This window comes from Xiphias gladius, chromosome 23 (genome assembly GCF_016859285.1).
Source record: "Xiphias gladius isolate SHS-SW01 ecotype Sanya breed wild chromosome 23, ASM1685928v1, whole genome shotgun sequence".
Lineage (NCBI taxonomy): Eukaryota > Metazoa > Chordata > Actinopteri > Istiophoriformes > Xiphiidae > Xiphias > Xiphias gladius.
Genome location: NC_053422.1, coordinates 2,749,892 through 2,821,980, shown reverse-complemented (window position 1 = coordinate 2,821,980; position 72,089 = coordinate 2,749,892). Strand labels below are relative to the sequence as shown.

Here is a 72,089-nt window from a genome sequence, read left to right as displayed (position 1 = left end):
ACCTTTGCCCAGACATCACCTGGTTCTCTGAGAAACTGTGATTTTTCACTTATTTTTTACATTTTGTAGAAAACAATTGGCAATCTTATAGACAGTGAAAACCGTTGTTAGTTTCAGGCCTTGTCGCTCAGACACGGGCCAGCCCTGCTCCCTCTCTGGCATTTGGATCACGCTGGGCATGCAGATTGACGGGGGGGGACGTCAGGAAAGGTTCGACGAGCCCTGTCGACAGCCTTCAAACCTGCAGCGTGTCTGATAGGAGGTTGTATTTCTGGTGGAGTTGTGTCGTCTGGGCCGCATCTCTCCTTTAAACGGTAAACCGATAAAAACTGAGGTCACAAGACATACAGTTAGGTCCGGACGTGTTGGGACAGGGACACAGCGGTCGTCATTTTGCCTCTGTGCACCATCACAATGGATTTGAAACGAGTCAGGTGTGGCCCGTTCCCTCGTCACTTTGGCCTGGCAAAGCATCTCAAGGGAGGAAACTCCCTGGGTTCCAGACTTCAGGCAGTCGTTGACTGCAAAGGATTTTCATCCAAGAATTAAAAATATCACTTATATTTATAATTATGTTGGTTTGCCCAATGACTTTTGAGCCTATGAATAAAAATGGCTGTAATTCCTAAACGGTTAATGTGACATTTTTGTTCAACCCCTTGACTTAAAGCTGAAAGTCCACACTTCCACCACATCTTGATGGCTTTGTCCACATACTTATGGGCCTAACTGTATAAGACGAAATGGCTCGTGAAGCGTTTATGGCTTTCTCTTATGGCGTCTGTCAAGCTCGCACACTTTATACTTCACGATGTGATAACTTACATTTGTTTCCTTACCTTCCTCAAAGACACTTTGGCCGTGAATTTAATGGCTCCGGATGGTTTTATGACGGTTCGGAAAGTTTACTCCGTGTCAGGCAACAGTTCGAATGTCATTTCTGCGCACTCCTCTGAGATTATTGCATCTGAACTGTTGTGATTTGATAAAGCTGAATGTGAGTCAGCGGAGAGGCAACGGAGACCAGTTTCTTCACCCGCGGAAGCGCAAAACAGGCAAGATTGAGTTTAACAATGTGCGACAAGTTCACTGACCTCCCCTTTCATGTTTAATTCATTTTCCACAGAGAACTTGCACCTCGCTGGCAACGTGTCGAATGGCACCAACATCCCACTGCGCTCCGTCGACATCCCCAGCCAGAGACTCTACCGAGGACCCATCCACTGTATCAGCAGCATCCTGCAGACTGAGGGCCTCCAGGGCCTATACAGGGGGGCCGGGGCCATGATCCTGAGGGACGTTCCGGGGTACACGCTCTACTTCATCCCATACGCCATCTTCTGCGACCTGCTGAAGCCAGAGGCCACGTCGAGCCCTCATCCTTGTTCTATCTGGCTCGCTGGGGGACTGGCAGGTAAATGTCACAAGCAATATCCGGCTTTCTAACACTACTGAGCATTGTATAATACGATATTCTCTGTGGAAATACTATGATGCAGGGCAGCAAATAACGATCATTATCAGTTAATCTCCTGACTTTCTCAATAAATGGTTCCGTCTGTAAAACGGCAGAATATTTTGAAAAATACCACGACCCAGGATGACGTCTTCAAACGTCTGATGTCCGTCCAAGTGTCCGAAGCCCAGAGATAATCGGTTTGCTGTCATGTATGATAAAGAAAAGCGTCACACGCTGATGCACCAACTTGGCGCATTAGTGGAAGGATGCTATTTTTCTGACTCGGCAAATAAAGGAAGCAAAACGTGTCGAAGTACAGGGCTCAGGGCACATTTGGTTCCTATACATCCAGTACACTGGTGAAGCAGCTAGGGGCCGTACTTTCTGAAGTATTTCTCGGCACATTTTATCGCGTACTTTTCCTCGCAGCAACCAACCTCTTTACTGTTAAGTTACAACCTACATTGGCCTCGCTCCGGTCAGTCAGCAGGATCGGTTGGGTTCTGTTTGTGCAGACAGGCTTTTTATTGACGTCTGTGTGCCCTTTTATTGCGCGATGTCTGCTGTTTTTATTGACCCGTGAAAAACTTTGCTCCATAAAGGTGTGGCATAAAAACACGGGACCTTATCTAACCTTTTATTGGGAATTTTGTTGGTTTACCACTATGAGCTAATTTCAGGGTGGAGTAATTAAAAGGAATCATGATGCATTTGTCACGTGCTAACATGCGGTAACTTTACAACTCAAGCTCCAAAAATCAGGATCCCGAGGATGTTTTTTCTTAAAGTTTTTTAGAAGTAAATCCTCTTCTCAACTGCCCCGATGTGCAGAGCAGGAGGGGGGTGTGTAAACCTACACCCATGGTTCAGTCCGAGTGAATGTGAGCCGTTGGCGCAGTGTGGATAAACAGTGTAGGGCCTGTGGACCCCTATTTGGGAATTGTTTGGTCTCAGAGGCTCAAGTAGACTTGCCTCCAGACCCAGGGCCAGCGGCGTAGGAACACGTGTTAAAACCTGCTGGACTGAAAGATAAAGTCAGCTGTGTGTCATAAATTGGTGCTGGTTGGATGTTTAGCTTGGCGTCAGACCTGAGATGGTTTCCACTGGAGTTCAGTTTAAGCCTTTAATCGTGGTGTGATGACAAAGATCTGATGCCCGCATGACTACTCCTTCCAGATAACTTGTAAAACCACTGATACTCGTCATGCAAGTTTTTTTTTTTTATGTGAATGCTTCCTGTGAAATGTGAAATTCCGATTGGCCAGCGAAGGCAGTTCTGTGGTCAAATACAACATGTATCAGCTGAGCTGCACCTTTTTAGGTGATTCTGCTGACACTTTTCCACTCGGTCAGCCGGCTGAACAACAGGTTTTATAAGGAGCACATGAATGCACCATTAGTCTTAGTCTGTTGGTTTTGGTTTGCGTTAGGGTTGGATTAGTTTCACATGAGTCTCCGGGTGGGCGGCATTGCTTGAATGTGGACACCAAGGAGGTTTGGAGATTATGCTGCTTTTCAGTGTCAGTGTCAGTTAACCTTTTCCGTCCTCTCTGACCTCTCTGCGTTCCAGTGGTTCTGCTAAGGAACAAAAAAACCCAGAAGAAATAAGAACAAGCTAACGTAGGTGTTTAACGCCGGTCTCGCGCAGCACAATTTTAATATGGGATAGGCAAGTTTATTGGTATTTCACCTTTAACAACGAGGTGTTTTTTACATAAGACGGAAAGGCCTTAAGACAAGATATAAAAGAAACCAGGCAGTATGAAGACGTTTAATAAAACCGAATGAAACAATTGAATCAGTAGAAGATATAAATTCACAGTCCCAACTTTAACTTCATAAAATTCAGTCCCAACCCGAACACTGCTTTTTATCAGCCTCATTTTGTTTGTTGGATTTTTGGATTCTGCTCATGTTTGCTAGTTTTCTCCGACTCTCAGCTCTACGCGTTGCAGGGAATTGAACCCGTAACCCTTTGAAGTGTTTGCGCCTTGCTCCCACCTGAGAGTCTAAACGGGGGGCGACGGTAACTAGGGTCTGCTCTCCTCTTCCTCAGGGTCCATCTCCTGGGTCACGGCCACGCCGGCCGATGTGGTGAAGAGTCGAATGCAGGCCGACGCTCAGCTGCAGAGGAAGTACAAGGGAATCTTGCACTGCATCATCCACAGCTACAAGACAGAGGGAGCACAGGTGAGCCGTGACCTCGAGCCCAAGACACGCGAACAGCAGAAACATAACACAATCATAAAAGTGCTTATCGCCAACACGGCGATTCTTCTGTCAGGAGCGGTGATATGCAGTTAACAGCCGGGGCTCAGTCCAGGCCGCTGCTACTAGAGCACTATACTGTGGTTAAAAATGGGAGTTTTCATGTGGAAAAACTGTGATGTTTTTGAGCTGAAGTAGCAGTAGAAGTAAATGCAGAAGCAAATTTTGTAAAGAAAACTTTAAATTTCTGATATTTACCAATTTTGTTCACTGATTAGTTCTTATATTAGACATTTAGAACCTCATCAAAGTGCTGTAATGTCATAACTACAGTTTATATTCTACATGTTATAGCATTTCACACAGCAAATGTCACCTTTAATTGAGGCTGTCATCTCCTTACTAAAGTGAGACTGGGTGTCAGAACAGGTGACTTATCACTAACCCATGTCCTGAGGGAAACCCTGGAAGCAGATGCTAGAAATATAGTTGGGCAAACGATATAAATAGGTAGGTTTAACTTTACTGTCATCGTGTTGTACTACAGAACATTTTACAGTAGGGCTGCATCTAACGATTCTTCAATTATCTGTCGTTTATGTTCCGGATTAATTGATTAGTCTGCAAAATGTCGGAAACATTGCGAAGGAACTTTTCTCACAATTTCGATCCAAGGTGACGTCGTTTTGTCCGACCAACAGTCCAAAACCCAGAAGCTCAAACTGGCGTATAACAGAGAAAAAAGGGAAACAGTCATGTTGGAGAGGCTGACCTTTTTTCTTTTTTTTGCATTCTTGCTTTACAGTATGTCTGTCATTACATCAGGGTGATAAACGCTGCAGTGCTGTACATTCGTTTTAATGCTGCAGTTACAGTTCCAGAGCCTTTGTTAGCTTGTTTAAGATTCTGCGGTGCCAGATTTTTATTTAATTAAAAGGGGAAAAAAGCAATTGTTGGCTATAAATCCTGTCCCAGACTGAGTTTGTGTCTTTTTGAGCCTTTAAATACACATTAAACACCACTAGTCAACCACGCTCACTGTATCAGCTACTGTTACAGCTGGTTTAATCGTTTAGAAGTGAAACCCTAGAAAAACAGTGCAACCCAGGCTCGGTTCTCAGAACTTCACCCCACCCCACCCCACCACACACACACACACACACACACACACACACACGTGATTCTGTCAGTGAATTCCTGATGAGCCTCTTTTGGTAAGGGTCATATTACAACATCAACAGCCAGATATACAGCATGAAGAACCAACTTCTGACTGCCGCCGATCAGAGAGTCATTGAGAACCAGAGGAATTTAGTTTCTAGGAAAATGTGGGGGTGGAAAATACAGGTCACATTAATGAAATATGAGAAGACATGCAGCTGTCATCCCAAATTATGACATGCATTTGATGCATCAGCATAAATAAGTAAGCGACGCTGCCGTTCAGTGTTAAATAAAACACGTCAGGTGCACGGTTGCACCATAGCCGCTTTCGTATAAAATCAATAACAGATCTGCTGCCAAGCGAAGCATCCAGATGTCAGGCTTCATAGTGTTTAAGTCAAACGTTGTGAAATGCAAACAAACTTTCCAGCTTCCAACATGGGAAAAGTATTTTGGCAAGCACAACAGTACGTCACTGGTGTTCTGAGAAAGTGGACCGGACTGCTCTCGTCGCTGGTCACAGATCAATGACTCGGGTTATTAAGGACGGCGTCCCCCCAGAAGCAAAACGACCTTCAACACTACTCAGGCCAACTTGCGTTAATGCTCATGTTTGGTTACTGACCTGAACCAAAGAGATTGATACGTAAATAAAATCCTAACAGAGAAACGTGCAAAAGAAAGCAGGGGGGACGACTCTGTCCGAAGATCAGGAATGCGTCCACCACCACACCTGGAGCTCACCGATAAACAGTGGAGCGCGTATTAAACACACAGCACCATGTTTTAATGGGTGAGCTTTAGAGGTGCGAGGCGGCATATTTTTCCCTTTGGATAGAGCTGCTGTGGGGAAAAGGCCTAGTGGGACTGTTGGCTACATATTTTTAAAAACACTAAAACAGCATTTTTTACTTTTTCTTTTTTTAATGTGCAGGTTTTCTTCCGCGGAGCGTCAGTCAACGCCATACGAGGCTTCCCGATGAGTGCCACCATGTTCCTGACCTACGAACTCTCCCTGCGGTTCTTCAGGAGTCTCTAGGACGATGGGCGCCTCGCGGCGGCAACGGCGTCACGCTCGGTTCTCGGCGAATGGGCGGCCAGCAAACAGGCCCCGGTGTCTCTGGGTAGCTTTAGCAGCAGTGAGTCAACAGCCTGTGACCTGATGCTAACTCGCCCACGTTTTACTGTGAGGTGATGAAAAGTTTTAGCCCTGAGATATAGTCGCTACTGACCCTCTCGTCACACAGTGTTTTGGTAGGTCAGCGATGTTTTAAACTATCACTTTAGGTTTCGTATGGTTGTACTGTTAAATAAAAATAAATAATAATACATATTAATCCTGACATCCAAACCATCCATGCTCCCCCGGGGAAGAGCCTTGGCTGTAGGTCGTTTGCCATCAGGGCTCCAAAACTCTGGAATAGCTCTCCACTGGAAATTAGGCAACCAACCTCAGTGTCCTCTACGAAAGACATATTTAATTGATTGGCTTTTAATTTTGTTATGCACTTAAAGTAAACAAGTAGGTAAAGTAGAATATTTTTCTCATGTATTGTACTTTCTCCCGCGTATGTTCGCCTTCCCTTTGTTTTTAATCCTCTCCCACGTCTGTAAAGCACTTTGGTAAACGTGTTCTTGAAAAGTGCTATTTGAAACAAAGATGACTACCTTCACTGGTTTCAGTGAGAGTGGGGAAAAAAATTCCTCTCTGAGCGTGCTCCTGAGATTAGGCGTCGTTCTAGAAGGGATCATTTGTTTTACTCGAACCGCTACAAAGCGGCTTCCTGGCGGCTGTAAGCAAAGCAGCGGCGTTTAAATGCTGAAATCTCAGCACAACGAGGGCAACAGGGGACATATGGATGGTTTTGGTGTCAACATTCTCATTATTTAATGGATAATTTGAGTATTGCCTTGATGCAAATTTACCAAAGAACTGTGTGTATTCCTGTTTAAGGTAGTTTAGGGGAAATGAGACTATGCTATGCTGCAGTTTGGGATCTCGCTGTTCTGTAGCAGAACTTTAGCTGGACGGTGGAACTCTTTCTCGCACACCGGCAGCTTGTTCCTGGAGGAGACGGTTACTCCTCTGTTTCGACCTGCATCAAACAGTTAACACGCACTCGTAGGACGAAAGATCCAATCGTCGAGATTGAAAAATGACTTTTTGGTGATGTTTCAAATCTGACGTATAAATAGTTTGAACATCGGTTCCCCCTGAAGTATGGTCATGTAAGTGATTTTGAAGTATTAGGTGGACACTTTCCCCTTTCAACCAAGTTGAGACAAGTTGAACCGAGACACCTGAACATCTTTTGAGCCGCAAGCCACCGAGCGAGTACTTCTGGTCGCCGTCCGGTCTTTGTAAGGAGCCATTTCTCAGTAAGGAAGGGAGCCGTGCGCTTCCGTCCCGGCGGGGCGAAGAAATGCCACTTCCTGCTGACAAGAGAGTTGAGTGTGTTTACCGAGGATGTGACATTTTCAGCACAGCTGTGGGTTTGTTTCCCTTTAGTTTCGATTTACTTTCAGTTGATACCTTGCATGTGAGTAGAAATAATTCAATGAGTTCACACACTTAATCGGTAAATGTTAATGTTAATTTCAGACTTTTAGACTATTTTATTTAACCTCGAATCAAATTCATAATGAATATGAAATGTTTAATGAAGTGTTGAAAATGCTGCATCCTTTTGAAATGTTGCCTTTCACTGCACATGGACTGTGTGTGCTTCCCATGTTACCGAACACTTGTACATATAATATTTGTGTGTTTCTTATATTAAGAAAAGTGAGTTTTACAAGTTAATTTTAACTTCACGTTAAAATGAGCTTTTTTTTCCCCATAATACCGTTAAAACGCACGGATTCAGATACACATGAGCCACCGTAGCACAGTTAAGTTTTTGCTTTTTTTTTTTTTTTTTTTTAAGTCTGCGGCATAAATGAACAATCACTAACCTGCCAACATTCACATACCGTAGCATTTAGAGCCAATGACACACACAAGAAGTTTCATTCTAAAATGAGAGATCCGCCGGAGACATCTGCTATGAATAGAGTTCTGACTCTCATGGATTTAAAAAGCACACTTTGCTGAAACATTAGGTTAGGACTCCCCTGCACCAGATAGTCGTGCTCTTGTCTGCCCAGTCCATAGCCGTCTGCCTTTTCAAGACACTGAGCCTCTCGATCCCCTCACACGGTGGATCTTTCTCATTTTGGATTGAGTGCCTTCGAGGAAATATCTTTTGCCTGCCTTATAGTGATATTTTAAATATTTTTCTTGTCATATAAATACTTGTAAATATGTGAACTGCCATTCCAGATGGTGGAGAGTCAGAAGTGTATTATTGTACATAAATAAAGCTTTTGAACACGTCAGTGGTCGTGCTCCCTCTCTGAAGCTGCTCTTCTCAGAACTAAGCGTGACTCGTGTGACAGCTTGTCACGCGGCGGCCTGTCGTCTATCAACCGCTGCACCGAGATACCGAGTCCTTAGCAGATAAAGGGCCTCATGCTGCCTGCACGTGTTACAGGAGGGGAGCTGATTTTTCAGGCTGTGACTGAGCCCGACTGGAAGAGTCGGGCCGAGGTTGGCCCTCTGTCTGCAGGCTGCTGATAAAGAGTCTGCAGCTGAGGCCACTGTCACAACAACAGTGAACTCTACGCTCTGTCTAGGCCGCGTACCTTCACCTGAGCAGGCCTGTGATATTCTGTAATGTCCACTAGGTGGCGGCATTCGACAACGTCGCACAGCGGCCGTTCATGACCTGCTTACGGTTCTGTTCCTCATTCCAGCCGCCTGAGATCAGCATCCAAGGAAATCTGCAAAAAATGTCATAGCCAATATAATATCATTAATAAGTCAATTAATACTGCGATTTTTAAGTGCTAACTTCATGGTGCTGAAACTTCTTGTCGATTAAGTGTCAAGTTAACAGTTAGATAATGTAACTGGTATTAAAGATCATTTTAATTGGCTTTTTTTTATGGGGGGGGGCTGCTTCAGCATGAAGAATGGCAGCAATGAAAAGCAAACAGCAGCAGAGAAATGATTACAGACCGTCCACCTAACAGATGTTGACACTCAGTCTGACATCTGGCTACACCAGACTGGGATCTCCAAAATGAAGCTTTCCCCCATTAGGACAGACACACGGTGACGTTTCACCCTTTGATCCCGGGAAAGCAAACAGAGCTACCGTCCCTGTGAGAGAGAGCCTCGCATGTGAGCTCAGTGGTTATCTACATTTTCATAAAGATAAGCAGGAGGTAGAAACGTTAACAAATGTCCCACAATGCAATGGAAACCTGTAGAAGTTCCCACTTTGGTAAAGCTTAAAACAAAAATTTCATAGTAGTTATGATTACTCAACTTTTCAATGATTGTTTTCGTTTCATTTTTATTTTGTGACACAAAGCTTAAGTCATCTCTCCTTGATATCAGCATATTGAGGATTGACAACAGCACTATAATCAATGAGCAGAACCGCTTTAAGGCCATATTGCATTATGTACGAGTTTTGCATCAATGTGGTGAAGTGCCTTAGTCTGTAAAGTGGTTAATTTGCTGAATTAGTCAAAAACAGACATTCCTGTCTGGCTGTTTCATCCAAACGATCCTCATTTTCTCGACTGGACTTCCAGGATTCTTTTTCTGCGTCTCCAGGACATTACAGGACATTTGTACATTGACATTGCAGTGGATAAACCGTGATAAAGAATTGAATCCACAAATAGACACTTGATGAAGTATGAGCTCACCCGCAATAGAAACTGCAGCCTTCGGGTTAGATGTCAAAAATCCAATCCTATGAGCTCGACCGAACATGCATCCGCTCTCGGTTGCTGCGCTGTATGAAAAGTAATTGTATTTCCATCGCCCGTCGTTGCAGTCGGCGCGTGTCACTCTTGGCGAGCGCGGGCCAAACGATAGAAGAGAGGGCGCTTTGTGAGTGAACGAGACTCTGGTGTTTACGGGCTTTCTGACGCGGACGCCGACGCATCGAACAGCTGGAATTCGGCAGCAGGTCAACCAGAGCCCCGACCCGGCCGGGAGGCTGGGTACCCCGGCGTCTGACCTTTGCTACGCTAATGTTCTCGGGACCGCTAGAGTGACACAAATGTCCTCGCTTACACGGATTCACTGGAGGACGCTGGCGACGCCGGACTGACCGGTTACCCATTTCTAGACCAAACACGTAAATCACATGCCAACATGCTCGGTCCGTGCACTTTCTAAAGCATGGGAAGTAAAACTGGACACTTGGCCCAGGCCTGGCCCAAAGACTGGATCTGAACTGACACAGATGTATGTTCACGCGTTAGCTCTGGTATATAATACCACACTTATTTAATCGTGGCAGAATACTGTTCCAGGTTATGTGCTACAGAAATCTCCATGCTATCGAGTCATATTGGCCTGTTGACTCCCTAGAGTCTTATTTAGTTACATTATTTCAACTCGTTTTCAGCATAAATCAAGAATCAAGTCTGATTTTCGTTGATCCTAGTCTCAGCCGCAGCATGTAGAGGATGAGTTTTTAGATATATCTGCATTAGTGTGGAGGACATGAAGTCCCGAGGAGACCTGAAGAAATGTTGTTGTGGGTATTTCATAAAACATATAAATTTGCTTCCGGTAATCATGATGATTCTCACAGCAGCGTCTTGGGGACCCCCCCCCGACCTTTACTGTGGCACCACCGTCAGGCCAAAACTTCCACCTGAAAACAAAAAAGGTCAAAATCGAATTAAATTACCTGCATACACCTACGCTCCTCCAAAGACGGAGCTCTTCCATTTTGCTCAGTCCCTTGCGGTCAGCTTTCCTTCAGCACCACCCTCGGTCAACCTTCAGCAGAGGATGAAGTATGGATAAAGGCCTCGTGACCTCACCTCTAGCACCACCCACAGGACAAAATCTGGAGCCTGTGAGAGCAGCAAAGTCCCCTTTTGAGGTCAGTAATGGGGGAAGTAGCCTCCAGTGGCCGCTAGTGCACCTCGAGAGCAGGGTTTGGGTCTTTTTTTTTTCTATTTGAGAGCAGAGAGGGGAGACAACACCAGGTCTAAGCCAGGTCAAACCTAGGTCCTCCTGGCCACTGCACGTGGAGCAGCTGAGAGAACTACCACGGTAAACTTTACCATACTGGCAGTAAGACTGAGCCGGACATGGGGTGGACACAACAGTCAGTTTGGTGTCTTCAAACGAAGGCAGCCTGCAGGCGTTTCCCATGATGCACACTGAGCACAATGTTTTACGGCTAAGAAAACGAACTTTGTTTTGTCTAAGCAAGCAGCTTCTCATTCAGCCCACCCTCTGTTTCACATTTTACAGAGAAAAAGAGCAAAAAAAAACCCAACAACACGTAACAAAAATGTGACTTTTCCCTCGTGACTGTTTGTCCTGTTGCTTGGGGCAGAAACATGGTGGAATTTACCAGTTCCAAAATACAGTCTTCAGAGAAACGGACTGAAAGAACACACACAAACACACACCATTACACAACCTCTGTTCTTGGCATTTACAGTGTCCCCGTTAAATGTGACCGTAGCTGAAATAAACAGCTAATCTCTCTGCCCCCACATGTAAATGCCTCGCGTTGAGTTCTCCTCTCGCGACAGAAATACACTCGGCCACTTCTCTGCCGTGTGTCAGTCCGAGCCCCCGAACGCGGAGAGTCTATTGGTCTCTGGAAACTACAAACAGCCCACACACGCTAATCTGTCAGTGAGTCATTCACTTCGGGATTAACAGGACGGCAACGAAGCAAAGCACCGCCGGCGATTCATCAGTTACAACACACCGACGAAGGCAGCGTAGGGAAGCAGGTGGGATTTCTGGACTGTTTGTGCAGTATGAATAAATGCAAATGTGGTGAAACACTCATCTTTTTATATCTCACCTTCCGTACATTACTGCACAGAGGTCACACAACTTTCGTATCTCCATTCTGAACAAAACTACAAAACGCTGGCTACGTTTAGACTTGGCGCCGTGAGAGCAAACCTTTTCAAGTCCAATCTCGATATCCTTCACCTACACAGGCAGCCCTGTTTATTTCATTAACGTTGCAGTCAATCAAATGTCCAAATCCAGTCGAGCTGCAATGATTAGTCAATCCACAGAAAATTAAGCAGCAACTATTTTGATAAGCAGTTAGTTGTTTAAGTCATTTTTAAGCAAAAGATTGAAAGCCTCTTAAATGTGGGGATTTACTGCTTTTCTCTGTTTTGTATCTTTGTAAACAGAATATCTTTGTTTTCTGGACTGTTGGTCAGACAGAACAAGACATCTGAAGACGTCACCTTGGACTCTGGGAAACAAGGATGGACATTTCTCTCTATTTTCTTAAAGTTTATAGATCAAACAAATCATCTTTATATTGAGGAAATAATCTGCAGAGTAATTGATGAGGAAAATATTTGTTAGTTGCAGCTCTGCTTGGAATGATAATGCACCTCTGCAATGCATTCTGGCCTCTTTAACGCAAGAGCTGCAACAAAACGAATATCTTCATTATCCATTAATCTGCAGACTGTTATTCTCGATTAAATCGATCAATCTAACTTTTGCTGAAACCAGCAAAAGTTTTGCTTTTTTTACTTTTAAAATGGCTAAAAACATTATTGGATTATCAGAACGGTTTAATTTTTTGTCCCTCGACTAAATCTCTGCAGCTCTAATTTACACTTGAATCTAAAGGGGAAACCTTCTTGAAGTTGGCAAATTATGGTGACATTATATCCTATTTACAGTTACATGAAACTATTTTGCATGAGCAAAATATGTAATGAGGGAAACATAATAACAACTTTACATTTTTCTGTAACGTATCAAAAAAACCCCAATATTCATTACTGTCCATATCTTTGAAAAACGTTTACTGCCAGATTTTTCAAGCGGATATTGCTTCACGTTCCGTGTGTGGCAAATAAATGACCGGTTCAGGTTAGGCGGCTAATGTTCTTCATTGTATATTCTGTGTATGGTTCATGTGTCCTTCTGCTCGTTGCAGTATCATAAAGAGCAAAAAACTTTTGCCGCGGTCGAGGTTCTTCACACTCCGCTACTGGGAACTGCCGACGGGCTGGTCAACACAGAGCCAGAGCTTTGTCAACCACGAGCTCCGCGCCATGTGTCATGCGTCAAGATCAACAGAAGCCCATTAATATCCCACTTTGCTCGCTTTTGGGCAGTGACATTTACAACAACTCTTGTCATCAGTTACAACTCCCTGCTATAAGGGAAACAGCTGCATATTTCAGTTTCAGCTGACGCAGTTCTTACTTACTTAAATGCCCACAAACGAAGGCCTTACATCACCTGGCAAACTTGCTCCTTTACACTGTTTGGGAAATGGAAATAATCTAATAGAGTGATCTGTTTTGCAACTGTACATATCTAGTACATATCCTAGTCCTTTTTGGATTCCTTAAGAGCCAAACCAAACTTAAGGGTTCATAAAGAAACGTGAACGACAAATGCAAACAGCTAAAAGGACAAGCAACAAACAAACTGAGCGTTTGCCGTATTGTGCAAAAAAATCAATCGATAATTAAATCCGTGTTTGGACGGAGAGTAAGTGGTTATTCTGCAGTGGGGGACATTTTGGGTTGCAGCAGGACTCTGTTGAATCCAGGCTGACGACAGTAACCGTCCTCCATGAAGGAGCGAGCTACAAACTTTTCAGAGCCAACTTTCAAACCTACGGGGGGGAAGTGTTTCAGTCTCAGGTGGAATAAACAAGCGCAGGAGACCGTATGCAGTGACTTAACGCACTTGCACTGGCGCAGAGTCCCGAGCGGAGGCCAAAACATGAAATACACACAGCGTTAAAACTGTTGTTACTGAGAGGATTTCTACCATGAGGCCCAACTCAACTCTTAACATACACATGCACACACACACACAAACGCACAGTGACCAGCTGAGGCTTTTTGTAAACACTTGTTGGCTGTGCCCTTGCTGATTATCATATTATGGTATAGTTTTATTAATACCCTGGAACAGGAAGCAAACTATTTAATTAAAGAAAAGATTTCTTTGCTTTAACAGCTCAGTCACTGACGGAACAGTAAACACAGGGAGGCAAGTTTCCTCAACCACGTGCTTCAAGGACCAGTTTTATTTGTATCTATACATATATAGAGAGATACACACACACACACACACACACACACACACATATCGACACACTACTGCAGGTTTTCCACCTTCACAATACTTTGGTATCCACTTATAAGTATTTCTCCACGACACAACTGTGTTTTCCTAATGTAATACTTATTCATACCATGCTCTTGTAGACCTGAACTCATAAATGCTGTTTATCGTCTCAGACCAGACAATCAGACTGTGAAGCTAATGTTTCTCTCCACCACCAGAAAACCGACAGATCAGTGACTCGTTCAGATAACTATACTGTGGTTGCTGTGGCCTCCCTTCGAGCCGCGGCGGCGAGTTGAAAAGCAAAAACCGTCGTCAACTCTGATGGCCGCACCCGCCGCGCTCCGCTCTTTGTTTGAAACATTATTTGAAGAAGAGACGTAAAGTCTAGAAAGACACAGGCTTCTGCTTGTCAGTTGTGTAATATTGCCATGGATTCAGTGACTCACATTGTGGGCTACAATTTGAGTCCTTGAGGCCTTTTTTAGCCTGTATTTCTTTTCATTTTGGAGAATTAAATCCATCGAATGCTGGTCCCAGACAATGAATCGGCATCCTCATCAGTTGATCCGGGTGGCATTGTTCTTCTACTGCGGAGCCAGTTTGGCTAGTATTAGAAAAGCGCATAAAATATTCATAAGATCATGCGTAACCCACTTTGGATGCTTAATACAGCAAGACGTAGGTATTAAAACCACACAATGGTGAGATTTATGCTTTTACAACATTTTAATAAGAGAAATGTCTCAAGGATAAAGAGTTAATGATGATTTATCAGACATACCTTGAATATACTGCCCAAATCCAGTAAAGAGCAGGTACTTCCCAAAACTCAGCCATAGTAACCATCAGGAAAATATGATCCGAAACCCACAAAAAAAGTAGTTGACTAATGATACCACTAGGCCATGAAGTAAGTTAGTACTGTACATGGTAAGTCGATTAGCCCGGCATGCTAACACTAACTTTAGACCCGGACATACTGTTTAAAACAGTCCTTGCGCTTTTTCTCATTTGATTTTGGTTTGACTTGAGTTAAAACACCATGTAATACAAAACGAAAAACATTGAACTCTCTGCAATTCATGAAGTCAGTGTGGTTTGTGAAAAAATACCACTGGAGAAAAGAAAAGGCACAGAGAATAAAAACCCAGGTAAGCTTTTTATAAACCTTTTTATTCGTGTTATGCTTTTAATTTCCAAAAAGAATGATTCAGTTCCATTGATGAGACAGTTTTACAGTGATTGGGCTCCACACAGAATATATGACATGCAATTAAGGAAAAAAGAACTCATATTATACATTCTTACCCTCTGCACCCTGAAATTATTTTAACCCTGAATTAAACAGAAAGACCCTCTTGATTCAGTTCTAGGAACTTTAATAAAAAATCCATTCCCCTTTTCAGTTGTTTATCCCTTTTGGGGATATGTTTCACCCATTTCCTTCACAATGTTGTTGTCACCAGTCGACACTGTTTACCATAGTCCACGTCATTGCCAGCCCCTCCACACTGGGCCTCCAGCCGCTTCACCGGCCGGTGGAGAGAGCTAGTGCGGCGACCTGGACATGGTCACATCATCAGCAAACCTGTGAACATCACCGGTTGTGTTGGTTGGCACGTATGACTAAACTAAAGGGACTGCCTGCCAGGTATTAAACCCTAGTCACTATGGTGGCGGCTAAATTTTTTTTACCTCTCATAACATTCAACTATACCATTTGGTTGATGGTGGCGACTCCTTAGATGCCATAACGTTGTCAGCGTAAGAAGAAGTGCGAATACAAAAAAGACTGGAATGTATTCAAAGAGTTTCTCTACACAGTAAAAGTTGTGCTCACAGCTAACAAAAGCTCGCCAAAATCCCGAATTCCACTGGAGGGAAAGTAAACATGGTGATAAGACGAGCTTCTTAAGCAAGACACGTTAACTTTAATTTCTAGATCTACTGGCAGGATTCAGCAGGGCAGTTACGATAATATTCATATGTCTACGTAAAAATGTTGGGAAGAAGGCCAACGTTATGGCATCCTCTCTGCGTTGAAGACAAGTCCAGCCTCGGTCGGAGTTCGATGAACGATAAAGTTTAAAGGGAAGTTTTTATTCTAAAATATTCTCTCCATCTCAAGCATTCATTGCATTTCATAAAGTTATATTTACTAAGTAAACATCTGTGGCATATCTTTTGCACACTGCCAGCATAAATTCCTTTGTGCTGATATATTGTAATATTCACGAGAAATTCACCAAACCTAATGGAGAACCGTTGCTTTTTTGAGGGAGGATGAACTGTGGTTTTGAATGGCAGCTCGGATCCAAGCCTGTTTCTTAGATCTCTGAATGTTTCTGGGCTCCTGACAACAGAAGATGCTTTGATAATCCAGTTTTTCAGTTGCAGTCTCTTTAGCTCGAGTCTCCCCAAAAATCAACCCATCCCTGGCAGCCTTTGAGTCAAGACATTTCAGAGGAACACCAGCCAAGATTTGATGTAGCTGTTTAATGTCTTTGAGGCCTTTCTTTTCAAAATCTAAACTTGCAGTTTTCATCCCTCTCATTCACCCACATCTACTTCTGTGTTAGGAAAATATACAGTTTATATATTCGATGTAAAACAATCCTTATTGTTTATAACCCCCTACTTAAAGAAAAAAACTCCTTGCTTTTACACTACTGATCATCAAACCAAGGACTGTATCTAAACTGAAAAGCCACAGCGGCTCTTAAAACAACACCTCGCTCTACAAACACAGTTTTCCACACTGAAGTATCTCATGCAACCAGAGTGAATTAATACAACAACAAGTCACGTCAGGACAAGCACAGATCCGACAGATGAGTTACCGCTAATCTCACATACAGATGACATGGTAATAGCCCTTTTCAAAGGCAGTTCACATGCTGTGACGCCTCGAGACGAGTCCCGCTGAGAGACTATTTTACATACAGAGGATGTATGGCTGTAGTTTCCATGAAAGGCCCATGATTAAGCCTAGTCCAGGATTTATGTCCCCATTTTTCCTCTCCACCCGGGGGGGATACAAGGCTTGACGAAGCTTATTCAATGTGCTGTAGGTGAAACTGGCCCGGTCTTGGGTGCAGGGGGAACTTTGGAACTGATTTTCCTCGGACGACTCAAACAAAGCACACTGCACTCACAACCCTCTCCGTCTCTGCACTGCAACCGTTTTATCCTATGTGGCTGACACTCATACATTATTCCAACACGGGTGGTTGGTTTATGATCATGAGCAGTGCGACTGCATTAAAATAAATCTCTCTGCAGGTTGGTCTCTTATATAGAGACATGAAAGTTTGTAAGACGTACTTTACATTGAAATAAACATGGAGAAAAGTTTTTAGTACTACACCAAGTTATAAAAAAAACCCCAAACAAATATTTTAGTTACAGTAGCTTTTTTTTTTTTTTTTTTTTTAATTGCACATCCCCCATTTTGTTTTTAAAAGCCTTCATGTCATCCCAGAGTTGATGTCGTCAGGCCGTGATCGCAGAGGAGGATTTTTAGCTCTGCGGGCACAAGTTAGTCAGTTGATCGTGTGGAGAATCAACAAGTTCGAAACCATCTTCATCTGGCAAATTAGTTTGAATTAACATGTGGCTGCCAACGTCTCAGTTGCTTTTTTCGGGCATTTCGCTGAGGGAACACCTAAGTGCATGACACACCGCCCATATATCATTGTGCCGCGTTGCCTTACGCGGGGTCCCAGCACACTCTAAACGTGTCGGCCACACATAAGAACTAGTCACGGTTAACTATCTTGACTGTAGAAAATATTTTCTGAAGAGCTGAAAAGCATGGCTGCTGTGTATCAAGACGACGGCAGTGATTGGGCTTTGGTGCTGGGATCTACTGGAAGGAACCTTAGCACCTGTGCTAAACTCAAAGTGATCAGCTGGTCGTGTAGTTTTTGTAGGTGGGACTGTGCTTTGCGCCGTGGGACCGAAGTGTCCATCAACACCACACTCAAAAAGACGAACAACTTGAGTGTGACACGCTTGAGTGTACTTCTGTTACATTCCGAGTGCGATCCCGCTATACGCTCACGTCCGTATTACACATGTAGCACGGGATTGGGACACAGCTAGAGTTTGTTGTAGCGACTCCCGCAGACAAGCTTTTTTTGTCTCAGCTGAATAACCGAGCTCCTGTGTGATCACGGCCCTGAACCTCATCGAAACTCCACTCAGTCCGCTCACTCAGACAACAAAGAACGGCGAACGCTCGACAAGCCCATCGCATCTCTCTGGATCCAATGCACAGATTCTGTTGCCTGGAGACTCTTACAGAAACAGGAAATTGTCTGTTTGTTGTCTTTTGACATTTGGTGTATTCTCTTCTCTACCAAACATTTGCATGCTCAACATTTGAAAGGAATGTGTTAAGTACAATTTTTTTTTTTTTCAGACATGGCACAGGTAGGGGGGCGCCCCAGTTTCTGCCTGTCCACAGAATAGTTCAAAGACACATTTACGTAGTATAAACCCGGACTATATGACTCAACGACATGGTCTCACATCACAGACACATAGAAAGACACACACATATAAACACACACATTTACAGTACATGTAGTACACTGAGACAATTATAACAATGGCTTCTTTTTTCTACGTACATTTTCTTTGCGTATACATTAGTATACATGTTTAAAGATACAAGAATGGTGAGGATTTACAAACATATGCAAATATCTTTCTTCTATTTTTTTTTTTTACAGAAAACAAACATGAGACAATTAACTTTCAATGTTGAAATATTCTCCTTTTTTTAAATCATTTTAAGTAATTATTGCAATTTAAACAATATGGCTTTGTCTAGTGAAAAGTCCTATCTGAGCTAGAAAATGAAAAGAAGGAAAATGTTGTTATAATGATTACGACAACTTCATCATAGGTCTTATTAATCCTTTAAGTTATTCTAAGTTACAAACTCGTGGAACAATGTATCAATCATACATCGTCGAGTGACTAACCACTGAAAAAGCCACCGGCTCATTTAGGAATAACCAACATGCTTTGTTTCATCGATAAATGTCCATATGTTAAGGTAGTTTCACTAAATAGAGATCGTTTCCATTTACAGCACGTCTACTTAAATGCTATTTGACAAATCACTATGATATTTCGTTGGATTAAGAGATGCAGGATGCAGAATATACTCAAATCTAAATGAGCTCTTCAGGCAGTGAGATGCAACAACTCACAGTTTTCTCAGGCTCAATCTTATTTAGCCGTGGAATATTTTTTCTTATAGGAAATAGGAAATTATTTTTTGAAGAAAGGATTTTTTGTAATTTTAGTTTTGCAGTGGTCTTTGGGATGCATGCACAGGCTGAATGGGCTGCTGCGCTTCTCCTGCAGGCCTCGCATGTAAAAGTAAAAGCCAAGTTCGGCATGCGTCTTTGTTTCGGTGATGACGAAAGAAATAGAAAGGTCTCACCAGTATTTCTTTGGTCTCGATGTTGATGAACTTCGGTCAAGGTAAACTTATGCTTTGAAAGATGAGGAGAAAGGTTAACACAGCTGGAATGTGAATTAAATAACATTTTCGTATGCATCAAAATAAATTGGGACGCACATTCACAAAAAGTAAAAATTAAGTTAAAAAAAAAGCCCAGACATTGCCTGGCACTTTCATTCATTTGTAAAGAAGAGTGAAAGAAAAGAAAATATGAATTAATAGTTCAAATTAAAAGCCACTTAATAGCAACAGTTAATCAAGTGCTTAATGTAGAACACACTTTTAACCAAATAATGGATGGGGTGTGACAGGAAATGGCAACATGTACAGTACTGGCTACCCCAGCTGTTGCCCAGTGGTTAATGCTTTGATTGTCTATGGGGACCTAAAATCATGATGACTTGGTTTGACCTTTACTTTGAGCTATGTCTAAATCTGTAATTTCGGACAAAACAGGGGTGATTTATTTTGGAAAATAGGATTAAAACAAGGTTAAAATGAGATTCGTTTGCTTGAATGGATGATAACTTGAGCCAAGAAAAGTCTATTCCAAAACCCCTTTGATTTAAAATCCATATACTGACATGAGTTCTTGACATGTTCAAGATCTTGAGTTTTACTTTTCTGACATAATGGCAGTCTAACTAGCTGACAGGCTTAGAAAGTCGAGCTTTTGTAAACCTAGAGTTGGAAGTAGGAGGCAAATGATTTCTTCAGCAAGCAGATCTTTGGAAGCTCGTAGCCAGTGAATTATGTTTTTAAATAGTTCTGGGGACTGTTAAGCCTTCAAAACATTTTCTGGAATTTCCTGTAGTCCCTGGTTTGAACTTTTGGAAACCCCAAAGTATGCCAGCTAGCCAACCTCATATCAAATACATTATTCCAAGTGTCCGATCTTGCATCTTTGAACACATGCCTACATGCTAACAACAACTGTACACCTGTTTGACTCAAAGTGAAACCCTCATTTACAATTCCTCTGCTAGAGGAGATGATATGAAGGCACATGTCCTAAAAACTCAAATTCTAATTTTATTATTTTTTTAATATAAAGACCTACACAAGGTTCATAAAAGTAGAAAACACCCACTGAAATAAAGAAAACATGTTTCATCTACTGGAAAACATGGTGGCAGTACCATTTGAAAAACCACAGAAGCAAGAAGACAGAAGTGTTCACTGCCCTTCTTTAAGGGAATACTGTTCTCCATTGGTCACAATTGCTCGGCAACAGATGAAGGCCAACCAATCAAAACGTCTGATTTTAATGGGTGTAAAAATAATACCAAAAAAAAAGAAGGACAAAAAAATATTAATTGTAAGAAATGTGCTAAGTGGCAGTTGAAAGGTTGTACAGCAACTCTGGCAAATAAAAGAGGGAAGAATGACGCAATCATTGAGGAGTAGAAAAGAACAAAGTAAAAGATTTCTTGAAAGGCAGTGTGTAGCCTCTAACAGTTTGGCAAGAACCCCCCTCCAGAACCCATTTTGCTCCCAACAAATTCTACACCCCCAAAATCTGCACTAAAACCCTTCCTGCTTAAAAATACCCCAAACAATTCGAGTCCCCCAGTCTCTCTTCTCCCCAAACCTTCAACACTCAAAGTTCGCTCAACCCAAAGTCCCTGACACAAAGATCCCCTCCTCCCTTTGCCCCGCAGCCTAGCCAGACTGGACCCTGAATTTAGGGTTCGTTGGATTTGTTAGTTTACTTCTTTACTTCTTGAACATGTCCTGTAGAGGTCCGGGCAGAAATTTGAGGACAGTGTCGAGGATGCTCTCCTCGTCCTCATCGTCGTCATCTCCGCAGCCCCTCGGGATCGCCTTCTTCGGACGTGTCAGTGACCCTTCACAGGCCTGCTCCATAGCCGCTTTCTCCTCTGCTTCCTTTTCCTCCTTCTTCTTCAGCCCATACTGAATGGAAAGAGGACAACAGGCGATATGCAGGGAAAGAAAGTTAAGGTGAATGAGAAGTGAGATGAATTATTCAGGGATAGTTTAGCAGTTAGCTTAGCATCTGTTAAAACTTTGCAGGTCCAATGAAACCTTTGCAATAAAGAGTTACAGGGTGTACCTCATTAAGAAGAAGTAACGAATTCAACGGAGCTGCCGTGTCAAACAATAATCTCATTACTGTTCTAAATGCTTTTCATTGTGAGAACTGAAATCCTTGGGTGTCCTCGAAATCCTTAATTGATGTTATCAGCATTCACAACGCACTTGAAACCATCACAACTGATTTTATTATCATGGCGGTAGTTGTGATCGGAGAGCTTGACAAGTCGACCATAACAGTATAAGGTAAATTACGCAGTCTAAACTTGTGTTTATTCCACTGCAGGGACATAACAAAACATAACCGTAGTCATTGTTGCAGGTTTGGCTTTTGTCTCCACTGCTCTCCACCTGCCGTGGGGATGATATCTTGCAACAAAATGTCTGCATTGCTCAGTGGTCTATGGTACATGCAAGTTACAGGTGCTCTCAGGGTTGCAGTGCTGTTGTTCATGATTGGTAAGACAGATGTGGATTCACATCACAAGGACGACTTCATCAAATACAACGGCTAGCATCCGGGAGAAATGGGGGCGCAACACACTGCCACCAGTTTTTTTCCCGGTGCTGGCGAAAAAGATAAAGGGACTTAGTGAAAATGAAAGATAACTGTGTGTGCAGTGGAGCAAACCAAAACCCCACATATTGTTTTGACATGCTGGACGCTGTTTGGGCCACTGACCATCTTGAGCCAGCCCTGGCACTGCCCTGGATTCTCCTTCAGCATAAATTTTTATATCTCATGTGCACGTAAAGGTGAAAGGAAATCATAAACAATATTTGAGAGCCACTTCTTCAAAGGTTGTCTGTCCTACAACCCTTTACTTAACAAACCTACCAAACAATACATAAAAAGTATGAGGTTTAGCCTGTTGTACCTTTTTTAATCACGCAAATGCGAAACCTTGTGCTTTCTAAAATACAGTGGAAACACAAGGACGGATCTATTACCAAAATCTCTCAAGGCTCTCAAAGGTTCGGGAATCCTCAGGTTACAGGATGTTAAGGTCCTACAGTGGAAAAGCAGACTGCATGCAGAATTCTGGTGTATTTGAATCTGAAAGTTAAGGCATTTTTAACCCAGATGAGCGTTTTCCTACCTTGTCCCTGATGGTCTGCCGCACTTTTTCCCTCTCTGCCTCCATGCGGGCGTGTTTGGCCTTCCTTTCCTCCTCCTGCTGCCTCAGCGCCTCCTGCCGCTCCTCCTCCTTCTTGGCTGCGTCCGGGTCCTTCTCCTCCTCCCCACCCAGCATCTTACCCATGTCTTTGGTGGCCCCTGGACAGAGAAGAAACACCAGATAGTGCAGTTTAACATGGGCTTCCTTCCACTCCGGGTACATGTTTGTCATGATAATGATATTCGGATGTGAGTTAGAGCCAAGTCAGGTCTAAACATACAGTATTGTTGTACTTTTGTGGCTTCAATACTCCAGTCAGTTGATCCTCCAATTCACTTTTGTATTACATTGTACTTCTAGAGAATGAAAAGGAACCACTCCAGTACCAAAAAGTAAAGCTATAGATATGGAACAAACAAACTGATATGGCATTACATTTGCAGCCTTTCACAGAGCTACTGATACACTCGCACCAATATTTCAATATGTTCACCTGCTATACTTGGGCAACAAACAGTGTGATAGAGTCCTGTCTTGAGTTACCCAGCAATTTTCCCCCAATGTTCTACCTCTTTTTTAAATAGTTTTGAGCAGCTGGGGGAGTGGTGCTCAAGCAGCTGTGGCTGCTTGGAGAAGGAGAACATTTGCCTCATTTCATCTAATAAAACCCAATCTTTAGCACTGTGGACATGCAAGGATTACAAAACAAGAAAAGTAATTCCCTTTGTCAAAAAGCTGCTAAATTCATACAGGCTATTCAAATTAAAACACCCAACAACAGATCACACTGACACCCACATTTGACATTTTCAACTATGAACCCACTGTGCATTAGCAATTCTGAGGATTATATGGCGACGGGGTTTCCTGGAGATTCTTGGGGCGTATTGGAAAACAAGAAGGAAGAAGAGGAGTCAGCTGGAAAAGCTTCAAGGAACCACTGAGACAGAAGAAGATACATTCTTCCATTCGGTGTCAACTATTTTTCAGCCCTATCGGTACCTTAGCATTCAGGCAATACACCCACTCCGATCTATACCTGGATTATTAAACATAGATTGGTACAGCAGCATGGAGAGGGCACTGTGGTGAAGGAGAGCATAAGCAAACTGCAAATGGTGAACACACTGAAATGCCACTGAAAAAGTTATTTTCAGGACAAAGGAGACAGAGCTTGGGGTTATCTAAACTAGTGTTTAAATAATTAGTCAATTAATTGATTAGTTGATTGACATTATCCATTTTTGAAAACAATTGAATATTAGTTATCAAGCAGGAATTCCAAAAGTTCTCTGAATCCTGCCTCTCGAATGGGAGAATTAGCTGTTGTTCTCATTGTAAATTGAATATCTTTGGGTTTTAAACTGATGGTTGAACAAAACAAGCAATTTGAAGACCTCAGCCTGGGGAATTGTAACAGACATTTTCACTATTTTCTGACATTTCATAGATAAATTACTTATCAAAAAATTTGACATGTTAATTGATAATGAAAAGTTGCTGATGGTTGCAGTAAAAACCATAGAGCAGGTTGACTGGGGGTTCTGGCGTTAAACGCTTTGAACAGAGGAACCTCCACAACAGTTCCTTCACCCCTTTCTCTGCTACTTTTGCCTCTGCTCTTAGACCCGCTCTCCTCTTTATCTGTGACAGAAGCTGCTTTCTAGATGTGAAAGTGACTCCCTCTGGCCTATTGATACCGCTGTTGTTACCTCCCTGTGATCGATAGTAAATACAGGACCACCTGAGAGTGTATGAATTATGGATCTTCCAGCACAGAGAAAACTTCATCTGGGTATTGATCTGCCTCTCAGGGACTGGTGACAGGAGAGCCTGGCAGGCGGCCTAGTTTGCCATCTAGTGCCTTTCTTTAGCCAGAGCCAGAAAAAGGGCTGAATATGTGTGTCCACTGAGGAGAGTATTTGAGGAAAAGCAGGGGTATAAACAATGAAAAACCGTGGATTTTCTGCACCGTCTCCCAAAGATTATATGCCTTGAACCATTAAATCATGCTATAGGTTGTGTAGCTGAATCGATAACTGACTTCTAGGTAGGATACGTGCTAAAAACAAACTTATCAGAGTAAGTTAAGGTCAAAGTCCAACGTACCAAGATAGCTGCGTCCAGGTTCCCTCTAAAACTAATGACAAAATTCCTGTCAGCCTCAGCTAATGAGGCTAGCATCTTAACCTGGCAACTTTAGCATGCTAACATTAGCATGCGGTGTGGCATTATTGAGTTACACCTGACAATCTGAGTCTGACTTGTCCTTAAAAGGACAGAGAATAAAAAAAAAAAAATCCAGATTGAGGATTAAATCCAGACTAAAATGTCTGCACGTGTCAACTACAGAAGGGCTACGGATACGGAGAGATTGGGATTATGGTAATTACACTATGGTAAAGTATAGTTAGGGTTAGACAACTAAAACCCTCAGTTAAAGATAAAGATTGTGATTACAATTACAAAAACACACACATGAATTCAAGTAGTCTGGTGTGGACAGCAGTCCATGACTGAAAAAGAAATTTAGGAGCCAGAAAGGTTATTAAAAATGAATGGATCGGTCATTGCTATTGATTACCAGCTCTATCAACCCACACAGAGATATTGTGGTCATTTAGTATTATGTGGCGATAAAAACCTGAATTACTGCCTCTTTAAGCCCAACACAGGAGCCAAAAGAAAACATTTCCGATGAAATTGCTCTGGAGGAAGGTGGCTTTAAGGACCGCATGGTTGGGTTTGTGAACCCAGGGGCGACCTGTCCTGTTGCTCTGCAGCAGACTCATACAGTGGGACTAATTGCCCTGCGGCGCTGTGTGGTGACAGCAAACCTGAGGATGACAAATTAGCACACAGATGGTGGTGGTGGTGGGGTGCGGTAGTCCCCAGGACTCACTGGGGAGCTGGGTTAAGGTCAGACTGTCCGTTGTGGGTGCTTCATTGTGTTAAACCAGTCAGACACTCACCATATGTACTAGAACTATGTGCATGTGTGTGTGCAAACACCTAAAGGGCAAGTGTACACATATGGTGAATCACAGCTTGGCCATACATGACTTCAGTCAGTGCATATATTTATATGTATCTATACCTATATATTCATGCTTCCTCCTGACATCCATCCATCCGTCCTTCCATCAACCTGCTCTGTCCTGCTCGTCTGTCCTCTACTGTTCCTCCTCCCTCCCCCTCTGTTTTTGTTTCCCTTTTCCTCTACTGAAGAGATACTTCAGGACTAATATGATTCGGTGGTCTTCCTCTTCTCTTACCCTCCACACTCCATTCATTTATCTCTTCTCCTCTGTTTCATCTGTTCTCCACTTTTCTTTAGAATTTCTTTCCAGCATTTGATTCTGTCACCACACAACCATCACTTTAATGCACTACCATCACTGCAGTGAGGACTCGTCTATTCCTCCTCTTTCCTTTCCTTTACTTCGTGTCCGTCTCCTCCCTCCACCTCCTCCATCAGTCCATTAGAGGCCAGCCGACAGATTTGCTCTGCAAACAAAGGTGGGCAATTTGAGGCTAAGTGCTCAAACGGCCCCAGTCCTCTTATTGTGCATTCAATTGCTCATTACTTCATTCAGTCTTTCCACGGGCCACGTCTCTGTGCCAGAAGGGTTTCAATGCACGAAAGCTCTCAATTTGAAGAGGCGGAGATACGGTGGCATTATGGCTACAGCGCGGCTCCTCGAACGCTTTAACAGATGCCCGAACAGAAAAACACTGGGCAGCAGAGAGCCCCTGTGGATACGACTCGACTGATCAAGAAGATTTGGTTGAAGCTGATTAAGGAATGAGGTGTACAACCGTCTCAGATATGGAGTGATAATACCAGTGGGAGTGAAACTTTACTCTGACCGAGAAATTTTAGGCTGAATACCTAAAAAAAGAGTGGTTACAGAAGCATCTGACCAAAACAAAACATTATCATGATCACAAATGGACTTTTCTGCTGCTGTTTTTAGTAACTACAGCCATTTATGCATTAATCTGTATAAATGCTGCGCCCAATAGATGTTTTCATGTGCCTTTCGCCATGCAGATGGATTCTGTTGCAACTTGTCCAGGTTTTAAGGCATCTGTCTCTGAGATATCACATACAATAGAGCTGAATGGAATTTTGTCTTTAGTCCTCGCAGATTTGAAAAATTACGCATACATCCATTCACCAGTAATATGTCTTTCTTGAAAACGTGTCCCTGTTAGAGGTATTCAGATCCTTTACTTATATAAAAGTGGCTGTAACACAATGTAAAAATAATCTAATACCAGTAAAAGTCCCGCCTTCACTAGGTCACTCAGTGAACACTGAGTTATGAATATTTTGTCACAGATAAAAAAAAGTATTATGGGGAAAATATACCATCCAAGGCAAAAGTGCCCCTTATGCAGATTGGCCTCTCAGAGTATTATATCATTTTCTACAATATATCTGTAATTGTATTATGGTTATTTTCAATGCTGTAACACGGAAGCAGCACGGTGTTGCTGGAGCACTGTAGCTGGTCAACACGGGCCAAATTCTAACTACTTTATACATCTCTGGGTAGTTTAATCCACGAAATGCATATATTTATAAGCTGATAATATGTTTTGTACGCAAACTTTTGATCTGTAGATTCAGATAACTGCAGCAGATTTACTTCTTAACTGTAGTGGAGTGGAGGTATAAAATTTGATCCAACGGAAATACTTACGTACCAGTACTTCAGTTAATGGGCTTGTGCTTTCCAACACTAGAAATTCCGACACTAGGTATTAGCTCCTGTGAAAACGTTTTATGGCTAGCCACCGCTACGGTAAGTGGGTGAAGCAACCCTTCCGTGGCTATATTGCTGAACTAAGAATTTATAATGACAAAGAGGTAAGTTCTGTATTTTGCAAAGTCTTTTGTTACCTCCGCCGAGGAGGTTAAGTTTTCCCCCGCGTCTGTTAACTGGTTTGTTTGTCTGTTAGTTTGTTTATTTGTCAGGAGGATTATGCAAAAAGTACTGAACCGATTTGTACCAAACTTGGTGGAGGGATGGTGCGTGGGCCAGGGAAGAAGCCATTACATTTTGTTGCGGATCCGGTTAAATGGGCAGATCCAGGAATGTTTTTTTTTAGCAATTTCCTTGCCAGTCTAGTTTTCCCATTAATAGAAAGAGGAGAAGAGGTTGAATATTTGTTAGTGAATCATGTTGGTGTTGCTGGAGCAATTACTCCCTGGGTAAGAGGTTAAATTATCTCTAGCCGAGTCCACAGAGCGAAGACGGCATCTCTTGAACTAGGAGATGTTATATAATATTTATCTGTACAAGTGCAAACTGGGCTTTACCATATCTGCAGCGCTACGGCCTTGTACCCAGTCCTCATTGCTGGAAGGCTGATTATCACTGTCTGGTGAGCAGGGAGGGAGGAGACGGAGAGAGAGACGGAGAGAATGTAAGAGAGGGAGAAGAACAAGAAGAAATGCAGGAAGAAGTTATATGTTGTTTTGATCGAAACTGATGAAATAAAAAAAGGAGGAAAACTGTGAACTTCCATGGCTGCAAAATGATTTTTGTTTGATCGAGGAAGAGTTTTTAACAAAAAAAACCGAGAGAAACTGTGAACGAAACTCATTTGTCAAATACATTAAACTAAACCAGAGTGACATTGGCAGCCAAAGTGAATTTGTTGTCCACAGCCTTCAACAAATGTTACATATAAATGTATAACATGGTGGTGGGGTAGGAACATTAACTGGTGCCAACATCATTTAATTTTCGTTCTAATTAATTATGTTGAAAAATGCAAATTTTTCTCTTGTTTTTGCACCTAAAGAAGTGACTTTTCAAAACTGCTCTCCGGACTGTAAAAATCTGCAAACGATGGTTTCACCTTTCGGTGGAGACAGGAAAACAGAGCTTTTGGAATGTGATGAATTGTTTCTTCTGATGAATCATGGCAAACATTAACATCTTCCTCAGTATCAATCGTTGTCTACGGTAAAATGCCTTAATGAACTGTGAACAGCTAAATCTCCTCTTCCTCCACCTTCAGTCAGCAGTGGGACAGACAGTGTGGTTACTCTGCTGAGTCTCAGCAGTCTGTTCTGACTCCTCGTGCTCTTTGTCGTCACCAGTATTATGTTTTTATACAGCCAAACCCACAACTGAGCTGCTTTTACGTACATCTTTAGATAAAGCAATGAATGTCCCACAGTGATTTGATCTCGGCTCATAAATACCACCTGTTCCGCAGGTAAATAGTGTTTCCCATGCTGCCACACTGAGACGTTGTTTAAAGCTCACTGGGCCGTGTGATCAGCTCTTCTTTTTTTTAAGAGTCTTTTTGAGTGTTTTGGCCGCGTACGACTCCCAGTTCAGGCTGTAACATGCTTCTCTACGTTGAACATGAACAAGCACAGGAGTTGTTTGGAGATGGTGTTTTTGTGGGTGGGTGGGGTTTCTTTTGCCAACAAATTTTTCTTTTCTTTTTTAAAGCCATCTCTCGACAGGACTTTGGTCAGCCCTTCAGCTTGTTTTACATCCATATGTTGCATGTTTGGGATTGGTCAGGAGGAGGTCTGAGCTGAAGAATGACAGAGAAAGTGAGGATGGTTAGGAGGAGAACTCAAGACAGAGGAAGTCAGAGAGACAAGCCATGGACCATTTACTCTCCTTTCACCCGGGCTGATAGATAGCAGTGCAGCGGGATAATTTGTTCGGGGTGGAGGGGTTTGAAAAATGGATCGCATTTAAATAATGGATGACCTCCATTGCCAAATTACGCCCTCATAAGTCACATGAGCGCCCGGTCCGGCTGACAAGTCTGCCACATCGATCAGATGTTTGGGCGGCTGGACGGCCTCATGGTTACATCACTGGATGGTCACCAGGTCGACCCTCGCTCACAAACCCACTTGTTTGGGTGAAGTGCTCTCGAGAGCCATAAACTGTGTGGTTCTGTCCAGAGTCTCCTGTCAACTAATCAACCGGCATGTGGCTTCCTGTTACTGCACTGTCCTCGCCGGCTCATCTTCATCCCGCCTGCTCAGGAAATGAAAGCGGAAGCTCCACCCGCCTGGGCAGGAGCGGTTCATGCTGATCTTTCAGAGATTAGCTTTTATTTGAGCTTCTTCATGAGAAAAGGCAAGGTTCACGTGTTTGATATCCTGGTGCAGTCAGAAAAGGAAGGAAGTACATATTGGGAACAAAATAAATGTTTTGATGGCATCTGTCTTGGGACAAGAAATGGGATGTAGAGAGTCTCAGATGTTGCGTCTCCTATGTAAATAACAAGTTTCAGATACCCACGTGACAAACATCTTCCACTTTATATTTGCTCGCTCATACATCGTGGTTGCAAAGGACCAAATGAATTGTCTCTGGAAAGCCCCTTGACATTTTTTGACAATTTAAATTAACCTTAATCTTTGCTTATTTCAAATGTAGCAAATGTACACACGGGAGACCAAAAAAAAAATCTGGTGTATTTAACATGTAAAAGAGTCTAAACAGCTGAGGCGCCATATTGTGTCGTGCTTATTGATGGTTGTCTTAGCCAGCTGGAGAAACAGTCTACCAATCAGAGCTTTGCGGGCACAATTAAGAATGGGTATGTCTTCTTCCTACATGGCTAGCTACCCAGTACCATTCAGCTTCATCAGTAGCAAGTGACATATATGTCCCACAGCTTCCGTGACAACTAAAAGTGTCGCTGATGGGACAGATATGTCACTTTCTACTGATCTGTTGGAGCAAAACAAAATAAAATACCTACCACCCCAACAAATAAAGGGGCTAACATGAGCACGATATCAGGCTTAATGAATAAAGTGGAACTGTGGAAATAAATTCGGTTTGTCAGGTTAGGATGCAACGCAGAGCAGAACAAAGTGTGGTTACACACTAGGAAACATAAGGCTTCGCTAGAGACACACCTCGTTATAAGTATGTATTATAACTGATTCACATGTAGCATGTCAGTGGAATATATTAAGATGTTAACTTGATAAAATTTCATCACTCTGCATCACTCCTGTCATGACCTGAAGTGTTGGACAAAGTTTCGTACCTTTTGATGCCGCTAAATGAAATGATCACTGAAGATATTAGGACTCATAAGCTGGAGACCATGAATTAAGAAAAAGATAAAATTAAATAAAATTAAATGAAGAAAATTAAATACAGCTCAGTTGTGGTGTCTCTAAAATGGCTTCCTGCAGTATATTTCTTCAGGCTGAGGTTCACACCCAGGTCAATGGATCCACCACATTGTCCTGGACTGATTAATTTAACACAACGTGGAAACTCTGATGAATCCGATTTCTAATTAAACAACCAGTAAATACAATCAATGGCCCGCAGCTGAAATCTATGCCTCAGTCTGTTCCAATGAAACGTTCAGGAGGTGTCTAATGACATTAGTGAGGCCTGCCTTGGGTGTGTGTGTGTGTGTGTGTGTGTGTGATTACTGAGTTATCCAGATTAGACTGTTGACGATTTGACTGGATTTTTTGGTTCTTCAAAGCTGGTGTAAAATTTGCAGCTCAAACCTGCAAAAGTGCAGCTTATTGACAGTTAACTGGACCATGACCATGAGTTTTCAGGGTGAATCCCAATCATGAACTCATTTTCATATACAAGTAGCTCAGCTCCTTAGTGATCTAATGGAAGAATGTTGATATGACCATGATTTTAGATGAGAACATGCAGGATGTTGAGAAAAACCATGTTGATCGGTTGATGTAATTATCACAGTTAAATTGCTTGTACTTATACTTGATCCAATATAAAACGAAATAAGCGTGTACACTAAAGACGAACCAGTGCAGATCTGGAGATACTGCGAGTAAAAAGACTTTTAAAGACCAATAGAGTCAGGACATATGGCCTTTGATTTGATGGGAAAATGAGACTTTGTCATTTGAACTCTGAAACTTACTGAACGATTAACTGCAGAACTCCGTTTGCTGAACATCGTTCATGCAATTAAAACTGCTTTTTTCGAAATTTCACAGAAGTCTCATTTTCTTTTTTTTTTGAAAGTGTGGACACACTGTGGAGCACAATGTAGAAAATACCTCGAGTAACGATGCAGGAATATTAAATCAGACTTACTGCATGTCCGTGAATCTGTTGTCCCAGTGCATGCTGGGAGGGTTACTAGCACACCTCCCTCATGTGCCCACGATCACGTCATCAGCACTGAACCAATCATGAGAATGCTGATCACGGTTTCAAAGCTCTGCTCATGGTGCAAGATAACTTCATGCAGGATTAATAAAACAATCTTCAAAATGTGTTCAAAGAACCAAATTAGCTGGATGAGAATTAACGGGATTATTTTAGCCTGAATTAGTTAAACTACGCTTGAAGAACCGGGCCCCGGTGGTATTTCGCTGCATGTGTCTGATTACATTAGAGTGTGTGTGCGTGTTTGTGCTGTGATAAAGAAGACACAACTTTATTCTGATATCACAACTGTCACCGAATCTGAGGCACTGGCAGATGATGTTGATCGTGGAAGATTTTAAATAAATCCAGTTAGGTTTTAATGTGTCCCGTGAGCACAGAGTATATTAGTATATAAAACAAAATACGTAAACGAATTCCAGGCCAAAACATAGATCAGTAAAATTCTTTGAATCCGGTCCGTCTGGTGAACGTTAATGTTACACACGCAATGGCTAAACTGACTGGTTTTACTGGCAGGGAAAAACATTTCCTGGTACCGATAAACTACCTGAAACGTTGAGGGACATTTTTGCCTTCAGCTTTACCTGCAGGTTACGTACAGGCTGTCGTACCCATCTGATCATCAGTGTCTGCATTTTTTGAGGAAACTCAAAAATCTGAAAATAATTTTCCACATCATTTTTCAAAACTGTGCTAACTTTTTCTCTCCCAGTTTGGCTCGGTGGCCTGACCATTTCAAACTCAGCTATTTGACTTCTTTTTTTTTTGATGGCAATTAAGGGAGCACAGCTCAACTCTGATTGGTTGAGCTTTTGAATGGACAGAATCTCATGTCCTGTTGTAGGAAAAATAAAGACGGTGATCAATTGGTACATTTCCAATTAATTAATTCCACTTAGCTACTGGTGCAACGCAGAGTCTTTCAGTCAATGCACAGCCGTCCAGTGGTCAGCTCAACATGCAAGTCAACATATATGTAGAATAAAGTCTCCAATAAACGAATAATGACTGAATATTTTCTTGTTGAGCATGTAGTCTCACCTCAAAGGTCTGTTTAGTAGCCGTTCTAGAGCTTTCAAACGTATCACATGATCTTCATCAGCAGGGGGAGTCTCCAGTTTTCATGGAGTTGTGAATGTTCACATTCCCATGTTTCTGAGCACTTTTCTTTTTTCATCTGCTGATCATGTGACACGATCGAAAGCTCCAGAACAAGCGACTAAACGGACCTAGTGGTGAGACTGTTCTCACAACTGCTGTTTCCAAGGGCAAGAATCAAGAAGAACCTTGAAGCTCAACATTTACCTGATTAATATTGTGAACATATAAAATAAAGAGTTACAAAAAACATTGACGTGAAAATCTTTTTGGGTGGTGGAAAATCAATGAGGTCCTGTTACCAAAGTCATTTCTATGCATGAGAAACACTGCAGGGTTGTTGTTAGATTGATGTCCTGACACACCCACCTTAACACAACACTCCCATTGGCTGCAGCACTCTTCATCTCCAAATGGTCTCATTCTCCCCCGGGACTAAGACCACAAATGAAACCTCATCTGTGTGTTGTGTGTGTGTTTGTGTGTATTTTGTGTGCTTTGTTTCCTCAGTGCATGTGTTTTGGGATTTGTGTGTGTGTGTGTGTGTGTGTGTGTGTGTGTGTGTGTGTGCGTGTGTGTGGCTGCTTGTACGGGATATATTCGTAGATGGCCAGCTGTGCCCCAATGAAATAAATGCCAGTCTGTTCCAGGAGAAAAGGTCACAGCACTAGACCGCACCTCTACAGGAGGCAAATTACAACACATCAACCTGGGATGGATGGACTGGGGGGGGGCTGGAAAGAGGGATAGAGGGGTAAACTGCTTTACTTTTGGCTATAACACACAAAGAAGGAGGGATGGAGGGAGAGGAAAAAGTGGAGGTAGTACGCTAGGCTGAAAATAAATGGAAGCTATGTGATGAAGGGATGCAAGGATGGAGGGATGGAGTTAAAGTAAAGGGAAAATAAATGTTAAGATCCCAGCCTGCAACACTCACAGCAAGGAGGAGAAAAGGATGGATGGATGGATGGAAAATGGAAGAAGGAGTAGGCCCTGAATGGAGATGGATGGAGGAGAGTAAATTGCCATGAGCCTGTGGGAAAGAAGGGTGAGTGCAAAAGAAAAGAGAGAGGGATGGAGGGTGGGAGAGCAGGGAGGTATCACCACCCCCGGCTACACCAGGCTCAGAGGGAGAGAAAGAGGGATAGATTGATAGATGAAGTGACGGAGGGAGCCCAGCCAGTGTTCGGACTGAGTGTGATATAAATTTCAACTCAGGTCTCCCCAAAAAAAACCACATCTGATTGTGTCTACAGGTCTGATTCCATCCAAATTATTTTTAAGCACGTTTTCAATTTGGAAAAAAAAAAAAAAGCTGTGAAAAAGGTGAAAATTAAAAAAAAAGAAAAGAAAAAATCTCAAAATATTGCAAAAAGCTTGTTACAGTCGGCTGCGGTGGAAAGGTCAGCACATCGATAAAAGCAAAATGCAACAAAGTGAAAAACAGTGGCAGACGAAAACATCGGATCTGTGTGGACCCATGAGGAGACCGTGAAATGCCTCAAATGAATACATGAAACAAATAGAAATGTCATGTATTCATGACATTTTTCTACATTTTTTTTCCACCATTTGAGGTTCGACCGGAGCTCTGAGTAATATCATTTTGTTGCGCCCTCTTCACCTGCAATGGTTTAATGGCACCCGACAGGATTAGCTCCACCAGCAGCTATCTCGCTCAATTAACGCCTGATACTTGCATAACAGCGGTGGAGGGAAACGTACATTAATGCCCTTTTTCTGTTGCCGATTTTCTCAAAATTTGGTTAAAATTTTCGCTAAATGTGGATGAAAACCTGACTTATTACTCTTAGCAAAGAAGCAGCACCCCCTAGTGGCTCGATAGGAACCTAAACTACAGATCCTTACCCTTAATAAGAAAAACAATGCGAGACAACGCATCACTCGGGAAATGAACTGCTTTGTTGTGCACCAGCAAAGTGGCAAAAGAAAAAACAATGTCCAATCGGAGCTGAGTACTTAAGGTTCATGCTTACCGCTAAATCCAACTGCAAGCTTTAGGGGCCGTGAGGCAGGAGCGACCCTGGTACTCTGCCTCCACATGTGTGAACAGGACGTTAAAGTAAAAGAGGTGGCTAGATGGAAGAGTGTAATACTGAACGTACAAAAAACAAAACGGATTGTTGTCACGGGTGAGGAAGTTTTGCTACTTTTCAAATGTGACAAAAACAATCTAAAACATTTACTTTCCCGATTTCAGGGCTTTCAACCACATCTCATCGTTTTCATTCAGCAAATAGAGCTGGTTCAGGTGACCACTCGTCGTCCAGCTTGACGACGACGCATGACCCAGCTCCATTTGCTGAATGAATATTGTAAAATTTGGTTGACAGATCCAAAGGCTGGTAAGTGGAGCTTTGAGGTTAGATTTTCTTTACCCCAAACTGTTCCATGCTCACATACTTTTGAAATTAATTTTAATCACATTTTTTAAACAATCCTTTAATTTTGAGTTGAACTTCCTGTACCTTTTAGATGTCATTTTAATAAGTAACTGAACAAATAAAATGAGTCGAACCTGCTTAGCTTTTACAGTCTGGAAATTTGCTGCTAAAACGTCCATTTGCATCTTTCCATTGATTATTTAATCGCAATATGTTTAAAATTTGCTCTGCATTTACACCAGAAAATAGCCCTGAATAGTTTCTTCACGAGCTGATGTGCCTGTAGTGCCAAGGTACCACAAGCAAGCTATCAAGCTACCAACCTCTGCACACTCGCTGGGTAGAAAGGGAGAAGAAAACACAGGAGAGAAATGAAGTAAAGGAGGAGAAGATTTAAGAGAGGGAAAGATTTAGTTGTGCAAAGAGAACCAGGGAAAATTGATCAAACGAAAACCGAGAGGAATAAATGAAAAAAGGGGGATGAGAGATGGATGAGGAAGGAGGGAGAGACTAAGAGAGGGCAGGGTGAGCTATAAAGGAGTACATCTCATTTCGTTCTGGCTGATGGTCACTGAGCTGATGAAACTAGATGAGAGGGTTGATTTAACCTCTGGCCCCTGGGGGCCCCTCACTTACAAGAACATTCACACAGCGTTTTTTATGTTGCTCGTACTGAATGAGCCCAACCTCAGCCACCTGGGACGCCAATGAAAACCAGGGGCAAGTGTAAGGAACTATAGAGGAAATAAAACTTTCTTGACAAAGGTTATCGCATTGTGCTCGTCATGATTCTGTCCTATGACGGACAGTAAAGAATTCTTGGTTGAAATAGTCCAATGATTTGGAAAAACTAGTCAGATTGTTTTAGCCAGTGCAATAATAAAACAAAACAATACCTGAAGACTCTGAGAACCCAAAACGCTGCCAAGTTTAGAGAATCCTCTAAATTGTTTTTTTTCTGTATAAAAATGCACATCCACATGTATGAGATACATTAGAGTTTATGACAAAGCAGCAGTTTATGACAAAAAGCCTGGTTCCACACCGCAAGCAAATTTTCTTCATTTCCTTTCTCTGTTCCTGTCTCATTTCACCTTTCTAAAACCAATTTAAGAAAGAAAATAAATACACCAAGGAGGTCATATATTTGGTTCTTATCCTGGGACTATTTACTAGTCCAGTCTCACCTGAAACTGATCCCATGAAATCAAGACAGTCACAAACACTTCAAAAGACCTTTTCTAGCTTCACAAACTAAAAACAACAGTTAGAACAAGTCAGGAAAACATGTTGCCCAAGAATTCCTACCTTCCTACCTACTCTTGTGCTGTAGATAAATGAGGCTCTCTTCTCATTCACCAGATGTAGCAACGCTGCTGGAGAACATGAGTGAGATGGAAAAGCACAGCAGAAAAAGGCCGTTCTGTATTCTCACGTACAAAAGAGGAGAAAAGACGGGACTGCGGACGCACTGGACAGCCTCCACGGCCTGGATATGTGTAACTCTGTGAGTCTCTGTGAGCAACGATTCCCTGGATAAATAAAGGTCCCAGAACACCCCACCGTTTCCAGAGCGTCCTACACAGAAAATCAACTCTGACCCTCACGTATTCCCACGTGACATGGAGAAGAGCATGTCAGGGGCTCCAGTTAGAGTACTTACCACCTAAAGCTTGTTTCATTACAAAATCCATGGTTCCTGCTGATTCGTACAGTTGGTTTTCTCAGTGCCAAAGAGAGCTGAGCATGTAGCCACCAAGCCGGAGATCTCTGGGTGTCTCAGTCGTTCTCACTTTCCCCTTCCTCTGCCGTGATGCTGAGCGTCTTCAGTGACTCTCTGATGAACCTGAGAGGGACGAAATTTGAAATAATTTAATACCCAACTGAACCACTGAAAACTTTCTTTTAAATAAATATCAGGCTTTTTTTTCTGTCACTGGTATAACACAACAGTAATTCGACTTAGATCATGTCTGGAAATTGCTTCATTGCTGTTGTAAACACTCGTCAGCTTTCTTGCTATACGGACGTGTTGGGTTTACAATTTAGTCTCCAATACAGCAATAGAGACACTAAATACAACGATAGATCTCCAATACGTCTAGTATTGGACACAGGGAGGCAGCGGATCCCACTAATGTTAAAACAGCAGATAATGGGATCTTCTTAACACTCTTTAACCCCGTGACAGGAATCCCATTCTGGGAAGCGAGTAGATCAATACTGAGGCTGTTTGCTCTGAGTTGCTTATCTGTCTGTAACTCAATACCAGCGGGTCAGTCATCTTCTATTGGTAACTGGCCATAAATATTTCGTGGCAAATGAAACGATATGGTTATTTTCTGTTTAGATCCATCTGAAACACACACACACTAACACACACATAACCAACATTTATTCAGATTCAGGAAAACAGGTTTAATACCCCCCCCCCCCGTACAGTTGTAGATAAAAACACACACTTGCACCATATGTGAGGGAAATCCTCTCTACAACTATCAAACCGTCTCAGTTTCTGAAGCTACTTCCTCCATTTCCATCCTTCCTGGTAATCCAATCGCTTTGTGTGTCATTCTGTTGTACCGCAAGACTGCCTGAACGCACATCAACATAAAACAGTGAATTTGAAATCTATTTACGGTGCGGAGGGGTTTGGAAAACCTATGGTATGTGAGGAGAGAGTGGATTCAGGCACACTGTAAGTCAGTTTCTTCTCCTGGTCCAGGACGTGGGGGCAAAGTGAAATGGGACATTTGCACCGTTACGAGTATAGTTTCCATTTTATTAAATCCAAATGTTCCTTGTTCAATGTCCAAAACATACTACACTTTAGGCTCTACTCTCTCCTTAATTCTGAGTTGTGAGCGCACCATATTTATCTTAATTGCACTGTATATTTTCAATGTCCTGTAGTTTTTATGTCTGTAATATATTATTATTAACTGTATAAGAATTATTCCAAAAGCATATTAGAGGAAGTGATATTAGCTTAGGCCTTAAAGGGTGGAACGCACCGATTGCTTTGTACCGCGTTGCGTCATTTGCCACCTGTTGTACACCGAGAGAATGTCGTGGTACGATCGCCAGGGTGTAACGATCTGGTAAATTAATTTGATGAAGTTGCTGCTTGAGTGTCGACGCAAGGAAATCAAATGGTGGCATCTTGACATCACAGCCTCTTGACACTAAATTCAAGAGTGTGGAAGGGCTGTTTTAAGATGCCCTTCAAGTATTACTGGGTTCTGCTCATGGCTTAAGATGTAGACCGTATCCTCTAGTGCCCTTGAATATCTGTTTTAAATATCATAGCGATCCATCCAATAGCTTTTCAGGATATTTCCCTTCATACAACAAATGTCAGCCTCATGTTGGTGCAAAAGGAAAAGTCAGATCACCAAAGTTGGTGGGATTCATCCTCCGGGGAACATGAATGTTTGTACAAAATGTCGTAGAGATGTATCCAGAAGTGCGATATATCAGTCTGTAGCACAGTGGTGGACTGACGAATTGACAGTCTGAAATTGCCATCCAAAAAACAAACAAAAAAAAAAAGGCAGGGTGGTCTGGCAATAAAAGTTGAACCTTTGCCACAATGCAATGCGACATCATCCAGCAAGGTGCTGCGGTGGCCTGTCCAATATGGAAATATGCAACTGCTCGTTACTGAGGACCTTCTACTGTTACTACCTCCCAGTTTAGGAGGTGAAGAAGAAAATAATGGTTCTCAGTGGAATTCCTGGATCATATTTCATTGTCTCACTGGTACCTGACACAACCAGCCACCAGAGCATGAAATCAAGGGGCTGATTGGTGCTGCTCATTATGGGATCTCTTCCCAGCAGCGGTAGCTTCACCTTGGTCGTGCGTTCCTGTGAACACAATTGTCCTTGTCCAAATGCGGGAAGCTGCGTGACGCTTCTTGCCCTTGCTGCTTCTCTAATGAGTCCTTCCGGTTGGCCTGGGGGTGGCGCGTCTGCCCGCAGCCACGCTGTCAGCAGTGCAATTAGCAATGAAAAGGGCTCCAGTACAGAGAGACTCGGACTTTCCAAATTGGGAGACAAAGGGGGGAAGAAAATCAGATAAATAAACGGTGGAAAAAGCTTGAATTTTAAGTTGTTTTGTACATTGATTTTGATACGGTGGGACAGTGGCCATTAGGGGAGCCGCTGATGCCTTCATCACTCCTGGGTGAACCTGGTTGCTCATTGGTTTATGTGGACTACGACGCCCTGTGCCGTCTTCCTGTATACGCTCACTGTTGCCCCTGTATCTATCTGATAAACTGTTCTACTGCACCAGCGTCAGCCAAGATGAAACCTTCCACATTTATTGTCCCTGGCGAACCAGAACGGCATTTCCATTTTGAAGCGGATCGCTCCTGCTTTCAGTGTCATTTCGCTACGCCAATATTTGCCAGCGCTGAGTGGAGCCGGGATGAGATGGGATGGGATGGCAGATTGAGCTGCACGGCTTATTCTGGGAGGCAACGGGGGAGACGAGGCCGAGCGGGACGACAATCCATTTGTAACTGTGACCGAGCGCTTCAGGGGGTGAAGCACCTCATTTCCATAGACACACACAAGCACAGCCATGCAAACTGAACACACACACACACACCCACACACAAGATTTCATTTATAGGACCGCAGATGCACACTGATGCATAGCACCAGAAACACAAATCTACACACTTAACCTTGTGTGGGGAGAGTAAGCTGTGTGTGCATGCATACATTAAAGAGTTTTTGCATGCACACACAACGGGGCGCATACATGAATGCGTGAGTACGTAAAAGCGTCCTTAATCTGAGCTTAAAAAGGCGAGTGGACAGAAATGCTTTAGAAACTAAATCATTACTAAACGAGGATGAACACACTCACACACACACACACACACACACACACACTCACAGTCAGCTCTTTTGGAGAGTTTCGGCTACATGTTTGTGCATCTCTGAATGAGGGTGTGTATTTTTTGAGATTGTATACTGAAGAATCATCACTGTAAAGAGAGGATGGAGGGAATGATATTAGAGATTAAAGCACCAATAATGAAATGTTCGCGCTGTGAATGGAAAGACTATTTGTGTATTTGGGGCCTGATGCAGATGCAAAGAAACGTGTTGGTCAGTGCTTGTTAGATGTGAAAAAACCTGTCTTCAATTAAAAACTGCACAAGGCGACAGTGGAAGGCAAGACGACAATGTGGGCAGATTTTGTTGGTGGCAAAGCAACAAAAATCTTGATGTGTGATAAATGAAAATGATAAAATAAATGTTGGAAGTGATGAAGAAAGAAACCATCAGAAGATCTCTAGTGTCCTGCAGAGTCGTTAGGCCGCTCTGTTGACGCGCGATCATCTGTCTTTTTTGTTTTTAGCTGATGTTTTTTCTGTTGCTGGCCAAACTAATTACTGGGCGTCCTTTATTTCAAACCAATGAGATTTTATTTGGTGAACAAAACCCCCCCAAAGAGTCCTGAAATGGGAATTCAAATGTATTTTACTTTTTCATTTGGGTCACATCATGGCCAGAATGGCTCTAATATCATTGGGCTCTTTGAACTTATGTTAAGTATATGAAAATCAAAGACCACAAAGTTAAATATACCTAATACGGATATTTAAAACTCCGGAGATACACATGACATGTCTAATCTGGCTTGTTCTGACAGACCAAACAAGGAGCTTCAGTTCAATCGCAGGTTAAAACAATTAATCTTTCTATGCTCTCGAACGTTACAGAAGAGAAGAGGCAGCCCTTCTTTCTCTGTGTCACTTTTCCAATATTAACGTATTTCTCTTTGTAAACATCCCAGCATTCACTCAGAAAGATCAGAGGTCACGGCCCCTCATCGTTCATCTATTATAGCCGCTCTTTCAAACTATGTCTTTGTCTTCATGCAGCTGAAGAAGGAGAAGCGTGCTGCATACTGCGGCTTGAATGGCAGAATAGCACGGGAAACCTGAAAGGAGGGTTTTTTCTTACAATTGCATTTAGTGGCATGATTGTATTTTACGCTATTTTATGTTACAGTGCATGTTGCTGCTGTGGCTTCAAGTGTGTGTGTGTGTGTGTGTGTGTGTGTTCGTGTGTGTGTGTGTGTGTGTGTGTGTGTGTGTGGGGGGGGGTGATCTGGCAGCAGAACATTTCTCTTATCGTTACAAAAAACAGATTCAAGGACACGTTGATGGAATAAAGGAAATGTTCTGCTGTGAGAGAAGGACATGTAGAAGAAAAGGACACACACACACACACACACACACACACACACACGCGTATTGTGGCCATTTGGCTCCTAACCTTGACATGAAAGTCATGATCCGTGACAATAAGTATCTGGTTATCTGCCATCGCTGTATCTCAGCGGAGATGCAGCCTGTGCGAAACCTTCGCTGTTAAATTTGTTCTTCTACACATTCAGTATATGTGCTGGCAGTTTCCCCCTCAAGCAGAGGAAGCGATGCGTTTTATGTTTCCAGTTTAGTTTGAATGAGCAGAAGAAGAACTGCTCACCACCTTCCCTCCTCTACCCCACTAAAATCCTCATTAAGGGGTTTTAACAGTAAATGCTGGAGACATCACTTGTTTCTCCCGCTTTTCTCCTGGGCTATAACCTTGGTTTCTATATTTCTGCTTCTACCAGCAGCTTCTCTTTTTCCTCTGCGTGACACTTCTATCTCTTTATCACTGGTATCTTTCTTTGGGTCGGTCTCTCGCTCAATGACCTCTCTCTGTTACTAATTGTCTCTTTTTATTGCTGCTTTATGTCCGGTTCTTCTTTTCCCCTCTCCATTTCCAATGCAGCTTACACACTACTTCCCCCGCAACACGCTCACTAAACACACGTCCTATCCACATCTACATCTACCTGTATAATGACTTTAACCAATGGCTTCTTCTCTGTTGCACACTTGCAGTCAGCTTATTGTTGCTTCTTTCAGTTCTGGTTTCTAAAAAAGCCCAACTAGAGGGAACGTGTCAAAATGTACTGCACACAATCTAATGACCGTATGTGGACTCACATGTGCGACTCTCTTATACCAACACCCAACAAGTGAGACTCCATATTACCATTAAAAAACAAGTACAAAAAGGGAGGACTGAGCAATTAACATTTGAACTTTAGCCTGCAACGGATGTTGTTTGGGTCAAATACAAACAGTGTAGAAATTTGATCAATTTCTGCTCCAAATTGAGAAAATTATAAAATTCTTTTATCTGGAAATTGGAAAAAGCACATTTGTACTTGATAATCACATAATATTTCAAATGTCTTATCAAAATTATTGGAAAGTTATTTTTTTTAAATTTTATGGATGTATGTGCATTTTATTTTACTATGGACTGACAAGATATATATGTGTTTAATTACTGAGCATCTTCAGCAAATTCAAATTCCACCTTTTCTTGCAATTTAATTTTTTGTGGCCTCAAAATCTTTTTCTTTCTTCTTGTCTTGTGAACTAATTGTTTAACTGTGAATCAAGTTTCTTGACTTGTTGTTTGCTGTGAGCCAACAGGGACATTTTCGCCTTCACTGATGACATTTATCCATCATTTAAAAAAAAAAAAGGAAGGTTCATAAGAAACGAGGGTGACAGATTCAAACAGTCTCTGCTGTAATATCCCTGCTCCCCTGCCATCTCTCCCATCAGCCCTCAGCCTGCCCAGCGCAACAGAAAGGGAACATCATCTCCGAAAGTCCTTCATCTGAGAAAGCCAGGAGTAGTTCGTCAAGCTGTTACCATGTGAAACGGAGGAGCGTCACTACCTGCCTCCATCCACGTCCTCATCAGAAACCCGAGGCCTGGACGGCGGCTCGTTATGTAAGAGCTCGTCAGTGGGCGGTTAGCGTTGGACTGGAAACTGGAGCAGCTCTCCGGCATACTGAACCTCTCCATTCCGGTGACAGCGGAGGGGCTTTAAAACCTTACATAACCCTTCCTTTCACAGAGCGCCAAATACACCATACAATCACTGACAACAGCACCCAAGGGCTCCCCCCCCCCCCCGTTTCCCATCCCCCAGCACCCAACCATTTTCCTTCCTTCCTCCACCGCCCCTTTCTTCTTCTTCTTCTTCCTTTTTTTAAATTTCATAATCCAGGCGCTGGCAGCGGTGCGTGATGTGGGATAATGTTATCAGGGCCGGGCAGGACGGCGCGCTGATCCTATCCGGTTAATTGGAAGTTGTTTCCGAGCTTCGCGGCCGCGGACGGGGATGGGAGCAGCTCGGGAAGGCGAACGGGGGTCTGTCAGTGTAACATGTTTACGACGGGCGAGGGAAATGTGTTCGAGGGAAGGAGAGAAGGAAAAGTGTGTGAGATTTCAGTTTGGAAGATGACAGGTCCATTACAGGAATTACAGCCAGTGTGGAGCGACACATACTAGAACCCATATGCAATGTTGCTGTTGCCTTCTTTTAAATGACCTTTTTTTAAAAAACCCAAACAAACATATGACTGATGTCACGTAAAAACTCGTTTCTACATTTCTGCTGATGTTCTTTTTTAGCTCTAAAGGATGAAGTTGGCCGTATTCTGTATATTTTGCATTGTCACATCTCATGAAAAAAAAACCAAAACCAAAACAAAACCAACAACATGTTAGCCCGTCTCTCAACACTTCAGCTCCAACCCCACTGGTTTTAAACACACAAAACTTTTATAAACTCCTCACAGAAACTGCATACAGATTTTTTTTTTTTTTTTTTTAATTATCTGGTTGTAATTTCCTACAACAGCAGGTCACTGTAGTTTTGAGTAAACAACCAGGAGGAAATAGAGCATTTATTCGGGACTATTTTCAGTGGCGGATTAATCCACATTTGGTGCTGTAGTGAGAATTTAGGGCAGCAGGACGGTGTGTGTGTGTGTGTGTGTTCATGGTGATGAAGGAACATGTCACCCAGTGCGACGGTGTGGCTCACTGATGTGTTTTTGGTAGTTTTTTGGACAACAATGGAGCTCTGCGGCTCAGGGGAATAAGATACATCAGGCTTTGGATACCAAGACAGTAGTGAAAAAACACCAGCATGGTCCTTTAGGAAAATTCCCTATCCTCTGGGTTCATTGAATTCTTTCCTAAGCTCATGGGTCATCAACCCTAAAGCTGCCTTTTCTCACTCCTGAAAGCGCCGTGGAGATGCGAGGTTTTCACCCCGCAGAGTGAACATTCATCCCGTGTTAACAATCTGTTGAGTGGCAGTGGTCGCAACGGTCAACGTGCAAGTCTGGATTCATCCTGACTCCAGGAAACTTTGCCTCCGTTTCAAGAACTTGGTCCAGGTTTTGGGTTCCTGCCCCAATCGAAGATCGAAATGAAGCTTGTCCAAAACGGAAACTTCTTATGCGCAGAGAAAGAATCAGTTACCCGAGATAAATCACAGGTAAAATGCTCCTGTCCCCTTTAACCAATTTTCAAGGACAGATGTTAAAAACCAGAGGTCAGTCACACACACACACACACACTCTGCCCCCAGCGGGCCTTTCACCCCGTGCTTGATGAGCTGACCCTGGGGACACTCGGCTGGACGTGAATGGAAAAATCAATACTGTGACTAGGACAAATGACCCAAGATGGATCCCTGACAGGAGCTGTTTTCACACCAGGTTAGCATGACTCCACCAGGGACGGACTACTGCGGTTTACACGATACAGGACTACAAATATTACAGCATCATTAATGCCACAATGCTATTTTTATGTTTGTTACTAAATTTTGACTTGCTGTTAAATTTAATATGATTTCATGTGATGTGATTTTTATTTATTTTTATCTCCTGTATGTGTTCATTGTTTGTATGCGGCTGCTTAGTTAAATGAAAATATTCTGCTACAATGATACACGACTGTTTCACTTCTTTCAATCTGACTGCTACAAAACAGCAGAGGTCCCACTCGTATTCATTTCATCATTTTTAATTTCCTGTTTCGAAACACATCTGTCGTTTTGGGCAACACACAGCAGATATTTTATTTCTTAGTCCTAATAATCGTTGTAATTTAGACTTTACGCCTTGAAAACATTATCTGATATGAGAAAGAATAAATGGATGCAGAGGCCCAAACTCAGATCTGAGCCAGAACTCTGTTGAATTATTTAATTATTGGTTGGCGGACATGTTTGTGCTTTTGCTGTTGCCACTGCTAACGATCACAAGCGCACATACTGGGGTTTTATAGCTGCTATGTGTAGAGTTTTATGTGATTATCGAGTCTCCCAAATTATTCTGATGACAACAGTTTCTGCGTGTAGAAAAGTGAGACAATCCCAGTCAAACTTGGTGCAGTATTTGTTGCTTTCAGCCCATTCACCGCACCCGGGTCAGATCCATCGGGGTTGGGGACAGCCTTGCTGCCCCCCCCCCCGAGCAAAGTCAGTAATTATCTAATTTTACACATTTTGGCTTTAAATACAGGCTGAATGCAGAGAAAGGCCTATATAGATGCAGATATCACATAAAATCCAAGTCCCTAAAAACAAGATGACAGCATTTCCGTCTGTTTTGTTGAAAATACCACCAGAAAATGTCTTGGATTACACCAGATTTCCCAGTGCATAATCGTTTGGGCCACCTGGAGGCTGTTTCTGACAAACAGCAAACCCGACGAGTCCGGACAAGTTTGCCGTGTCAAGCTTCGGGCTCGGGTCGGATTATTTTCTGATGTAACTTAATAAGAAAATTCTTTCCGCCCATCTACTCTGTCAAGGCGAGCTAAAGCTAATGCGGCCTGATACAACAGTCCTGCAAAGATCCTCCTTCGTGAAGGTTAAAATGTTCAGTGCTCACTGAATTTGGTTCCTGGAGGTGTTGATTCAACTGCATTTTTGGGGGCTCTGCTGTAGTTTGTGCTGCCGTTGAGCTGCATGGAATTACACAGAGAGGCGCTTCTGTTATTTAGCCCACCCTCACTGATATACATGGTCAAAACTATTCTACCTTCTATTCTATCTTCAGTCACAATCTTTAAGCGTAGTAGAACCAGATGGTTACCGGAACTGACCTCAGAGTCATGTGACATTTGTAATCGGGTCCAGTTCGACTTAAAAAGAGTCCGAGACAGAAGGTACAGCAGGGGCAATTTTGGTTTCGGAAACTTTGGTCACTCCCTCACGCCACATTGGGACTGAACTGCACTGCACTCACTTTTTTCTTTGGTCACAGTTAAAGTTGACACGTACATGGACGCAGTAAACAAAGTGGACAGACATTTCTCATTTTGCTTATCCTGACTAAAATGCTGCGGTCCGCTGAACAAAATGACACATTCGTGATGCAAAAGTCACCAAAGACGGAAAATAAATTTTGGAGACGCTGGTAAATGAATTAATGATGAGCTGCTAACGCCGCGCCTCGCTCTCAGATCTGCCAGGCAGTGACGACATCATTTATTCATGCGACTTAGCGGTGATAAATTATTCCCTCAGCACGGGCTAGAAGGCAGAGGAGGGATACATGACTGCATTTAATTTTTCCTCTGTAAAAGTGACTGAACCGCCTCGGATGCTAAGGGAGCTTCGGTGGAACTATGTGACATTGAGGAGGCTAATTTTAACTTGCATATTTTATATTTGAATAATACTTACGGTGGTTTATTATAGCACTGACTTCCTGCAGGTTGGAGATCATGACAGATCAACTGTGACACCATTTCTTCACATACCATTCGGTTGTCATTTTGGTGTACGTGATTCAGTGTTTGGGCGAGACAGCACTCCTGAGTATGAACATGAGTAATAGCCTTAAATTCAGTTATGGTTAGAACGGCTGTTTGTAACTAAATTAAATTATTATCTGACATAGGCAGTCGTGGACTGGCTGGACTGCTTATCGGTTGGGTCGTTTGTTTGTTCCGCTGACTCTTTGTTATGCCTTTTGGCGTTTTGTTCATTTGGTAATGCGTCTGTTTTTACTCTGTGGTGGAGGGAGGAGTCCTCTTGGGGGTACGCAGGGGAGTGGATGCTTGCATTTGCTTTTGTTTCCATGTTTTTGCAGTGATTCTGTGGTTCCGTTGTGATTTTTACAAAAACAACACATCTAAAGAGCAATTAAACGCAAAGAATGAGCGGCTGAAATGTCCATTAACCATCGGTGTGTTTTCCAGCTCGTAGGTAACGGGGTTAAAGTTGGCTTTCACCGGAGCAATTAAATATAAAATGTGAGAAAACCCTGTTTATGTAATTGGGGTGGGGGATTAGAGAAACCTGATTCTCCAGCTAGATTTCCCCTGCAGAATGCACTTAGCCGTGTCGTGTATATGCAGAAACAACCCTGTCTGTTTCCAAATGACATTGTGGTGAAAACGTAATCGCTGACCGGATTACATTCAGAGGCAACGTCTGTTTTGAATGAATGAAGCACAACATTTATTTATTAACGGCGGCAGAGCCACCAGGGGTTGGTCGGGGCGGACGGCGGGTGCACCCAGCACATGGTTATGACATCAAAGCCTGGGGTTCACATCCAACAGTCCCGTCTGCGGTTTAGGCAACAAAAGCCCTTTGGTTAAGGTTCGGGAAAGACGGTGGTTTGGGTTAAATGTAAATAAACAAGTTACTGTGAACCAGACCAGGATCTTTCACTAACCTCAACCAAACGCCGTGATAAACAAAACCAGTTTAATAACGCTGGGGTCACTACAGGTGGACATTCTGCTGCAAGATCAGATATTTTGGCGGAAAACAAATACGTTGTCTCTGAACATTGAACTGATACATAGAGTATCCTTCAGAAACCCTCAAAATTCATTTGCTGCTGCAAATTAATCGTACATAACTGTCACTTTCAGGAGACAGCGTTGGCATAACATGGTTTACATGTGAACATGTGATTTAAGACAAGGAAAGTTATCGCTGTGACAGCGGAGCGGCTGGGTGAAAGAGGAGGAAATATAAGACCGAAGATCTCATTACTCTTTCATTGCTGCATTCAGAAGATGAAAAGGTAAAGACAGGGAATGCGAGCGTGCACACATTCACCTCACTTCCAGTCGAGCCCACACCAGTCTGGAACAAAAATTATGAACATCGTAAGGAGCGAGTATGGCTAAAAAGCCGTTGGAAGGCTGGAACTGGCTGGAACGTTGGACGGACTGCGGCTGGACACCAGCAGCCCTCTGATGTGAGTCAAGGCCACCAAGTCCCCGCCTCCTTCTCCTTCCTGCGGTGGTTAGCGCGCACCAGATCAATAGCCCCTGGGTTTTTAATTCGTGTACTCGATGAACGACGATGAAGCCGTCTAACGCGAAGAAGACTTTCTTCCCATCAGACCCTTCAGCTTCTGGTTTGAACGTGGATTTGTGCCACGTGCACCTTATACTCAGAGACCGGCTGCTTGCGTTAAAACCAGAGTGAAAAGAACTGAATGAAAACTGTGCTGGTGTTTATTCATGTGCTCTTCTCTCCGTCTGTCTCACTCTGCCCACACTGATTTTACTCCCATTGTTGGAGTCTCTCTCACTTTGTTTTACACTATGTCTCTGTTTAGTCTCAACCTGGTGTCTTTTCCTCATGTTCACTTCCTTTAGAAAAGTTATTGCCCTGAATTAAAAAATTAAATCTGGTGTGTTGGACCTCCATGCAAATTTCACCACAAAGATTTTTTCTTTCTTCTTATTTTTACTTTATTGAAACCTTAATAACAGATAACAGAGCCTGTGGGATTCATTGAGATGTGGATAGTGTTTTCTTATCATTTGAAGAGAAAACTGCACAGTATATGATTTTACTGTTGAACAATTAAAATAGAGGTTTGCCTTGTAACTGTCAATAGAATTGTAAAGTTTGTTAGTTGTAATGCATCTGTTCCTGGATTTTGCATCTCATTTAAAGGCATTCTTTGAGAAACTGTCCAGACTTAAATATTCATGAGCACTGTAACACAGTGAGAAATCTTTATTTTTAGGGCTTAACAATTTAGCATTGCACTTTTAAAAAGATAGGGGACATGTGAGAGACTCGTAGCAGCTCGGGCAGAGACACCCTGGCTTTGAGTCAGATCAAACTTCACAAACACTGGTTCCTACTTTACCCGTAATACAAGGCCAGGCTGACGTAACCCTGTCTTTAACTCAACCAAGCTGATCCAGAGCCACAAAGAAACATTATTCAATTGTTTTTACAGGCTTAATAGTGTTAAACCTATTAGGACTTACCCTTTAAAGCAAGTGCAAAAAACATCCGCCAGTGCAACGAGATTGTTTCACCCTGTATTAACCAGTGTGTTTTGAGCAAAGACGCAATAAGGCACTGGAATTAAGAAAATGACACTTGATTCTAGTTCATTTCCATAGAAAAGGGTTCAACTTATCTGACCACACAGGCAGTTTTAGATAATTAGACTTCTGGGACTCAGTAACAAACAAAATGAAGCTGCTTTGATGGAAATTTCTGGTTCGTAGGTAACGTGATTCTGACGTCCAGTAGAAATGGTGTGATCGAGAGGAAAAGGGAAACCGAGGCAGAGATGCAGGGGCAGGTTTGCCGGTTGCAGCTGAAACTACAGTGGAAGCAGCGTGTTGAATATTATGTAATTAATGGTGCAATTAGCTGCTGCAGTACGGAGCGGTCGCTCAGCCATCTGTTCAGATGACAAACAAAGAAATCGATACGGCGCGGAGTCCCAAAGCTCAGCCGCTGTTCAGGCTGTTAGACGGTAAAAAAAAACCATTCAGAGCCAATCTGAGGAGTCCCTGAAAAAACAAATGAGGGATTCATTTACACAAGATAAGTACAAGGCTTTTAAATAAGGCTTATTTATTTATCAGGTATTTACTCGTGAGTTCTTTTACCTGATCATGCTTCAAATTCACTGCTTATCTTTGTACTAATTGTTGGATTAGAGCCATATTAAGGTAACATGGAGGAGTCATTTTAGCAGCTTATCTTGGTTAAATTCAGGCTCAGACTGGAGCTTGAATACCCTGATGAACAGAGCTGGTTATTTGTCTTTGAAATGACTGTGCATCGTTTCACCTTTGTCTGATTTCTCTTTTCTGCTCTGACTCCCAACTAAAATGGTCACAGACTGAAGTGACTGTAAAGCAGTGACTTAACAGGTAAACACATTTTCAGGGCAACGGCAAAACAGCTTTAATGCAACATTTCAAACGGCAACTGACAGAAGTTGCATTAAGGCATGTACGGATTATAAGACAACGGGCCCCCGTGCACGGCCCATGAGAGGCCCCCCCTCATACATCGGAGCGAGATCGAAAGATGTCATCTGTCTCTTCTTTAAGTCATTTTGTGTTTCGTTGTGGTTGTTTTTTCGCCCCTTTTTTGATTGTTCTGCGTCTCTTTTTGGTCAGTATGTGTCTCTTTTTGACCATTTGTCGTACTAGTGTGACATTTCTATATCGCTTCAAAACCTCTTCAGGATGTTTGGGCAAAGACAACATTCGTCTTTCTTTCTTTCATCAAGCCTGCATTTGAAGATATGGACACTCTGGAAAGTGGTTTTGGATAAGCTCAGTTTTGGGGGCAAGAAAACCACAGTTTTCAAGGTCCTCCTGTTGGAGGGCTGAAACAGTGTGAGTGAAAAGATGTATTTACAAATTTAACTCTCTTTGTGGCGACATACTCTTTGGCACCACAGTTTACAGCAGTCAACAAGTGGTTTACTTTAACCCTAAAGGCAAGCTTTCCCTAACTGTATATACGTAGGTTTATATTATATGGGTAACTCAGAAGACAAATGAACTGTTTTGTTGTTTAGGTATAAAGACCCATTGCAAAGCACTGTACTTTGGCAAAGTCTGCAGATGGAGAGCGCCACAGAGACGAACGGAAAGATGATGTATGTGGTTGACATTTTTGCACTTTAAAACGGAGGAGGCGTCATCAATCAGGCTATAATCTCTCTACCGTGGACTTTAAATGGAGCAGCTCTATTAAACAATGTAATCAGCTTATTTCAAATACAGTCTGATTTAAAATATTGTTTCTTTCATGTAATGTGCAAATGATAAGTGTTGATGATGCAGGCTACTTTGCATTTGGTGTACATCTCTTATCCAGATATTTCCAGCAACCACAGACGAACCTCGAAATGTTTCAGCAAACTAAAACATCAACCTAAGCATCAGATTATGGAGTCATTGCCTTCAAAAAATCAAAGAGTGACCTGCCATTTTGCTCTAGATCCGGAATAAAAACCGATCAAAACACGACAAACCTACGTCTTCATTTGTACCGCATCGCTAAGAGAAACATCCTGAGACATGGTTTTTGGCAGTTCTCAAAAGGCAAAACGTAAGAAAAATATAGCAAAACACTGACTGAAGCGAAGTGGATGAGGCAGCTGCACAAGAAGTAAAACTTCAACACAAAATAACTTCTGGAGTGTTTTTGAGCAGATGAGTGAGCGTCCATACAACAGTGTAAAGAAGTATAATTTGCATGAAACACGTAGAAGCTAAAAAGTCAAACACATAAACAAACAAACAGGCTTTCGGAGAACAAATACACACAGTGAAAAGGCAGCTGGTGATGAAGTGGAATCAAACAGCCGGTGACATTTTCAGAGTGAACTCATTCAGCCTGAAGACAAAAGAATCAAGGAGACAAAAGATCCTCCAACGCCGCCGACACGTTCACCTCTGACAGATACAGAGAGAGCCCATTCATTTCTTGACATTTAATTATCTGCTGATATTTTACTATTTGCATTGATCCAGAATGTCATCATCCATCCATCACTGCATTCATTTATCCCTCTATCTTTCAGCCTTCGCCAACCATCCTCCGTATACCCATCTACTGTATCTTTGCATTTTGCATGTGGTATCAATCAATCTTCCATCCATCCACCCATCCAGGTATCACTTAATTAATTTGTCTTCCATCCATCCTTGACTATCACTTTTCTTCTCCCACCAGTCCATCAACCCATACATCCATCCATCCACCAACCAGTTTATCCATCTAGTTCAATATTTTTTTCACATATTTCTCCAACCACCACAAACTTTATTTACCATCAATCGGCCCATTTCTTCATTCATCATCCATCAATCCACCTCTACCTCCCCATCCATCTATCCACCAACCTACAGTTTCTTTATTTAATAATTAACCGATGACTTAATATTAAGTAATTTAACCATCAGTTCAATTTTTTGTTGATCAGTGCCATTGAATGGACCTAGGCAGAATAAGTGTTGCTGGGATATGTTACTGTGATGTTATGATAATAATAATTTTTCGGTACGTTTTATTCTTTGATAACAATTCAACAGTTCAACAGATATTCAATTAACTGAAGAAGTGATTTTCTTAAATAAACCTCTGACTGTTAGTCAGCTATAAAATTGCAACCTTAACTTGGCGCGGCCAGTCTAACAACCCCCCCTGGATTCCTCCTCATGCCGATACGGTGTGCATGGGGCCAGGGCTACATTTCTGACCGGGAGAAGCGCGCAACTGCCCGGGGGCCGCCAAAGTCTACATCATTTGATTATGTATGTTCATGTTCCATCATTATTCCCTGAAGCCCAACTTAAATATATTCAAATAACTATTTTTGTTGCAGAACCAACAGTCAAAAACCCAACGATGTTCAGTTTACGAACATAAACAACTAGGGAAAGCTAAGAAGTATTCACATTGGAGAAGCTTTTGACATTTTTGCTTAAAAATGACTTAAATGATTAAAATTGTTGCCAATTAATTTTTCTGTCAGTTGACTAATAGTAATAGTAACTAATAATCATTTCAGCTCCTGAGTATTGGTTCTTTCCTGGGTGCCCGGGGAAATAACAACAAATTTCTGCCCTGGGGCCCCTCAAGAGGAAAATCCAGCCACGCATGGGGCCGTAAACAGAGTGATATGTGGTGCACAAAGAGTTTGGAAGGTGGTGCTTTTTTATTTCCTTTCCAAAACCAACACGTAAGGAATAGATTTAGAATGGTTTTAGTCTGCGTGTTCATATTTATGATCCATTCTTATGGTTGTAAAACAAGTTAGCTAGAAACATTAGACAGCCAGCTCGAGACAGGAGTTTTAAACAGACTCACCGAGTTAGCGCTAATTAGCTAGCTAGCTAAAACTGACAAAATCGACGGTTGACATTTTGGGAAAAAAAAAAAAAAATCAGCAGTTGTGGGCTAGAAATGAGAAACTGGTTTTTGTTTTTCTTCTGCGCAAAATCAGAGATACACTATTTAAATAAGAATAACTCAGTTACATAAATAATTAACTGAGAACTAAATGTCCAAATAACTGGGAATTTTGAGTGATTATTTTTATTTTAAACCCAGATGTGTCATGCAAGACCGGGAAGCTTGAGAGGTTATTTTAAGCAGTTCAAGCAAATGAATGAATGATTTACTCAAGGACAGTGAATCCAGAGACGATGGCACAAAATCCTCCGACACAAACGACAGCAGAATATGTTGTCACCGAAAATCTCAACACTAATGGAGAGACAAGGAGCCAATAATGTCACACGTACATTCTACATTGGCTCTGGCTACTTTTCCAGCCTTATCCTGTATATTTAGATGGAGACCTCCCCCACCTCCTCCCCTCAGGCGATGAAGGATGGAGGGGGAGGAAGCAGGCTATATATCACCAACGAGGCATTTGTCCATTTGTCTTGCGGTTGGGTGGCTGAAGGAAAGGATGAGGGGGGTTCAATGGTAGACACAAAGAGAGAGGGATAATGAAGAGAAATGAGGACAGAGGAAGGGGGGGTAGGAAGAAATAGATAGAGAGGAGGAAGATGAGTGGGTAAAAAAAAAAATAAAGGAAAAAATATAAAAGGCCACAGAAAAATGTAGCGATAGAAAGAGGGACACGATGAGAGGAAGCTGGAGGAAGGAGGGGACGAATATAAAAATGAAGGCGGAGAGGTGGTAGAGGAAAAGGGAACAGGAGGAAACTTGGCAGCGGATTGGATGAATGTCTGGAAAAAGGAAAAGACAGGGAGGTGAAGGAAATGGAAGGAGACAACGACAGGTAGTGGGAGAAAGAAAATGTTAGAAAGAAGCTGATGGAGTGTGAGAGAGGGTGAGGAAGGTGGAGAAGGAGTGAGACTGAGTCGGCGATGGTTGGAGGACAGAAAGGAAGCAATAAAAGTGGAGAGAAGACAGACGCAAGAAATAATAATTTTAAATTTCTCAAAGCGACGTACTGCTTCTCTCAATGCTGTGATTCGACAGAAAACAGGAAACTCCCTCCAAATTTCACTGATTTGTGATGGAAGAGAAGATATTTCGAGCATCCGGTGATCTGGAAGGAAAAGTCCGGTTCATTTTTACTCCATTTTCAGAACTGTGTTACCTGTGGCCATGAAAATGGAAAGAAATTAGGTCAACTACAACTCCCAGGGTGCATTTCAGTAAGAAATATCCAATCACAAAGCTCAAAGTTCACTTTGGGCTGCTTGTGGAGTTTTTCTACCTCCAAGTGACCAAGATACATCAGCTTAATCAAACTGATAATGAAACTGAGAACGAGACCGAGGTTGAGAGAACTGGTGGCTTCTATTTTCAAATTCAGGCCATTTTTCCTGTAACTAATTACTCTTTCTTGTTTTCTACACTAAACGCAGCGATGTCTTTTGTACGTCTGTTCCTGACTGTATTTCATATGTCTGGCTAAGTAAATACAGAATGGAACAAAGTGCGGGTGCAAAAACTTGTTAGCTGTCACTTATTCATACACCAACAGCTCCAAGCTGATGACTTTTCCAATGTGGAAATCTTTACCCATGCACCGACTCTAAATATCTATATATAATATTTGTTTTCCCGCTGATTAACAGAGTTTGTGAATCATTTGATTGGGTCTTATTCTTCAGGGTGATCAACTGACAAGGTTTTAGGAAACCAGTACCCTTAAAGAAATAAATTAATCGGAAAACAACAGAATTCAACGTCTAAATCAGTGAAAACTGTTAACGCCACACAGCCAGCGGGGGGACACAATTCAGACCGAGACCAAACGCTACAGCATCAAAAAATAAACAACCATGTAGAGGAGGAACGTAGTCAGCAGTGGAGGCTGAGGGTGGACTGCTTGAGGATAGCCGCAAACTGTTCTTCCCACCACTCAGATGCAGTTTCTTTCTTTTCAGGGTTAGTGTTGTGTGTTGTATCTCACAGCAAGAGCATAATATTGGAAGTTAAATGTCTTTTAGAAGTCTGAAAAAGGTCAGTTCTAACCTTACACACACACACCCACAGGTGTCCACCAGCTGAAAGAGACGCAAGACCACAGACTGAATCAGTAAAAGCCAGCTGTGCAGCTCAGTGTTGGTTCTTCCTCCTTTGCTTGCACAGGACAGAAGTCCTCAGAGAGACAAACACTACATAATGCATCGAGAGCTGCGCGGCTTGTCTTCAGTCGGACCGTCTGCCCTGCTGAGCAGGACAGATCCGGGTTAAAGGCACTTCGCAGAGTCAGTGCGGACGTGACACGACATCTTCACTCCAAACAGAGGCCGACTGAGGAACTTCTTCATGGATCAAATATTGATAATAACCTGAAAAATGTTCCTCATCTATTATCAAAGTGCAAGATTAGATTTTTGTCCCGATGCACTTTACAGACCCACCACTGACATCAACTGATGCTGGACATTTTCCATTTTGATTTAAAATGACCTTATTTCTATGGACTAACCTGAGGTACTTCTCAGGTATTCTGTCGCTGGAAGTGCTTCTACAGCGTAGCAGAGCGTTACACCTGACGGAAAAGGGGACATTTACGTGTTTACTGTGTAACTGCAGTCAAAGTTCTGTTCAGGTTTTTGGCTGTCAATAAAGGAAAAAAACCAGTTGAACCTAAACTTTACCAATATCCTGGTTATTTACAATACCAAACCTGTGTTATAATATCCGGGATTTAAGATAAATGCTAAGGCGTCAGCAAATAGCATTGCCAACGTTGTTTGTTTTTCTTTTAATTATGAGTTCTTAAATAATAGGTTTGTTGTTAAACCCCTAAACCTGTATAATGTAGAATTAAATATTATTATTATATATTATTATATAATGTCTTTCTTATTGTTTTTTTTTTGTTTTTTCCGGGTCCACAACAGGTGTGTTTTTTGATACTTTATGCTTAAAAACGAAATGAAATGAAAAAAAAAAGTTTCTATCTTTTTTTGGTCATTACCTATTGCAGTGGTGCTTCTGTGCTGCATTTCCCAGATATAGGTTGTGAATCACAAAGTCTAAACAGAACTGAGAAATTTCTCTCTTGGATTTTCTGTGCAGTTGGAGTTTAATGTAGGTGGCGCTCTTTCAGGTGTCTTCCACACATACAGGAAATGTGAAAAGCTTCACTGAGGTCGCGTCGTTTTTCTTCCTTTCGTATTCGACCCTCACGCTTCCGATGACATGTTCACATGAACCGGAGCTATGTCCAAAAGGTTGTGCCCACATTGTGGCATTGAGAGACCGTCCCCTCCTGTAGACAATGACCCCAAAGCAGCGTATTACGACCCATAGCTGCGTTTTTATTCTTAGGCGACCTCTAGCGGCCGTAGTGATTATGATGGGAGCGAAGGAGTAAGTCAGGTGACGTAGTAGGAAGACTGACAAAGTCCACGTTAGGTGGGCTGGTGCACCGGTACGCTCCTACAGGTTGTATCCGGGGGTCAGGACAAACCACCCGTATGTTCATTTAGGTTGGAGGACTTGTTGGGCATTGAGGAATAACCCCCCCAAAAAGCGTGAATTGTTTTTTAAGAAGAAGGACGAAGCAAAAAAGGCTGTAATGCGACATCGGTCCATCACTAATGCACGGTTGTTCACATTCTCGTCGTCCGTGTTTTTTGCTCTTCCGCTTCCCTGCTTGTGATGACGTGCGTGAGACAGGAGTTGGTCTGTACCTGTACCCATCGGTGTGTGCTTGTGGAGAGCCCTTCCTTAACCATAGCAACACTGAAACAAACAATCGGTGACGGAGGTGCAAAAAACGGACATTAAGAAAATATGCGGAAGAAATTGTTTTGACCCCTGCAGAAATGACCTTGACTTCAAGATCAAGAATCTTTTTTCTTTTTCTGTTGTTGTTTGTTTGTATTTTGAAGGAGCCCTGGACCAGAACATGACCACAAACAGGGAGGAGTAGGATTCACCGCTATGTAACTGTGAGTGATCACTGCTGAGTCTAAACTGTGTTTCTTTCTGTCTTAAGCAATTTTTTTTCCTGTCGATAAGTGCTGCTCACTCAACCAACCCCCCCCCCCCTTTTTTTTTTTTTTTTTTTACTCCATTAGGGTTAAGAGGGCTGTGGTAAGTGGCCTGCGGCATGCTGGGAGGGTGGGCGGCGATGCAGTGTGGGTGGGAGGTTTGCTACGCCTGCCAATTGCTCAAGTACAGTGATGAATGTTGCTGGGAGATGGAGAGCTTAACTGTAAAAAAAAAAAAACGAAAACAACTCAAAACAGGAAAACAAATGTTTACCTCTTTGTTGTCAGTAGGGTTGCAACTAATGATTATGTTCATTATCATTTAATTTACAGATTCTTTTATCGATTAATTCATCGAAGTGTTTAATCTAGAAAGTGTCATAAAATGGTACGAAATGAAGATTCCAGGTTTCAAGCCTCCGAGGCGCCGTATTCAAATGTCTTCTTTTGTCTGACCAACGGCCAAAAATCCAAAAATTGCAAATTTACAATTACTGAAAAGCACTAGATTGGAATATTTGGTACTTGGCTTTTTGGTTTAGTAAATGACGTATTTAAGGGATTATCAGGATTATTACTGATTTCTTTTCTGTCAAATGGCTAATTGATTAATAGTTGCAGCACTAATTTTGGGCTCTGCGGAGGGGATCTGAGTGTGTGTTTGCTGTTTCGTGATAAAAGCGCAGACCTCGGCCTTTGCCCTTTCACTGTTAATAGCTGCTGGAAACATTTGACGATCTGCTGTTTAGGGCTGAACAGTAAAGTGGTCAACATTGGGTTGGAATGATAAAAAGTGTGTGTTTTTGTCTTGTTTTTGAACATCAGGGAGGACGGGTGGTGGGGTTGCTGTGGGGGGGGGGGTATATTATCAAGTTAGCCTCAATATAGTGCTTCCTCCTTGACAAAGTGGATGTGACAGTAGGAACAATGGATGATTAGCATTAAACACAGAGCTCTGGAGCTCGCTGTGGGTCGCTCGCTGCACCACACCGACAGGAAGGTCTGCAGAGTTTAAAAATACTGATCTCAGGCTGCTGTCTGAGAAGAGCCCAACATACAGTCAATCAGCCATTCGTGGACCTACCTGCAGGAGGTCTTGGGAAGATGTGGCGGATCTGAGTCTCAAGTATTTCATTTTTATATTTGTATCAAGGCTGCAGATTTTTCACTTGTCAGTGGCAGAAAATAAATGGGATGCAGTTCCCTTCGTCAGTCTATTTGTTTAAGACTAGTATGGATTCAAAAAGCTAAGGCGGCGACGCTGGGCTCGACCAGCTCCACTGCAGGGGGAAGTAGAGAATGGCTCAACTCTACGTAAATATCCTCCGAGGCAGCGCGAGCGACGGCCAAGCGAGGGACAACTGCCATCATTGTGGATCCAGCAGTGACTGAGGGGTGAAGCACGGGGTCGGCCTCCGTTCTCCAAACAACTGTCCAGTCGGGGCAGAGCATGTAAATCACATGCTCTACACAACACAACCCCCGAAGCACAGATTCATGCGAGACCAGATACTGACAACTACTTGGTATCTGTATGTGTGAGCGCAGGTGCTGCGTTGGACGATCAAATACATGCAAGGTCACATTCCTGGTAACTACTTTGAGATGTGAATGCTGTATTTCCTCTGCTTACCTCGCAATTGTGGTGATGAAAGATCTAACAGTTGCTGCTGTGATAACTCTGAAGAGTTATAACACGGGGCTGCTTCTGGTCTGAATGCCAACATATACGTGGAGCTATGAGCCACCATAGCTAGGCTGCAGGCCACGCCGTAGCTGGTGCGCGTCAAGGCTATGGCTGCGACGGGGATGCCAAGCGGGGGAGCACAAGAACCGCGATCGGTTCGCTTAGGCTTTCTCCTGCGAGTTTCTGATGCTGCTGGGGGGAAGGGAAGTTGAGGAACCTGCTGGTTGTCAGTAACACAAATCTAGCAAAGACATTCGCTAGATTAGCTAAAATATGGCACGGCAATTGCACAGCAGCACTCTCCTATTCAGTGGTGAGACGAGGCATAACTTCCCATTGTTGAGTGAATGAGAAAAAAATTACTGTGGGGTATATAAAGAAAGCGTGATGGGGCCCGATAATGTACAACACACTTGGCTGGATTTACCTGTCAGGGGGAACCAGGGAAAGAATTTGTTGATGGGCCCCGTAAACAGCGGCCGCGCCTCCCGTCCCCCGTGCAGAGCGTGTGAGTTAGGCAAATCAAATGAATGTCTTCCGAGGTTACAGTCTTCTCAGTATAAAAGAGCAGCAATGAACGGATAGCAACTCGAGAAGAGAATTTGGTACTAAAGCCTGTAACTTCAGATAAAAACAGACGACTGAGGAATTTGTCTTAATGACCAGTATGAACAGGGGAAGAAACACAAGAAAAATCTGTTTTTAAGTATGTATGGGCACTTGATTTTTGTTTTAAGACAGACTTGAAACATTCTGAACCTGCCCTTTATGTACAGAGCACACAGCAGGCTGGCAGCTTCATCACTCCTGTGCTCGAACAAGACACCTAGCCCCAGGTTTTCTGTGGGCTCACTGGGTGGTCAGAAAAGCCATCTTTTACTCAGATCTAACTCAGATTGCTCAAGCCTCATATTAGCATCTGCCGAACTTGAGAATGACTTTTCACTCGGAAGGAGGACTGTAGACTGCGTCCCGCATCTGTCACGTGGAAATCACTTTGGGAAGAGATCTCTCCACATCCGCTGTGGGCCTGGAGGATGATTACTGAGACCCACAACACTTTCACTGTACACACGGGTATGTGAGTAAGACAGACTTGAAAAAAAGTGATCCTATCCTTAAAGATGCTCTCCGACATGGCAGCAGCGGTGCGTAGCGTTCAGTTAAAACCGGAACTTCTCCAGGGTTCGCCAACTGTAACTATCCCACCGTCTTGTCCAAATATAGCTTCGATATAGTGCCGATTCGAATTCATGACCTGTCTCTGTTTTTAGGCCTCGTACAGTGAAGTGAGACACTCTCCTCACGCTGCCAACATTGCGCTCAACAGCGTAGCAGGGCCAAGATTGGCCCCACTTCCTGTCACTGACTGACAGAGTGATAAACGCGGTGACAGCCGGTTGTAAAGCAGGGCTTCAGAGGTCACGGCGCGGTGGCAGCTCGCCAAAGCAGCGCACCGCCCGAATACGAGAGGACCTATGTCCCCGTGCAGCAAAGAGAGACAGCCGGAGCATCAAAGTGAAGACAACTAACACTCTCAATGAAAAACTCAGCATGCCGTTCCAGCAGGAATTGTCTCTTGGGTTTCCTCCGCAATACTGAAGGTATTTATTTGGAACTAAGTGAAGCGGCTCCGCTCCAAGGCGGCTACCGTGTGTGCCGGACACACGTTATTTAACGTAGCGGTGGAACCTGCTGTGCAGTTAATAAGCTGGGGATTCTGGATGGTAGGATTCATTAAATGGGTGACTGAACAATAAATCTGTGTATCTTCTGAGGGGGTGACACAAGCTCAGAGACAGGGCTTTGGCCAAAGAGACCTCTGATGTGGTTGTGAATTAAATGGAGAGAATATATGAAATCATCGCTAAGAAGGATCATATTTCCAAGCTCTGGGGACGGACGCCGGGGGCCGCAACCTGGAGCCGTCTCCGGTCCACCACATAAATCATTTAATTACAGCAACTATTCCTCGTTAAGCCAGAGTCAGGGTTTACACTAAACATCACACTGAGTGCGAGCTAAAACAAGTTGCACCACATAAACAAGCTCTTCAATAGCAGTTGGTTGTTTCTGAATATTTGAAACCCGACGTCCTCGGCGTCAGAACCAGTATCAAAAACAACAGCATCACAGTTATTATCGAATCTCTGCCCAACCCCTAACAAAGTTTTGGTCGCGCCTGAACGTAACCAGACACTCCTACCGGAGCGACGCCAAGATCGGAAAAACGTGTTCGTTTTCCGGCAGCAGTTTGTACCAGACACAGACAAATGATGTCACCCTGCTGATAGAGGCGTGGAGTTCATACACACACACTGCATTTTCATTATGTTTCGTATGTGTTGTCGAGGGCATGGACCACCGGCGTATTTGGTTCTTCAGTTTGGAGTTGTTTGAATATCTGCATCCACTCGCTGCCAGGTATAACTGTAGACCGAAGAGTAAAAAGGGTAATAAGGAACAACACTTCCGAGCCGACAATCGAGCCACATTGTAATTAATAATAATAATAATAATGGAAAGTGGAAGCATTACATTCCACAAAGACAAAACAATATACCTGACATTGCAAAACGCTAAGCCAGTAACATCAGACTGACGGTCCTGACCATGCCAGCTACGTCAGCAAAGTCAGATATTCCCCTCTCACTGGTAACACACCTGAGATCAGCAGAAATAAGCTTTTAAGCTAGTGGTAGGTTTATTTTGAAAGATAAAGCGGTTGATATCTTATATATTTTTACAGTCAACAAATCCCAAACTAATCCAACAATGTGTTTACTTTACCTACCCCGTCTGCGGCTCTCAGCTCCAAACTCATTGGTTCCTACTGAAGGTGTAAATCTTTGAAAACACCTCACAGAATTATTGTTTCATTAAAAAAATAAATACACTCAGTTATTTCCAGCTGGTCACCGTAGTTTTTAATCAAACAAACAGGAGGAAACGGTGCATTTGTTGGGGACTATTTTCACTGGCGGAATAATCCACGTTTGGTGCTGTAGTGAGTGTTTGGGGCAGCAGGGCAGTGTGTGTGTGTGTGGGACTGAGTCAAAATAAACTACAGTGTGTGTGTGTTCTCGGTGATGAAGGAACAGTGTGTCTCACTGATGTGGTCTTTAAAAGCTCTGTGGCCTTGTAACAAGATGTATCAGCGTTTGGATACACAGACAGCTCCTGTTAGCAGGAGGCATTTCACTCTTGGGTTTGGTCTTTTCATGGGATTTGTCGTCAGCAGGAAAAAATATAGAATATCACCAGACTCATGCCTTGATCTTTACCTGCTCAGCACCTACACGGTCTCGCCCTGCACCCCCCCAACAAAAGGACAGGGATGTAAACTTCACAGCGTTTAACAGAGAGCAGTGAAAGTAAAACCCTCTCTGGCGGTCTCCCCCTCCCTGCTGCTGCACAAGCTGCTTCCTCTCCCTAGTCAGCTGGAACGTCACCGCCTGGCAAACGCCAACACGGTGATCCACGGCAACAGGTGCCAAAAGGGTCGTTGCCGGGGCAACAGCGGCACTTTGCATCAACAGCGGACAGCAGGACAGCGTTAGAGAGAGGACGAGGCTGACGACACGTGGGCTGGTGAGTTCAGCTGAATAAACACAGAGAGCAGGGAAACTTGATGTGATAATACAGTAACAACTAATGATTCTACTGCTGCTCCCCTGTTTCTGCTGGCGCTGGCCTTATCTCCAGGTCACGTGCTACCTATTCCACATCATGTTAAACGTCGTCTTGTAATGTAACGTGCACTGGTGTCATTATATCGTTGTAATTATTGATGGGGCCCGTTTTATTTACCAATGAATGAATAAATAAAAAGGCTCAAAAGGGTCATACTGTAAGAGAATTAAACCTATTCGAAACATGCTTTGTCAAAATCTGCATCATCAGGTTTGGTCCGACAGCCGTCCTACGGTCTTCAGCCCGTCGCTGACATTCAAATTGTTAGGGGTTTTTCTGGTGCGAGCGGTGACACCAACTCTCGACAACAACAGGGCAGAAGCTACGTTGGATGAGGTGAGATGTCCTGCGACAAAACAATGTTCCGTGTTTTACCAAAGAAGCCAAGCAAAGTGACTTTACTTGGAGAAAACAGTTCAAACAGATTAACAAGAATAAGAAGACAGATTAAAAGTGGCCGCCGCTGCATGCTGTGCGTCTTTCAGCACCACGGAGGCGAGGGGGGGGCTGGAATAAGTGGAATAAGTACACCTTAGTATTCATGACCGCTACGGCCTATGTCAGCGCCTCTGATATATAATAATCGGATGATGACCACACGTGTAACAAAACCGACCATCACAGTATGATACAAAACCTCTTCTTCTGTTTCGTCTTACGGGGGCTGGCGTCAAGAGAGTTCTTTCCTCTGACCTCTGAGTTAAACTGAGTGAAGCCCGTGATATCGCGCCGCCACGCTCCGACGGCGATAGCAGGATTAGCATGCACGCCGGTGTCTGTATTAAAGTGAATAACGATGAATCATCCTCATGCATGAATTATACATCAGTAATAGCCTAATTTTCTGCATGATCCGTGATGGCGAAGATACAGAAAAACAAATGCATGGCGAAAAAAAGCACATTGTCAATATCTTAGAGATCCAACAAATTTCACAAATCATGTTTTCAGGGGGGGGGGCACCTGCACCCTGCACGTTCATTCTGAAAAGCAATTACACAAAGAAATACACAGTAGAAGCCTCAAAAGCCATTTTATTTTTTGTTGATGTAGGATAGAGGGTCACACCAGCACAACGGAAATCAAACCACAGGATTAAAAACTGTCACTCTCAGTCTGAAAGTAACACTAAGCATAACTTAAGAGTCGTGTCATGTGATGCCGGGGGCCCACACCGAATGACCCCTACGACAACAGTAGCACTCAGGGCTCAGTATCTGGGAAGCACCGATCCAAGGAGCACATTTGATGGAGGGAGAGAGACGTCAGGCGTCAGTAGCGGGAGATAGGACAGTGGCACATCCCTGTCAGCTCGCGTGTGAGTCCCTTTAGTTAATGGTTAAATCCTGTTAAATGTTTGTTTACACTAGTGGTGTTTGTAATATTTAAAAAAAAAAAAAAAAAATAGCAGTGTGTAGCTGTAGCTTTGTGAGTCAGCCCACATTTAACTTTGGTGATCCTCTGACTTTTATCTGGCCCCATTGGGTTTGTGACCGAGGTGATTACAATGACCATGGTCTTGTTCAGAGCCTTCTTCATGGAAGAGTCAAACAGTTGCTGAGTGGAGCACAGAAGATTAAAAGGAAAGTGGCAGTGCAATCCCAACACGATGACCCAAGAAATGTTTGTTTTTAAGTTTCTCCGTCTGTCACAACTCAGAGCGTTGGTGTTTAAAATACACGGATTCCACTTTCCCCTTGTGTTCTCCCTCAAATCCATTAAACGCCGCTGCACGGACGACCGGGAGAATCCAAACCTACGAAGAAAAGCGGGAACCTGTTGATAAAAGAACGAAAGCGGGAGGAGGCACTGCCTTGGCAGGAAGAAAAGGGGTCAAATTGGTGACCCGTTACACTATTCTTTAGCCCACAAGAGTCCATTAAATGTCTGAGTGGTCATTAAAATGAAATAAATGTCAAAATATTTTACTGCGAGTCATCTAATGGGAAACAAAATTGAAACTTATCACAGGTGCGAGACACATAATGAGCCAGAGAGGCGTCAGTGACTCAGTGATTTTTTTTTTTTTTTAGGATGAGTCATCTATTCACAGCTGATCAGTGAAATGCTTCATCAGCTGTGAACCAGAGCAGGTAGGAGGCAGGAAGGCAGGTGGCGGATAAATGGCGAGGCTGACAGGCGTGGACAGGTAGATGTGTAGTAGAGCGAAATACGGCAAACGGAGGCCGGTAGGTTTTCCTGTGGCTCATTCACATCCAGTCACTGTTTGAAGACATCGGCGGAGTAGACGTAAGAAAGACAAGACTCGGTTTGTGAAGTTTACAGCCTGCCACACTGTACGGCAGCTAAAAAAAAAAAAAACGGGATCCGGATCGGGGTCTTCTCCACTGATGCACCACCTCATCGCTCCATGTTTGTGTTCGAGCTATCCAGAGTCTCGATCTGACACAATCTCTTAACAACGAAGCGGCAGCCGCGGTTCAGGAGAGCCCCCGCCCCCCGACCACCCACCCTTCATCACCATCATCCTCCTCCCTTTGAGGCTCCTAATTAGCCTCTTTCATAACTATGGAGCTTTGGCCACAACACCCAGCAGTGTAACTCTGTGTGCCTGTGTGTGTGTGTGTGTGTGTGTGTGTGTGTGTGTGTGTGTGTGTGTGTGTGTGTGTGTGTGTGTGTGTGTGTGTGTGTGTGTGTGTGTGTGGCCTGTAGGCTGAATATGAGCTGTTGACTCACTCTGCAAACAGTAATTGAGAGTTTTGAGGCTAAGCTCTCTAAGCTAAGCTCTACACTTCAGTCTGATTGTGACTGTTTGCACTCTGGTGTGTGTTCGTGCTCGTGTACTTCTATCAGTGCGAAGACTGATCTGAGTTTGAGATCGAGGACATTTTGTTCAGTCCTTATTTCTCCTCAGTTTTAAACTTAAGGTCGGAATTAGACTTAGTTTAGGGTTCGGGGCTAGCGAGGGTCCTAACAGCTATCAATGCACAAATGTGTGTAAATAGGGTAGGAAATTAGCATGGGATGTATATCGTTGGAAACTGAATATCTTGGGGTTTTGGACAACGGGTTGGACAAAACAAGTTATCTCAGGACATCACATTGGGCTTCGGAAACGTGTGATGGACATTTTTCATGATTTTCAATCAACAATCAGTCGATCAACTGACGAGACAACCTTCAGATGTTTGCTGCATCCCCACAACACAGCACACAACCAAAGCCACCGCAACGCCGCCAAATAAAACAACCACCACGGTAGAAGAGAGTTTTAAACAGGAGGACAGAGATTGATTGTGTGGGACAGAGAGAAAAACAAAGTCAAATCGGATGAAAGTTACAGATAAAGTGATTATTTTCTGAATCTGAATGTAGTATCTCAGTCAAATGAAGCATCCTCTACATTAAGTGGAAGAAAATGGCAACTCAGTCTGATTATCAGGCTGCTGAAGAGAACTAAATTCCCCTAAAAACAATCACAAACACTCAGCAACAAGGTCAAGTCTGGACTGAACTCCTAGCCCTGCATGGATGTATATTTACACTCATGTCATGTGACTGTGTCCAAGGTCTTGTTAAGCTCGTATCTGCTCCTCTACTACTGGTTCAGACCCATTCCGGCCGAAGTCGGGCTGCGGCGGGAAGATAAGGCGGCGGCTGAGCCTCCTCAGAGCGCGGCGAGAGCCTCGCGCTGCTTTATCTGCATAACATTTCGACAAGATAAAACACTCCATCCGGCTGCTATCAGCCCCCTCTGACAACACCGCCGCCGCTTTAAGTAACAGCCTCGGCAGTCGGGACCGGTGCGACGGCTCTGGCGCTTTCGGGATCTGTCAGCTCGTTTCTGCGTGTCCAGGTCAAACTGGGAAACTGCATGAGGAGACTTTTCGGTTCATATGGTGGTGAAGTCACTGAAGGAGGAACTGAGAGCTTCATCCACAACAGTGTAACTGTGTGTGTGTGTGTGTGTGCTCGGCGCTTCCCGTCACTGTATCTGATCTTTTCCGTCTGTCTGCGAGTTGTGAAAAATCTCTGTGAAGCTTCTTGTATTTCAGCGGCGGCGAGAGCCAACGCAGTGACGGCTTTGATAACCTGAGCGACCCACATCAGTGAAAACTAATCAACCAAACACTGGCAGAGAAACGCTCGGAGGCCCGAGGCCCGTCTCACTTTCTGAAGACTCGGTCTCCCATGAGGCTCAGCATTTCCTGAGCGACTCCCCCGATCCGTCGTAATTTGTGGATAATAGTAAATATTGTAAATCTTTCATATCGCCACGCAAAGACTGCAAGACCGAGAGGCAACGAATGAATAAAACAGTCTGTTTCTTTCTTCAGACTGGAACTTTAGAGTAGGTCACCGAGATGTGGGGACTGAGAGCGTAGTGGGAGGTCTCACAGCAGGGAAACCGTGAGATTCGTTCTAAATAAAGAGTCGGGCTAATTGAAGGTGTTTCAGTGCACTGTCGCTTACACGGTAAATAAAGCCTCTTGTATGAATTCCCTCCGACGTGCAGTCGCCCCGGTGGCGAGGCTCCTGCAGAGTGGCTGGATGACGAAACGCTCCCCTGCACACGTGCACATGCATACACGCAGCTTGACATTATCAACGCGCCAAAATTCGGCTTCAGGGGCGTCACGACGATCAAAGACCTCACTGGTGGAAACTCACTGGCTCGGTAACGTACAAGAGACCAAACAGTGCTCCTAACACATATCGGTACAGCATGGAATATAAAGTATGGTCCACCGTGTTGGCTTAATGAATATTTAGTTGAATTACTCTTACTCAGTGTCCTTGTTTATTCTATATGGGATTTGTTCTTTACACCCAGATGCCCCGGAAGCAATAAGATCTTACTGTGCTTCTGGTTTAAGCGGATGAAGACCCCGAGATGCAGCTCAAAGCTCCTCGAGCTTTTGAGATTCCTTTCGGTGTCGTTTCGGTCAAGGATGGACTTTTACGCTCAACGTTTTCCCTGTTTTTTCCGGACCAAACACAACCTAGTTGTCATCCATTAAGCGACATACAGCGACCTTTAAGACCTCGCTACATCTTGTTGTCACCAAACTTCACAACAAGCCATTGTGTTTCTTGGTCACGTCTCTGCATCGCAGAGGTTCTATGGTTCTATGGTCCTTTTTTCAACAGCAATTTCAAACAAGAGTCAGTGACGGCTGACACTTTGACTCGCAGCCTGTGATGTGTTTCGTTCGCAGGTGCGTCCTTGTAGGCTGCAGTTCCTCTAACGGCCACGAGAAGCCGATTCCAAGAAAACACTCGCGACTGAAGCAAAGTTGACACTTACCTTTCACGAAATTTGGAGCTTTAAGAATTAATGCAATTTTTTATCATTTGTGTCTTGGTGGAGATTTTAAAAAGGGTTATATTAAGAGGATCCTAAAAGCACAATCTGTGATCTGCACTTTTTCACAAAATGTGTCAACAAGTGCCTTTGTGATATTGAATATTGTCAGTAACCCTTTCGTATTTCAACTTACTTTCGTCCATTATCCTTTTTTATGTGTGTGAAATAAATGCCTGTGCGTAGTTGTGTTTGCAACCTTCCTTGCCTCAAGATGCTACACCTACCAACACACCCACAAAGAGGGAAAACACACGCAACAAGAAAAAGACTGCGACGAAAGTGGAGCTCGGTGGGCTCGATTTGGATAAGCAGCAACGTCACAGAAACTCCACATGTCCCTCAGGCTTTATGTACCTTTCCTAACCTTTTACGTTCTGGTACTTTTTCCAGGTGAGAGAAGTATCCATTTGGATTTCGAACGTTTTCAGAGATGTGACCCACGGTCGTCTCAGCGGCTTGCAGTCCGGCTACGGAGACGACGAGCGGGTCAGTGTGCACCGTCGTCCTGGGGAGAACGCTCTTGTCTCAGAAAGCCCCTCGGTAACTTTTGAAATATCCGTTACACAAGTTATAATTCCTTTTGGAAGATGAAATCTGGTGTAAGAGTTGAAATATAATATTTGTTGCTGCCAGTTTGTCTGAGGGTAAAGCCGGATACATAATAAATACACGTTTTTATTGGACGGTTTGACAACAGGTTTAGCTTCCTCTGTGGGTTCTTGTATGTATCACCACATTTCGGTAAAAATAAATACTTTATTTTGTAAGAAGTCCTTAACAAAACTAAAACAACTAATACTTTAAAACACTTAAAGACTGGAACCTGCTATCACTCTCAAACAGACTGACAGATCTTTGCAACACTTTATGTCTGGGATGTCTTATGATGCTGTGAAAGGTGAGACCCCACTTTAAATCTACGTCGGATCTAAGTCGGTAAATCAGGTCTACATTATGAATTAAGATCAGAGGAACACAAAATGTCAATTCTTTCTTTAATAACTCTCTACCATTAGTACACATGGAATTTAGATGGTCAAAACAAATACTGACTGAGCCTCTGAGACAACTTTGGGGTCAATTTTGCTTGACTGACAGACGCCTCCGCCGATTATAGTCAGCCATGTTGGTTGCCACTTGCTTTTCCCATCTCACCCCGGCCTCTCTTCAGCAAACGACGAATGTCTGGCTCCAGTTAACTGACAGGGATGCTACCAAGCGGTAAACCCAAACTCTAAGATTCAACACTAGCCATCAGAAACCTGCGAAGGACACGGTTTTCACCGAGCAGTCCATCACATCTCACAGTCTACGTTCAGTCTGGAACAAAAAGATGAACCGGGGACCTTCCTCTAAGCATCCAGCTCATATAGCGAATGTGCAGCCTGGATCACTAACAAGAGCTAATGGTGTCTCAGTGCGGTGATAGCTCACATGTACAGAGGTCTGTTTATGGCAACGTGGTGACAGACGGAGTGAGAACGCCAACAAACCGGATGAATCCTTCTGTGCTTCTGTCAGTCAAACCTCCCACTACTCAGGAGCACAAAGCCAGAGATTCAACCAACAAAGCGCGAGGTTTATTCATCTGCCAGAGAAAAATGATGCACCACTGATGATGGAAACTCAGTCTTTCCCTCACACTCACAGTGAGCCTGAAGTCAATGCAGAGACAGCAGCATATAACACTTGTCATCTGCTTTGGTTGCTGATCTACTGCAGCATGATTAGATATAGAGGCACGTGTGCTTTTTTGCAGTGTTGTCATGAGAAAGAGGAGCCAAACAGCAGTTATGCATAGGCAAAAGGGTGTGACAACGGCGTTCAGATTAAAGGTCAACGGAAATTACACGGACACTGTGCACGCTGCCGTCAGGACCGCTAGCAGAGCAGGACATGAGCTTTAAAGTCAGTTATTTTCTCGGGTTCCCTGCTAACATAGCTCCTGCTCTCTGGCTCTTAGGGCTGACCCACTGCGTTTGAGCCCACATGAGGATTCACCGTCCAGGTCTGACGCAGATCACAGGAATCCTTTCCAACCGGCTGCAAGTTAACAAAACCTAAGCTGCAAGGAAGTCGAAGGAGGCTGCTTGGTCGATTAATCGGTCAGTCGACCGACAGAAAATTAAGCAAGAACTATTTTGATAACGGATTTAATTGTTGTCAATTTTCAAATGACAAATATTTGCTCACTCCAGCTTTTAAAATATCCGGTTTTCATGCTTGTCTTTGTCATATAGTAAAATAAATATCCGTTTGGACTGCTGATTAAATTATCTAAATACATTAGCTGGGACTGTTTCCTCTGACATTTTATAGACAAAACAATAAATAATCATTAATCAAGAGAGTAGGACAGAACGATCGATACTGAAAATAATTGGTATTTGCATCCCTAACTAAATGCACCATTATCATTTGTCAGACTTGTGTAATTGTTGCATGATAGTGTCACTAAAGCTTGGATTTTTGGTAAAATTCTCTGCAGTGTGGGGCGTTTTAGCTGCCACATCCTCTGCCCATACTTTTGCCACACTGTTTACTCAGTGGGATCTGTCCCTTTAGTGTTTCTGGGTATATCCAGGCTTCAGTATGCCTCCAACAAGTCTGTAAAGTGTATCGTCCCACCACATCTAAAGGCAAAAGGGTTTATATCTGTTCCGAAAGGCCATATTCCCCACTGTTTTCCCAATTACTTTGTGATGACAACTGTAATCATTGGCTGCATTTGGAGGAAACTTTTTGGGGTTTTTTTTCATGTATGAATGAATGAATGAAGCCCTATACATACACCGATCAGCCACAACACTAAAACCTGGCACGTGGTTTTGGCGTTGTGGCTGGACTGCAGGACTTCGATAACAGAGACCAGGTTTTTGCGTTCTGAGTCCCATCTGCAGCTAGGTTTAGGGAACAAAAGCGCTTCCATTCGGGTTCGGGAAAGACGGTGGCATCGGCTAAATGTCTCATGCTTCAAGTCAGCGTGGACTTTTTCCTTATTAAACGAGACCACGATCTTCTCCTGACCTTAACTGAGAGCTGTGAGAATCCAAACAGAAACCAGAAAACCGTTTAATAATGCTGTAGTAACTACAGGTGGATACTGTGCTGCAAGATCAGATATTTTAGTGGAAAACATGCAGTACATGTTGTCGGTGAACATCCAACTGATACGGTCAACGTTTCGAGACTCGTCTGATACGTTAATTAACAACGTTACCTTAATATGCGACATTGCGTGTGCTTCAAAACGTATTTGCCATTAGTTGTATAAACGTCATTTGCAGAAGAGGGGACAGATGGGGATATCGCATTTTGAGACAGCCTCACCTCGAAGACATTCGCGGTGTGGTGCTCGGCCGAACGCATGACGAGTCGCGGAAGTAGTTGTGTGGGAAAGAAAAAGGGGAGAGTCAGTGCAAACCTCGCCCCCCCTTCACGTCTCTGCATCCGGTCCATCGCCAGTAAAGTGGGCGGTGGACTGTCTGTTACGGAGAGTTGGACAATGGTCAGACTCGTCATCAGAAAGGTGCGGTACGAGGGGCTTTCAGACGGGAGAGGGCAGAAGCGTTGTGGGTGGAGCACATTTCATAGCCCTGCGGGCACTGCTGCTAATCAGACAGCAGCACTGCTTCACGGCAGCACTGGATTTGGATGTTTGCATCCGTGTGATGATTCTTTGCCCGTTGGGTAAAGTGAGCATTAGATTAGCCAAAAACACACGTTCCCATTGGCTTCTTTCCCCAAACTTGCAACAGTCGGAAGCCTAGGATGTTTAGGTGGAGATGTGGTTTTCTCTGGCCTCCGTCTAATCCCCCCCTCCCTCACCAAAGCTTGACATTTGCCATCAATGTTTTCAAATGCTGAAAGATCAAACTTCACCGAAGCTGCTGGAAATTTTC

General features: G+C 43.1%; 2 protein-coding genes across 3 annotated transcripts in view; one reads left to right on the top strand and one right to left on the bottom strand.

Moving 5' to 3' along the window:
• The window catches only part of slc25a48 (solute carrier family 25 member 48), a 13,689-nt gene extending 5,943 nt beyond the window's left edge, over nucleotides 1–7,746 (top strand). For both annotated transcript variants that reach the window (XM_040120231.1, XM_040120232.1), the window contains exons 5-7: nucleotides 1,127–1,414; nucleotides 3,516–3,649; nucleotides 5,766–7,746. In XM_040120231.1, the coding sequence (XP_039976165.1) occupies nucleotides 1,127–1,414; nucleotides 3,516–3,649; nucleotides 5,766–5,870 (527 nt within the window). In that variant the 3' untranslated portion in view covers nucleotides 5,871–7,746. The remainder of the gene's footprint in view (nucleotides 1–1,126; nucleotides 1,415–3,515; nucleotides 3,650–5,765) is intronic.
• A 13,449-nt stretch (nucleotides 7,747–21,195) lies between these two features.
• LOC120785535 (complexin-2) lies at nucleotides 21,196–37,108 on the bottom strand. The gene is made up of 3 exons (XM_040120329.1): nucleotides 36,995–37,108; nucleotides 22,635–22,810; nucleotides 21,196–21,393 (listed from the first exon to the last, which is right to left on the bottom strand). The coding sequence occupies exons 1-3, from the start codon at nucleotides 37,023–37,025 to the stop codon at nucleotides 21,196–21,198; spliced, it is 405 nt and encodes a 134-aa protein (XP_039976263.1). The 5' UTR covers nucleotides 37,026–37,108.
• Between the last annotated feature and the right edge of the window lie 34,981 nt (nucleotides 37,109–72,089).

Coding starts and splice junctions, on each gene's coding strand:
- LOC120785535 (XM_040120329.1), bottom strand. CDS start 37,025: ATGGATTTTGTAATGAAACAAGCTTTAGGTG. Junction 22,811..36,994: donor AATGAAACAAGCTTTAGGTG/GTAAGTACTCTA, acceptor TTCTCTGTCCAG/GGGCCACCAAAGACATGGGT. Junction 21,394..22,634: donor GGCAGACCATCAGGGACAAG/GTAGGAAAACGC, acceptor CTTTCCATTCAG/TATGGGCTGAAGAAGAAGGA.